This window comes from Pleurodeles waltl, chromosome 11, assembly GCF_031143425.1.
Source record: "Pleurodeles waltl isolate 20211129_DDA chromosome 11, aPleWal1.hap1.20221129, whole genome shotgun sequence".
In the NCBI taxonomy this organism is placed as follows: Eukaryota; Metazoa; Chordata; class Amphibia; order Caudata; family Salamandridae; genus Pleurodeles; species Pleurodeles waltl.
In genome coordinates, this window is record NC_090450.1 from 630,729,643 (window position 1) to 630,801,731 (window position 72,089).

At 44.0% G+C, this 72,089-nt stretch overlaps 1 protein-coding gene across 1 annotated transcript; it reads left to right on the top strand.

The window, feature by feature from the left end:
• The first annotated feature begins 14,105 nt into the window (after positions 1-14,105).
• On the top strand, positions 14,106-26,601 carry NEFM (neurofilament medium chain). The gene is made up of 3 exons (XM_069214138.1): positions 14,106-15,840; positions 18,897-19,021; positions 24,363-26,601. Exons 1-3 carry the CDS (start codon positions 14,785-14,787, stop codon positions 26,056-26,058), a joined length of 2,877 nt encoding a protein of 958 aa, XP_069070239.1. The 5' UTR covers positions 14,106-14,784; the 3' UTR covers positions 26,059-26,601.
• Positions 26,602-72,089: the final 45,488 nt, after the last annotated feature.

A 72,089-nucleotide genomic window follows, 5' to 3' on the forward strand; every position in this document is an offset into this window, starting at 1 on the left:
AAAAAGATGATTTAGCAACTGAATAGTTCTTAATAAAAAGATTTGGTGGCTCTGATAAGAAGCATTTGGGTTATATTGTAGATAGAGAAGAGTGTAACAAGGTATAAAAGAGTTTAAAAAAAGAAAAAATGTGTCAGACAGAAACGGGGGAAAAAGCCTTGCATGAGAAATATTTCAGCCCGTGGTTGCTGGTACTTGGCATCACCATTTAATTTTGTGGTGCTGTTCATCTATGTTTGGGTTGAGCACAATAACAGTTGTTTAATAATTGAATATACATTACAAATGCCTAATAACTGCCACCCAAGCCATTCTTATAGCTTTGGGTGATCTGGAGTATGAATTGTCACACTTATAGGAGTGTGATGATTGGTAGTTGTTTTGGTACTGTCATTGGCAGTGATGGCAGGGCAATAGATAGTGCAAGCTCAGTGCCCGCCTGAAAAGGGCCCTGGCACTTATTTTTACAAATTAAGCACTTTAAAGGGCCAAAAGGGGAAGCACAGTCCAGCCTTTGATGGCCTCTGACAGGCCTTGGACACGTCAACGCCTGCTAGGCGAAAACTCTCAGGGTGTGGCGGGCATTAGTTTTTTTTTCAAAAACAAGCATCCTCTGTGGGAGTTTGTTTTTTCCCAACATTTGGGAGTTTGTCCAAATTTGCTTGGGCTAAGTAGGCTCTATTAGGAATATTAAATGGTACATTGAGCTAAACCTTGCTTGGGTATGGAAGGATCCTCTCCCAGTAATGCGTTCAACACTCAGCATATTTCAGTTTCCCACTGTGCGCAGAGTTTGACACACAAAAGGTTACATAACATAGAAGGCGTTGATTGAGCAATCTAACTTCTTTCCACTACCTATGATCGGCAGCGTTTCAGTCACCTCATGTAAAGGTGGTTCCAGTGCTCCAATCTCCCACAGGCTATGCAAAGCTGATTTAATTTGCCCATGGGTAAGAAACTACCCTGTAGAGATGGTAAAGTCTTCTACAGGAGTCTCAAATTCTATTAGAATTCCATCTTCAAATTATTCCCAGCCATGACAACCCCTTTCTCAGTTCACATTCGCAGCTCGTGTTCCCTGAACCATTGTGTGTGATGGGGGGGCGCAAGTAATGGAGTAGTAGGGGCCTGAGGAAGCATACGTTTTGTAATAGTGCGTTTTTTCACACAGGTCCCTGCCATCCACAGTAAGGTGAACAGCAGAATGCGGAGTCTCTTTGTGGGAAACATTATACTCTGTAACGTAACATTGGTACTTCTGTTCTCAGGGAGGCCAGTCTCACCCATTGAATGACCCACTTCAGCTGTGCAGTAAGGTAGTATTTTTTCTACATCTGGAAGTTCCAGACCTCCAACCTCTATAGGAGTTTTAATGTTGAGATAGCTCAACATCAGCATCCAGGTTACACCAATCCACCCAGTTTCCCATCAAGTTTATTTAAAAAGTATTGAGGTAGGATATGGGGTAAATTGACAAAGTAATATAGAAACCATAGATGCATCACCATTTTGATGAGTGCCATGACAGACAAAAATAGCCAAATCCAACATGTGATCTGTGACTTAAGATCTCGATCTGCTTTGCCTTTGTTACCATCACAGAGGTCCTCTATAGTGTGGTAAATGTTACTCCCAAAATACTTCAACCTTGTGAACAGCTAATTTCTGCAAAGGGCAATGGGTGTGATTGACATGGAATTCGAACAAGCTGATAAGCATTCATTTGTAGTTGAATCAGCTATTTCAACCTCAGTTACAAATGGCCACAGGTATGTTTTTTCCAGCTAGGTAATAATTTCTGCTGAAGCAGAAGTCCATGGTACGAGAAGTCCCACACTAGAGCTTTGTATGCCTGTTTAATCCTTACACCTTCCTGTACTTAAATCTTCTGTTGAGCCTAAGTTTGTATTGTTTGACAGCCTATGTACTCTTCAAAAAAAGTCTGTGTGGGTTTGATAATGTGTTCACTTGCACAACGGGTTCCATGGATTCTGTTCACTTTAGCATTTTATATGTCCTAGTTAACATCTCACCACAAAACAATGTGTCCATGTATATTCCTGTGTCATCTAATGATGTTTCTTTTAATTTTGTTTCATCTACATGACCCTCGTGGTGTGAGGCTCCATCTGTTACTTCTAAACCAATTGTTCACTTGTTTTGCATCATCCTTCTCAGGCAAGCCCTTACATTATGATGTATGATGAGAAAAGAGTCATCTTCTCAACGTATGAATAAGACTTCACATTGGACACACAAAAGAAAGAATAATGTCCTTCTCTTATTAGATCTAATTTTTGTTGCGAGGCATACTGCATGGATTGGTCGTTCTCCTAGGTTCTATGAAGATAATTGTGCTGTAATACGTTTTAGGAATCTCGCTATTGTTCGGAATTAATGTTTTTGTTTCAATCAACCGAGTAATTTGAATGGTTTGATTATTGTTCTCCCTATATATTTCTTCTACAGACTGTGTCCTATCTGCTCTTCAGTATCATCTCTCTCTAGTTTTGGTTCAGTTTTATAATTTACATCAGCATCTGTGTTGGCCGAGGGCCTGTCCGTTCCACTACAAAAATCGTTTTTATGTTATTGTGGGATTGGATGGAAGTGACTGACTTAAGCATGTTCCTAATTAACCTTATGCCGTAAAATAGGGCCTTGTAGTATTCCTCGGCACAATTTTGTAGTAATTAAATGTGTAGCCTTCCCAATGTCTTTTGTTCTCCCAACACCCATTTCAAAATAATATCTTGGGACATTGCTTGCTTGGCCTCAAAACTACAGAACATTGAATCCCCTCTTTTAATGGATTTGATATTATTTTATTTTATTTCAAAAGACTTGGGCGACAATTGATCTGTTTTGTGACTGCTACATTGCTGTCCCTGACACTCCCTTTTCCTCTGGTAGAGCTAGGGTAAAGGGCTACTGGTTTCAATCGAGATTTATTTGGACTGTGAAGGGCTTGCAATTCCTTCTGAATTCAATTATTGGATGTTACCCTCCTTGAGGGTCCCCACTCGTTGTTGGTTAATTTTTATAATGATATTTTTCCGGTGGGGATCTTTTAAATAATTACTTATATTCATTAAGATAAATGACAACTTAAAATCTAAAAAATCTTGGGTCTCGGGACAAACATTATTTTTGTGACTTCAGTGTAAAATTGGTTCTCAGTTTACCACAGCAAACTCCTTTCAACCCGAGTGTTAGAAGTCATCTTTCTTTTTTTAAATCTGACTACTGGGAAGAGGCGCTATTCAACCTTTTAATTGATAGGAACCTCATTAATGTTCAGAAATTCACTTTTGCAGATGGTAATGTCATTCCATCTTTTTTTGGAATCAGTGGTTCATCTGTAATTGGCTTCATTTTCCTTTGCAGAACTGTAAGTAATTTTATTTTTAACCACTCAATTGTTGCTAATGCTTTAGCGATTGTAACCCCCTTTCTGTTACCCTCTGTTTTTACAGTTCATCTCTCCCAGATTTAGGGTTTGTTTACCTTATGATGAAACTCTTAGCAATGGAAGTCTGATTAACCTGTCAGTTCGTCGTTTCCGTCAGCTTTCTCAGCTTTATTATAGCGCAAGTTAAAGGGACTTTCAAGGCTGTTTGACCTTTAATCTATGTCCTGTATTATTTAACAGTGCATTTGGAACAATTTGTTTTGTCACATCATTAACTCCTGTCTATATTTTTAGCTTTTATGTTAATTGTCACCTTAGTCTTTCCTTAAAACATTCTATAGAAACAAGCCAATGGTTACTCGTAGTAGAGCTGATTAGAAACGTGTTTTTTAAAATAGGAAGACAGACATTAGAGGTGATGCATGGCATCAGTCAAAGCAGGAAGGTTCCAAATAGTGCTGTTATTCCCCAACACATGTTCATATTCTACTTGACCTCTAGTATTCTCAATTATCTAATATGTATTCAGGCGCGGCCCGTCCTTTAGGGCGGAGGGGACAGTCCCCCTCACCTTTTGCCCCTCATGAAGAGTGTCTGTCAGGCTGAACAAAGGTCAGCCTGACAGACACTCTTCATGTTCAGGTCAGGCAGCCAGGAGCAGACATGCTCGATTTGCACAGAATCCTGGCTGCCTGAGATGAACTTTGCTGGGCTGAGGAGGTCACAGATCCTATGGGCGTGACTTCCTTGGCTTAGCAAAGGTGCCTCGAGGTGCTCCCATGAGTGACGAGGAAAGTGTCACCCATTGACTTTGACCTGGGTGCTTCAGGTTTAAGCACTGAAGCGCCTAGGGCGAGTGTCAATCAGTGACACTTTGTCACAGAGTGGGGTGGGGTCAGCAGTCTCACTGACCCCATCCCTCTCTGTGACGATGCTGGGACTGCTTCCTTCCCTCATTGGCTGACCTAAAGTCAGCCAATGAGGGAAGGCAGCAGTCCCAACCCTCCTGGGACCTCCGAGGATGAAGGTAAGTGTGTGTGATCTTTTAAAATGAATGTTTGGGATGTGCGTGCATGTTTGAATGTTATGAGTGTTGTTAATGGATGTGCATGCGTGTGTGTGTGTGTGAAAGAATGAGTGTGCGTGTGTTTCCCGCCCTCTCCCCTCCCTCCTAAAGCTGCCAGCCGCCACTGTATGTATTGCTGTTCTTCTACCAAATGAACTTGTGTTCACATCATGACTGCAACTAACACAGGTACATATGCAGTTTTTACTCCTGAGGAGGCTAGAGATGCAATTATTAATAGCCCAGCTTGTAAGTCTCCAGGTCCTGATGACCTCTCAATGGATTTTCACAATTCAGACACTGAGCTGTGGGCTCCATTTATTACAAATGTTCTGAACAGTGCAAATAAAATGCGTATGCCTCCCCCTAGACACATTCTATATAGCGCTTTTTCAAAGAAGTACCTTCGTTATTATGCCATTTCACTTATGGACTCAGTCGTAGGGCACTCCTTTCTTGAATGAATCCTCTGCTGTGTCTTGAAACTAGCATTTTTGCTGAAGCAAAATATGATTTCAGGGCAGGAGGGGTATTGACAGTAAAGTGCTTAAAATTGCAACTGGTCATTGGGAACTTGCTGCGATCTCTTCACCTGGTCTTCATGGAACTTAGTAGCTCCTTCGAGGTTGTTAATAGGTCCAAGCTTTGCTCCATTTTATTAACAGTGGGTGCTGATATTTCTTTAGTTGATCTTCTATAACGTTAGCACACTGATCTCTCCACCAAAGTCAGATTTGGCAGTAACAGGAAATGCACTGATTCTTTCAAATTGGACAGAGGAGTGCTGCAAGGATGTTTCCTTGCTCCAGTTCTTGTTATTTTGTACATTAAAGAGTTGAGCGCCCATCTTATTTCAAAATGCCAAGACGCAACTCAGTTTGGAAACAGATTGTGGGCCAGATGTGTCAGGTGTTTTCCATTCGTAGTTTGTGAGCACAAAACGGCATTTAGGTATGCACAAAACCCCATGTGATTCAGTAAAGTTACATAATCGCAATTTGTATTTATGACCAAATATTAATTCAGCATCTTTACGAGTCCTTTTCAAATATTGAATCTGAATGGTATAAAGGTTTGGGATACTTTTCCATCTACAAACATGTAGTAGTAAGAGGGAGGGTACCTCAACAGACCTCTTTCTCTTTGTGAATGTTGACAAACTCATTTTTTAAGAAAAAATGTTACTCGCAGATTTAATTTTATTTTTATATGCATCCTGTTTTTCTTTAAGGAAAACAGGGTATATTTATACAAAACTAATTACATTATTTAAAAACAATCAGCCATGGTGGTCTGCTGACCTCAGAAAGCCGCAATCTCTGTGATGGCTGCTATTCCTAATAGGTCACAATTTCTGACACACCTTATTATAATTCAAGAGGTAGGTCGAATTGCGACCCACTAGGAATCAGTAATTATTACATAGGTCAGTTCACAACTTGCCACAATGGTTGCAATAATACTGGTCACAAATTGCGATTCATGTTTTGTGACAGTGCCACGTACATCTGTCCGCAAGTCTACTAAGACTAGACAGACAGATCTATTGAGAAGATTGATTATTTCCTTTGATTCCTCAGGTTTTTGGTCCTCTTTTTGTCCATTGGAAGGAAATTGTTTTAACAATCCATGTGTGCTGTTTTTAGTTTTGCAGCAAAGTTAGGTGAGAAATCACATGATTGAAATTTATAAACAGAAATGCCTAACAAATGTTTCTTATAGGGATATGTTAACATCAGCAGTATACAACTCGAAGAAAATAGCTTTTGTCGGCATTTACTTGGTCGTCTCCCAAGTTGTTCTCTTTTCTTCTGCCATAAGGAATTGAGTCTGAACTGCTTAGAAACTTGTATTAATCAATTGACTGCTAGGGCTTCCCTGCAACAGCTACCCCAAACTCCCATGGTGCGGAGTCTTTTTTCAATGTTTGGGTTAATCCTCCTTTAATTTTTTGCCCACAAATGGTATTCACACTAGGGGCCTGATTTAGAGTTTGGCAGATTGGTTACTCCATCACAAATATGACGGAAACCTTGTCCGCCCTATTACGATCTCCATCGGCTATTATGGGATCATATTATGGCAGATGGGATATCCGTCACATGTGTGATGGAGTAACCAACTCTGCCAAACTCTTAATCAGGCCCTAAATTCCCATACCTTTACCCAAAAAAACTTGAGGATTCTAAAGGTGCTCAGGGATTTTGCATTTTCATAGAAAGAACCAAGAAAATAATCAAAATGTAGCTAGATTTTATTTTTATTGGGGAAAAATGGAAAAAGTACTATGTAAGAAACGTTATTTTTTAAAATGGCTTTAACAAAACATTTGCTGGTCACTAGGGGTGGGTGGTGAACTCCACTCCGCTCGTGGAGTTTGCAGAGTTTTTCCCACTCCACACTCCACTTAGAGTGCAGGGTTCTGAAACACTCAGTGAAGCATAGGGGAGCAGAGTTTTTTCCTTGTGAGAAAAATGTTACTCCAGACCACCTCCCAGCGAGATTTCTCAATGCAAGCGATTTCGGATGGTCGCTACTACTCACATTGAGAAACCTTCTGTTCATGTTGAGGAAGCTGCCACTTGAGTAGAAAATCTACTCGAGTAGCAGAAAAAAAGCAGCGCCCTCTTGCACTGCTCGTAGTGCCGTTCATGCAGATTTTTCAGTGCGGGACAAACACCCGGTGCTAAAAATCTGAGCGAACAGCACTACTTAATGCACTCCGCCGCTTGCGGAACTCCACGTAGTGTGCAGAGTTTTTTGGTCACTTTGCGGAATTCTGCCCAGGGCTAATGATCACCTGTTTTTGCCCTCAATCAGAATCCCAATGGGTGCAGAAAGACAGTATTGCCCCCTTTTAAGGCTCAATCATAGCAAACCTCCTATCTGCCCCTTGGAGGGACAGACTCCATTGCCCCTTTTGGGACTCCTCCAGGGGAACCCACAAACTCTGGGTACCTTTAGAATTCCTAGGATGTTGGAAAAAAGGACGCAAATTTGGGGTGGATAGCTTATGTGGACAAAAAGTTATGAAGGCCTAAGCACGAACTACCCCAAATAGCCAAAAAAGGGCTCAGCACTGGGGGGGGGAAAGGCCCAACAGCTAAGAGGTTAATTTGGTAAACATATAATTTTCCTGTTTCATAAGAGGACACAGGGTTGTTTTTTGTTGTCCATGTTCTTTTCACCGCCAAACAAATTATCATCATGGGTCACTAAGGGTTTGGACAAGGTGACACCTGCCACATGACATGCTCACAGTTGCAAATACATCAATGTGGCTGCTGTTAGCTGCCACCACATTTTCCTTTGGCAAATAAATAATGTTCTTGCTCTTTACAAATCTGGGGGAAAGGCTCTGGCAATGTATTCTGTTACTGAGCAAAACACTGTCAGAAAAATTACTCCCCTCATGGTGGATGACAGGGGCAGGATGGCAGGTAAACATCTCATAGCACTTCAGCAAGGCCAGGAAGGTCTTAAAAACACAGCAACCCAGCACTTTCTCAGTGAGGGGTTGCCCCAAAAACAAGCCTAGCCTTGGGCAGAGCCAGGAGTATTTGACAAAGTAAATAATCCCCTCATTTGGGTGAGCAGGTGTAGGAGGCTGGACTGGCTTGTAGTGGGTACCAAGGGGTACTTACACCTTGCACCAGGCCCAGGTATCCCTTATTAGTGTAGAGGGGTGTCTAGCAGCTTAGGCTGATAGAAAAGGTAGCTCAGCAGAGCAGCTTAGGCTGAACTAGGAGACGAGTGAAGCTCCTACAGTACCACTAGTGTCAAATGCACAATATCAGAAGAAAACACAATACACAGATATACTAAAAATAAAAGTACTTTATTTTTATGACAATATGCCAAAGTATCTCAGTGAGTACCCTCAGTATGAGGATAGCAAATATACACAAGATTTATGTACACAATACCAAAATATGCAGTAATAGCAATAGAAAGCAGTGCAAACAATGTATAGTCACAATAGAATGCAATGGGGGCACATAGGGATAGGGGCAACACAAACCATATACTCTAGAAGTTGAATGCGAACCACGAATGGACCCCAAACCTATGTGACCTTGTAGAGGGTCGCTGGGACTGTAAGAAAACAGTGGGGGTTAGAAAAATAGCCCACCCCAAGAACCTGAAAAGTGGGTGCAAAGTGCACCTAAGTTCCCCAAAGAGCACAGAAGTTGTGATAGGGGAATTCTGCAAGGAAGACCAACACCAGCAATGCAACAACGATGGATTTCCTGACAAGAGTACCTGTGGAACAAGGGGACCAAGTCCAAGAGTCACGATCAAGTCGAGAGTGGGCAGATGCCCAGGAAATGCCAGCTGTGGGTGCAAAGAAGCTGCCACCGGATGGTAGAAGCTGTGGATTCTGCAAGAACGACGAGGGCTAGAAACTTCCCCTTTGGAGGATGGGTGTCCCACGTCGTGAGGAGTCGTGCAGAGGTGTTTCCGTGCAGAAAGACCGCAAACAAGCCTTGCCAGCTGCAAGGGTCACGGTTAGGGTTTTTGGATGCTGCTGTGGCCCAGGAGGGACCAGGATGTCGCCAATTGCGTGAGGAGACAGAGGGGGCGTCCAGCAAGACAAAGAGCCCACTCAGAAGCAAGTAGCACCCGCAGAAGTGCCGGAACAGGCAATACGAAGTGGAGTGAACCGGAGCTCACCCGAAGTTACAAAGGAAGGTCCCACGACGCCGGAGGACAACTCAGGATGTCGTGCACTGCAGGTTAGAGTGCCGGGGACCCAGGCTTGGCTGTGCACAAAGGAAATCCTGGAAGAGTGCACAGGAGCCGGAGCAGCTGCAAATCACGTGGTTCCCAACAATGCAGTCTAGCGTGGGGAGGCAAGGACTTACCTCCACCAAACTTGGACTGAAGAGTCACTGGACTGTGGGAGTCACTTTGACAGAGTTGCTGAGTTCAAGGGACCTCGCTCGTCGTGCTGAGAGGAGACCCAGAGGACCGGTGAAGCAGTTCTTTGGTGCCTGCGGTTGCAGGGGGAAGATTCCGTCGACCCACGGGAGATTTCTTCGGAGCTTCTAGTGCAGAGAGGAGGCAGACTACCCCCACAGCATGCACCACCAGGAAAACAGTCGAGAAGGCGGCAGGATCAGCGTTACAAGGTCGCAGTAGTCGTCTTTGCTACTTTGTTGCAGTTTTGCAGGCTTCCAGCGCGGTCAGCAGTCGATTCCTTGGCAGAAGGTGAAGAGAGAGATGCAGAGGAACTCGGATGAGCTCTTGCATTCGTTATCTAAAGAATTCCCCAAAGCAGAGACCCTAAAAAGCCAGGAAAGGAGGTTTGGCTACTTAGGAGAGAGGATAGGCTAGCAACCCCTAAAGGAGCCTATCAGAAGGAGTCTCTGACGTCACCTGCTGGCACTGGCCACTCAGAGCAGTCCAGTGTGCCAGCAGCACCTCTGTTTCCAAGATGGCAGAGGTCTGGAGCACACTGGAGGAGCTCTGGGCACCTCCCAGGGGAGGTGCAGGTCAGGGGAGTGGTCACTCCCCTTTCCTTTGTCCAGTTTCGCGCCAGAGCAGGGCTGGGGGATCCCTGAACCGGTGTAGACTGGCTTATGCAGAGATGGGCACCATCCTGGAACCCAATACCCTGGGTACCTCAGTACCATATACTAGGGAATTATAAGGGTGTTCCAGTATGCCAATTTAAATTGGTGAAATTGGTCACTAGCCTGTTAGTGACAATTTGGAAAGAAATGAGAGAGCATAACCACTGAGGTTCTGGTTAGCAGAGCCTCAGTGAGACAGTTAGGCATCACACAGGGAACACATACATATAGGTCACAAACTTATGAGCACTGGGGTCCTGACTAGCAGGGTCCCAGTGGCACATAACAAACATACTGAAAACATAGGGTTTTCACTATGAGCACTGGGCGCTGGCTAGCAGGATCCCAGTGAGACAGTGAAAACACCCTGACATACACTCACAAACAGGCCAAAAGTGGGGATAACAAGGCTAGAAAGAGGCTACTTTCTCACAGCAGGGAATTGCAAAGCCAATCCTCATGAGTTATGAATATTAGGCCAGATGTACAAAGCCCTTTTGCATTTCTTAGCGGTCCGAAACATTATTTCGAGCAGTTAAGAAATGCAAAACAGCCTTTTCTTATGTACAAAGGCCTTTCATGAATCGCAATTGCGGTTTCTACCCTGTAGAGATCGCAATTTGCGATTCCTAGAATAGGAAATCGCAAATAGGGATTTCCTATTTACGATTCCTATTCTGATCTACCATACATTTCCTAAATGCGACTTGGGCACTTAGGAGATGCAATTGCAATTTAAAAAAAGCACCCCGAAGTGCTTTTTTAAATTGCAATAGACCACACACATGTCCCTTAGTCATATATGTGCTCTACAGCTGCACCCCTATTTTTCGGGTACACCAAAGGGGGCCTTTTGCCCTTTGCCATCCCTGGTCCCTGGTTTTGCATTTACTAAATAGTGATTTCTTAAGAAGAAATCTCTGTTTAGGAATGAAAAACTGGCCCATCGACTAAAATGCAATGGGATTTCTTAATACCGATTTCCTAATGGTGATTCCTATCCTAAATCAGTATCACTGTACATAGCATTTTGCATTTCTTAAATAGCGATTTCTATGAAGTCGCTATTTAAGAAATGACAAACTGCATTTTTCGACATGTGGCCCTTTATCCCCAACTGCTTGCCACGCTTGAAGGGAATAGACAACACATCCTTGCCTTGCCCAGGGGAGTAGGGCAAAGTGCCCCCATCCCGCTTCACCTTGCATAAGGCAAGGGAAGCAATGTCCCATAAGCCCTTCACCTTGCCCAAGGAAAAAAGGCTTTAAATGCAAAAAAAGAAATGAGCTGGCACCTGCTGGTGTTCCCTGCTCCAAATGGGATCAAAGTGGAGTGGGTGCCAGTTGAACCAATCGTCTGTGGCCTGCACAATGTTGGGGCGTGGCAACAGAGGCAGAGCAGCACACATAGGTTGCAGTGTTGCAGGGGAACACAGAGGGCCTGCAGTGGGACACGTGGCACATACAGGGGACGTTAAGGAGCACATATAGGGGCTTCAAGGGGCGAGGGGCACACAGAGGGGCTGCAGGGGCAAGGCAGGGCTGAACGTCGAGGGGCTGTAAGAACGTATTGCCACAAAATATGAAATATCACAAACTTCAGAAGTTAAGGTACTATATTCATCTCAAGTCCCAACCCCACCGTACTAAATCAACCTTGACTTCCACCGCTAAGAGACAGTCTTCACATTGGCACACATATTTTAAATAAAGTATAACACACTACACAAAATAAAACTTAACTATGCCTCATGGCATTACTCCCACCATCATAAATTCATCCATAGAATATACAACAAAACATTAACTAACCCATCATAATTTCCCAACTCATCCACATTTTTACATTCGTCCACCCCACCATCAAATGACAAAACACTCACCATCATATGTCCATCCCCCAACATGATAAAAACTTTGCTCACATAATTTTATGTCCACACAAGAACTAGTATATGCCAACACACACCTCTCAGACTATTATACAGCTCCGTTCATACATTTACCAACAAAAGTCCCCAAAATGACAACCAGGTGCCCTAGCAGCCATAATCTTACAACAAAACAACCACCAACATATGCCAAAACACTTAAATCCATTCTTCCAAAATCCCCATGGTTCCACATCATAATCACCATCATACACTCACACACTCATGGTCATATGCCAGTACACTGACTGTCCTGCATCCATCCAGCCACCTTTTACCAGTGACATTGTCACTTGGTACATCTTTACACACGTGCAAACATAATCAACGATTCTACACAACATAACTCATGTCAAGCTTTCCATGCTGTATTAAGTGCCAGACAGCCATCATATACTCACATAGCCACAACTATATGAGTATATCCCAACATAACTACTATCAAACCATCATATATCCAGAAACAGGCTATGGTACTTGCACAACACATGTGTCATCATAAACCCAGACAACCACCATTATATGCCAGCACATTGATGACCATACACTTACAAAGACACCCTTTACCGGTGTTTCTTCTGTGCCACACCAAAAACATAGTTATCACATCATACACCCTTTCATACATTTACATACATGATAGAATAATCTCTCCAACACATCTCTTTTCAATCATTCTCAACTAATAAGAGGAGTGGGGGTTAATGTTGACTTTGTATTTGGGGTGGGGATACGAGGTGAAGTTCCAGTTTAACTCATGAATTGAAGGACTTATTATCCATTTTGGATTAGTTAAAAACTGCTGACACGAAAACTTGAAATTACAGCGCTGGTCTGTTAGCTGAAGACAGAAGAGCATTAATTGCCCACAATGCTTTGGGTTCAGACTGCAGGTTTTCCCAGTGACCTCCAGTCCTGCAGATAGTCTCTCTCTAACTGGGCGTGGCTGTGCCCTCCACAAGATGAGCTCACTCTGAGCTCTTTGCTTTAGGGTTTGTAATATGCACATTTTTATTGTTTTGTCTAATTTGTCGCTGAGTATGTTGCCCCTGGGTATTTGGATGCTGTCAGAAGTACCAGCAGGAGGGCGGTGCTCCTGTTGTGAGAGAGAAGCGTGTTATCATGTCAGTGGTGACTTGCTTTCTTAGATGCCTGCAATGCTGCAGTCATAGGGTAATAAATCTGCCCTGTCCCACACAGACCATGCAGGAAAACCACCATGTTAAAATGTGGCAGTGAAAACGCAGTAGGTAGACACAGTGAGAGATGCGACTTTAGAAATGATGATAAACAGCAAATATTTTTCTCTGGATTTACTCGATTTTTTCAGCTTATATTTGCGATACATAGGTGCGAAGTTTAAAAGACAGGACTTGTGAAAGTGCCACTACTACTTGGACCTACAATTCCGCCGACTACACCCTGCACCATCCGCCCCCCTCCCCCACCACCACGTCCACATGCGCTCAACCTACACCCGCTTGACACAGAAGTAATTTCTCTATAACGGGTGGCCCCTTGTTTTTTAATGTATTGTCTATCTCTGCTCGTACGACTCACCCCGCGAAACAGGGACAAAGAGTAAAATGGTGCCTCTAAGCACTGGCAAAAAAACATGATTCGATTCACCTGCTTTACTTTTATGGAATATTTAAGGCAAACCTATTTTAAGAGCTATTCAGAGCCACGAGCTATTCTGTAGTTCTCCAAACGGATTTCCCTCCAATAGAACACATCTCCTCAGCTTACAGACACCTTTAATGATACATAACCATTTAAAAATTCATACATTCAAAAGCAGGAATTTACAAGCCCGCACTTTAGAATTATTTATTTGCAATCTAAAATGGAAATAGAGTTCAGGTTGATTTCTGTCTCACTAATTATTCTGCTGCAGTTTAGTCTTTGATCCCTCTCAACCTCGCCCCTCCCCTCGTGAATCCCTGGATTTCGTATTCCGCACATAAATTAGGAATTCCTCTTGCCCTACACCCTCAGCACCCCTGCGGTACTATATCAGGGGGAAGAAGTAGGTTTAATGTAGCGCTTCCGGGAATCATTTCCGCTTCTTTAACACATGGGACGGTCAGAACCCTGTGGCGTATGCGAAATACCTCTATTGTATCCTTGCACCATTTCGCAATGACTTCCAGGAAGGGGAGGGCGGGTGGTCTGGGATCTGCCGCAGGCAACGTCTGTGCAATTATTGGAGCCTGAACAACATAAGGGATGGCCAGGACGGGTCGAGGGAGCCGGATTTGTTCCTGGTTGCTGGGTCCCCGTCCTCCTCAAACTTGCTGCATTGATGTGCACCGGGCATCAGGCAGGCATTGCAGCAGCGTCACGCCTCACCTTCTCCGATGACGTCTGTAGGACAGGAGTGGAGTTTTGGAGGGCAATTAAATAAGGCGCGGCTGGGAGACTTGTTTATAATATTAATCATAATATTAAGGACAAGTGTCCCCTCAGCTGAGCTCCTTCCTGCTTCCCTTTTATTACCGACTGATCTGTCCTCTCCCAGGCTGCGTCCTGCTTTGCAGGGGCTGCCAGACTGAGAGGGGGGAGGGGAAGGCGAGGCACTTCACTGGCAGCTCATTCAGCCACGTGGGCTCCTCATCCGGCAAAGGGGATGGGAAAAAATCCCCTCCTTCAGCAGATCAATTAAGGAAGCAGAGAGCTGCTTCTTGCCTTGTATGCGAATATGCTGGGAGTATAAAAAGGCAGAGCAGAGGCAGAGGGAGCGCTGTGAGAGCCACGCACCACACACACATACACACATATCCCAAAGTCTTCCAAGATGAGCTATACACTGGAATCACTGGGCAACCCCTCCTATAGGAGGATTGCGGAGACTCGGACCGGCTACAGCAGGACAAGTGCCTCGCCGTCCAGTGGCTTCAGGTCGCAGTCCTGGTCCCGGGGCAGCCCCAGCACCATCTCCGCCTCCTACAAGAGGAGCAACTTGGCCGCGCCAAGGGCGTACAGCTCCACTGTCCTCAGCTCGTCAGACAGCCTGGACTTTAGCCAGTCTTCGCTGCACAATGGTGACTCCAAGTTCTTGTCTCGGTCCAATGAGAAGGAGCAGCTTCAGGGGCTGAATGACCGCTTTGCCGGCTACATTGAGAAGGTCCACTACTTGGAGCAGCAGAACAAGGAAGTTGAGGCTGAAATCCAGGCCCTGCGGCAGAAGCAGACGAGCCACTCTCAGCTGGGCGATGTCTATGATCAGGAGATACGGGAGCTGCGTGCCCTGCTGGAGCAAGTCAACCATGAGAAGGCTCAGATTCAGCTGGACACAGATCACATTGAGGAGGACATCCAGCGGTTGAAGGACCGCTATGAGGATGAAGCACGGCTGAGGGACGACACAGAAGCCACCATCCGAGCCATGAAAAAGGACATTGAAGAGGCCTCCATGATCAAAGTGGAGCTAGACAAGAAGTTGCAATCCCTCCAGGATGAGGTGGTCTTCTTCCGAAACAATCACGAGGAGGAAGTGAATGAGCTTCTCGCCCAGATACAGGCATCCCAGATCACAGTTGAGAGGAAAGACTACCAGAAGACGGATATCACCTCCGCCCTGAAGGAGATACGCTCCCAGCTGGAGTGCCACACCGACAAAAACATGCAGCAGGCAGAGGACTGGTTCAAGTGCCGCTATACCAAACTCACAGAGGCAGCTGAGCAGAACAAGGAGGCCATCAAGTCTGCCAAGGATGAAATCTCTGAGTATCGGCGTCAGCTGCAGTCCAAGAGTATAGAGCTGGAGTCAGTGAGGGGCACAAAGGAGTCCCTAGAAAGGCAGCTGAATGATATTGAGGAGCGCCACAACATGGACCTCGGTTCCTACCAGGTAAGCTTTCATTAAAGCTTCATAGGTTTGCAGATTATCATCAAACCATATATGATCTTCATCACATGTGAACACTCTAGGGACTTCAACAACAGCCCATGAGTGTACCATCTCCCTTTGTACCTCAATCCCACCCTATGTGCTTGTCATCCCAGGAAATTCAGCCTCGATGCACATAACATAGTAATGATACCATATCTCTGAAACTGACCCTATGTGTTCATGGTCTGCATCATCATAAAGCCATTCCATGAATACTTTGCCATTACCTTTATGGCAACTTACTCCTGTGTGTCTATAGTCATGTCATGTATCTCAACCTGTCTGGCAGAGGTATTGTGTAACATGTATCTCTTTCTAAGAATCTCAGGTGCGTGCATGTGAGTGTGTGTGACTGAATTGTGTCCACAGTCACCTCAACCCGAGCCCGTGTATATATTGTTTCTAAGGTATTACAAACCTTCCATTGTATATGGTGTCATGCCACGTGCCAGTACCACCCCCCCCCCCCTATGCATTATGTCACCCCATGAATGTATCTCTTGATAGGGAAGGAAGAGACAGGGGAGAGAGAGTACATATAGCTTATGCCTTTGTGAAGGGTTTGTTTGTTTTATAGCTGGTTTAAATACTAAGTCGTCACTAACACATAACTCACTGAAAAGCCCCCTCGTCAAATGTCGTTTTCTGAAATGCACTGTATTTATAGATGTCGTGTGTACATAGATTGAGAAGAAACGAGTTAAAAAGCAAGTTTGGGCTATGTATTGCAAAAGGGCGTGTCTCAAATATTATATGATGCGTTAACGTAAACCATGGGCTGGGGTTCTCGTCACTAAAAAAAACATGTTAATTGGCATGTGCTTCAGTATTCAAAGATGTAAAAATCGCGTTTATTTAGTTTATATGCTCTCCTCGATGTTTTCACAACAGGAGTCCGAAGAAAAGTGAAATAATGAGATTTGCCAACGATCACACTGTGCGATCAAGTGCAGACGCCAGGATTGCAACTCATTTTTGAAGTTCAGTAGAGGCTTGATTGAACATTAGACCACACCCACTCTGCATGGCAGATTATAAACTGCATTTCTGAATCTTGTCTATCGATAATATACTATGACACTTTAGGGTTGCTTCAGATGGTGGAACTGTATGCCTCTTTTTTATTGTGGCTGTTCATTGCTGTACAGTGCAAGAGAAGGCTGGATCCTCTACGCCAATGCAAAAAGGAGCGAGCCCCTGCTGTAGAAAGTTCTCTCACCGCGTGGGATGGTTCTGCTGCAGAGGCGGGACTGGTGCAGTGCAGGGAGGGGATGTGGTCTATTGGCTAAAGTGCCAAGTTTAGAAGCAGGCGATCAGAATTTCAATCCCGGCTTCCCCACTTTACCAACATTATGTGATCTTGGGCATATCCTACTGTCTTCTGCTCCCTCACTTCACCAATCCGCCAAAAATTAGTAGAGCTTGGAAAAGCAGGCAACACAGGCAGTATGTGTTACATTTTGAAAAAAAAAAAAATATGCGGCATCACTTGGAGCCTGGAGTTGTCTAAGTGCAACTCAGCTCATGGTGTACTACATGAGTCCCCTACCCCTCTCACTTTTTACTCACTGTATGGTATTGCAGGCATTGTCATTTTACTTTGTGCTATGTGGCACATTTATAAAGACATAATCCAAGGGCATCATAACGTATACTAATAATGTGAGGCTATGTATATAGTCCATATAATGTTCCAATAGCACCCTATATATTTTTTGTGAATGTCATTTTATTTCGACCAGGAACACAGTATTTTTTAAAATATAACTTTTATTCAGCATCTTTCCTTGGCATTTTGAACATTTCATCGCATGAAGCATTTAGCAATGTCTCCTTACCCTGGAAGTGTCTGACTGGTGCAAGGGCACCACCCTTGCATGATGTCCACACCCCCTTCCTGGTCTGCCCTTCTCAAAACATGGGAGCAAACTAAACAAGAGATTTCTGAACAGTATAAGACTTTCTTTTGGAATCTGCAAACTGACTATAAACCTCATATTTTATTTTATTTTCTGAAATTGTTTTTGTATTCACTGAAGACCTCTTTTTATTTCTTAATCTTTATTCGGGGAACGTCACCTAGTGTTGAAGTTACAAAAGGCTTTCTAAAAATATGTATTTTTTTAAGTTGACGGATCTAGGGTTTGAGATTTATAGCACATAGACATAATTTCGAGGGGGAAAAGATCATTCTGAACAGTTACAGGGTATAGGCTATAAGGAAATGTGACTACTGGACTCCATTAACATTGAAATTGGAAGATAAGGGCATAGGACCCACCGGTAGGGGATTTATTTGGCAATACTTCCTTCCAGCCATGAGTCCATCAGTTAATGGATCTATTGTGGCATGGGACAAAATGAGCACATCAGTTATCCGAGTGTGTGTAAACCTTACCACTGCACTCTCTGTGGAACTCTCTGCACATATATCTATCTGCAGTGAGGCCATGTTAGCACCTGAGCTGGAAATAAGGCAGATAAAGGGCTGTCTGCCTAAATGGCTGTTTGGTACAGTGCTAGGAAGTCATATAACAATTTTAGAAATGGCCAGTCAGGTCTTTGTGCTATCTACTTACAGAGTTACATGAGCATTTGGCTAACTGATCTTTGCACTATATGACTGTGGAGCTATAAGGGCATTGGTTTATATAGTCATGGATTTAATGGGCAATGGGCTTACTTGACAAACGTATATCTGGGCACTTGTCTATCTGACATTGATCAATTTGGGACCAGCAAAATCTTCGTGTATGGGTGTGTATAGGATTTACTGTGGACAGGGCTGTCTATGCAACTCTCCAACTATGTGATTGAGTGAACATTGCGCTTTTTAGGAGCTTGGTCCTCTGGAAATCCTGATTTATGAACATATAGTTCTGTTGGTGTGGATCTCTATAACCCGGGTTTTCAGGATATATGAATATCTGAGCATATATTTATCTGCCCTTGATACTATGCATCGTGTCATTTTATAGACATTAAGTCTCATTGATTCCATGTATCTCTTTTAGGAAACTATCCAGCAGCTGGACAATGAGTTGCGGGGCACGAAGTGGGAGATGGCGCGTCACCTGCGAGAATACCAGGACCTCCTGAATGTCAAGATGGCCCTCGACATCGAGATTGCTGCATACAGGTAGGGTGGCTACACGTCTTGAATATTGATAGCACTGCAGAGCAGCGTAAGGGAAACCCTAGATAGCAGAGCATGGGCGTGATTCTGCAGTGTCATGCTGCAAGCTGCCAGCATCACACAGATGGCATGGCACAGTATGTCCCGCGCTCACGTTGCTTCTACAGCAGTCATCAAAGCGGGTTCTTGGTTTCTAGCTCCGAACACCAAGAAAATAAAATCCCATTTTATTCGTTATAGCTGAGCAGTGCTTTCTTTGTAAACGAGTGAGTGCCAGGGCTCAGAGCTCCGCTCAGAAGCCAGCGGCTTGTGCTATTACATGTTGGTGCGCTGAATACCAAGACTGCATAGTCTGGAACCCACTTCATGCCTCATTAATCACTACTGGACACTCCCTGCCCATTTATCACACCTTTGCAATGCAGGTTCCAGCTTTGTTCCTTTGTGATGGTTTTCTGCCTTTCTCTTTTTTCCCTTTTGTGCTATTCTTTCTCGTGTTCGTGGGAAACTTGTGATGAGGAAAACTAAGTGCCTGTCTCCAAAAATTAGTGCCTGTAGCCCTCATTAGCAACCACACTTCTCAAATTAAGGACTGTAGCTGGGATACTTACAACACCAACATTCTTTGTAAATGCTGCAGATTACCAGGCTACTCAGTCAAGAGAATCAGGTGGTGCCTATAGAGAGACGGGGGTGAATGGTGTACCTCCCAATCTGTCCTTAGATCCAACCAAAATCTTTTAACACTGAATAAGCATGAAATAGTCTCAACTTTAGGAGACGTGAGAAGGCTGCTTATTGTGAATACTCAGCAGATACAGAATCTGCTACAAAGATCTGCATCCTCTCAGGTTTAAGGCCTGGAAAAGCTGACTCAGCATTTTACCTTCTGAGGGATGATAAAGTGACTCCCACTGAATAAGGCTATACAAGTCTTGTCATTTAAAAGGCAACAGATTTAAGTCTCTGCTGTGAGATATTTGATTAGTAAAGGTTATAGGGGAAACCAGTATAAGTTCTCTAACAGATAGTGCTGCGCGTTATGCACTAGTTGAGAGATCTGAATGTAGAACGCAGATAGGGATGTGATTCCCAGTAGTCCTCACATCGCCGTTTGAAATGCCAAGGTTGATAAAATAAGGGCAAATTGGGTTGATGGAATTGCACTCAGGGTTAGGGTTCCAAGAAACTGTTCACTTTGACCATGTGCAATAAAATTCAAGGAGATTCCTTTCTAAATAAATCAGGCTTCCATTGTGTTGAATCTACAAAAGGTTAAGAAATTGTATTTTAGCTGCAGCTGTTAAAACTCTCACCAGCAAGGCAGAGGAATGAGAGTGTATGGAGGTAAATCGCTCTCACACCCACCTGAACTGGGGCGATGCTAAAGGGGAAGACTGCGAGAAGCCTATGGAGTGGTTGTGGCTTAATGCTTAATAGCTTTGAGTTCAGCACCTTCTGATAGATGCACCGTGCTTGACATTTCAGCGCATAATTCTAAAACACCCAATAAATTATTTAGTAAACTGATACTTAGAGTTGCAGGATTACCTAATTCTGATATTTCTTTAAATAGAAATGACATTTCTTTAGAGAAGAGGGAGAAGCACAGAGATGCATGCAGCCTGCTTGTCACATAATTGCAGTGCTTAATTTGTAAATAAAAATGTGCCAGTGCCGAAAGCTCTCCTCTGAAACATGCAGCTGCTGCAATTAAATGTGTGAGCACGGAATACTGAGGCAGCGTAAACCTAAAGATATCTTAAGCCTCTTCAATCCCTTTACAGCCACTCCCTGTCCCTTCAGCTCACTCTTGCAGCTTTCTCCCTTTCTGAGGCTTGTCTTTCTTTCCTCCATCTCTCCTTATGTGTCTTTTGCTCGCAATAATTGCCTGATGCAGAAAAATAAGTGCTGGTGCCAGTGCCCCGCACCGGAAACCAACGGCTCAAATTAAGCACTGCATAACGGAGTGGTGGCACAACTGATTCAGCCATTCATCATTCAGAAGCTACTGCTACTAAGTCATACTATTCTCGGAAGATATTCTACACAGAGAAAATTAATGTATTTTCTAGCACAAGGCATAATTTTTAGGGATAGCATCCTTGGAAGAGTTATTTGTCATTGTCTCAATCAATAACGTTGCATTGGTAGCTGCAGCCGTATTTATTTTGCTGCTGCATGGGCGGTCCTCGCTTTCTTCCAGACCGGTAGCCATTCACCAAAGCAGTGAAGCCTCTCTTGGAGATGTAATATAAAAGGGATGTGGGCCTCACTGCTTCTAACATTTCTGCTTATTTTATGAATTGAATGGCAATAACTTCGGACTTCAAAAGAAAAATACCCTGCTTTGGTGACCAGTAGAAGCATCATGTCAATGAACAGATCAGAATTTTGTGATTTGACATTGTACAGATTATCACCAGTGGATGAAATAGTTTAGTGGACTGAGTCCCTGTTGCAGAGCGCTGGATGAATAGGACACAGGTTCGAACAGGATAGACTTTTCAGTACGTTGTGGTCTTAGAAACATCATATAATAAGTTTAATACTTTTAACAAACATCACTTACATTTTTTGTGTGTGCTATGTTTATAAATAAATTAATGCAATAGGCTAAATCACGGGAATTTCATATAGCTTTCAATGGTCAGCAGACAACCTAGTGTGTGTTTGGTCTAGCATGGCACTTGTGTGTTACAGATATTAATTTGATGTTCATCACAGTCCCCTGAACAGATAAAAAACTACCTTGTGGACTCTTGGGGCCATATTTACAAGTGGCTTGTGCCACTGATGCAACACTATTTTTAATGTACTGATGGCGCAGGCCATCGGCCCATATCTACAAGGCCACACAAAGCCACTTTGTGTGGCTTTTCATGGCCTTGTCTTTATGGAGTGCGCTGCGTTGCCTTACTCTGCATCAAAGAGGCGTTCCATGGCTGTTGCTGTGGGTGTTCCCACTCAACATCCATGGATGTTGATGCATTCCCAGATTTTCAAAGATTTTTAAAACTGGGAATGCCTCAAAAGCCGGTGCCTCCTTAAGGGAGATGTAAGGGAGGCAGAATGAGGAAAAATACCTTTATTTCTCCTTGTTTTCAGCACACATAGAAATAGGAAACTGCGTCTCATGATTGTTTTTGTGAAGTAATATGGCCCTACCTGCAAAAAAATAATCATCTCCGCAACGCATACACCCTTGCACCATGGTGGGTACCTGTGCTGGCCCGTGGCATTTCATGGCAGTTCATTATGTGCCAGCACAGGGGAAAAGGACAGGAATACACCATATCTTATAGATACAGTGAATTCCTGTCTTTTTCTTTTCATGCAGGGCCGCACAGCAAGAAGGCTTGTGGTGCTGCCCTGTGTCAAAAGATTGTAAATGCGCCCTTAAATATTAATATTGACTATTTATAACATACAAACAACATACTTAATTGTCTATTGATAACTGGTTGTCCTAAAGCCTAACTCATCGGTACTCTATCTGATGGCCTTGGAAGAACGTGATGGCAAGCCTTCATAGTCAAAATTCAAATAAGGAATGCGAGAAGTTGCAAAGGGTTTTCTCTGCAGACCTCATGTAACTTCTTTGCAAAAATCTGTAAACATCAAAACGAACTCAAAGTGCTGAAGTTTTAAAAAATGAGGAAAATCATTCAGGTCTTGCTAGAAACATCCTGAGCAGAACCCTCTTTTTGTGAGTGATTTTAATGCAAAAAAATATTTTGGGGACATTTTTTCTTTACATTGTTTTTGTGGGCATGTTTGCCTTGCGAGCTTTGTGTATATTTAATACTTTAGACACCACTAATTTAAAAGTGTGACTCATAAGCCACATACACAGTTGTTGTCAGCAAGTGATCATTGCTGATCTAAAACCAGTGCCATACTTATCAAGCAGTTATAGTGTCCCTAATGAACGCTGCATTTTGCATCTAGTTACCTGATCTTTACAATTTACGCATTTACCTTTCTATAAAATGAACTGGATTTTTGAGAAAAGATGCAAATATGAAAGAATTTTGCTGGAAAGAAAAAAAACTGGATTTAGTGCAAGCATTTCGTGCAAAAATTAGAACATTTCGCAGGAGTTGTATTTGAAGAAAATGTGACGTTCCACAACTTTCTTAATTTTGCCAAATGACACCAGCAAAATTACGGTTTTGCACATCCCTAAATTAGATTAATCTTTAATTATGTATATTATAGTTCCATTTTCAGACAGGAGTGCCTGCATGTAAGTGAATTCATTCACATACAGTCAATATATAGCATGTAGGGCCTCATTATGACGCTGAAGGCGCTGCAGGCAAAAGACCAGCAGTAATGAAGGTCTTTTGCCCACCATATCAGGAGTGTTCCGCTGGGCCAGTGGGCGAAAACAGCATGTTCGCCCACTGGCGTAGCGGAACACTCACCACAACATTGATGCCGGCTCGTAATTGAGGCGGCAGCAATGTTGGGGTGTGTCAGGTGTGACAGCACCCGTTGCGCATTTCACTGCCCGTATTTCAGGCATCGACATGCGCAATGGGGTGGTGCATGGGGGCCCCCCAACACCACCATTCCGCCACCGCCATGGAAAGGCTGGCAGACGGGGAATCGTAATCGCAATTCTAGTGCTGCCATGGCGAATTGCAACCGCTGGGACCGCCAGGCTGCAGGCTGGCTGCAACCTGGCAATGTAGGCAGTTTGACTGTGGTGGCTCTGCCACGATCATAAAGGGGCAGTCGGACCGCCCTGCCTGTGGCGGTCCGACCACCATCGAAAGGCTGGACCACCAGCAACGTAATGAGGCCCATAGTGTATATAGAGCACTTCAATTTGTTGCAGTAGCATCATGTCGGCAATGTAATGCAGTGATGTATTCTAGATCCCACATGTTGATGATTTGTATCCTGCTGCTTGAATAATTGACAGATATGTTACATTTATTAATGAAAACATTGTTAGTAGAGCACCACAGAAATATATGGTAACTGTGCACAGTGAAAGCAATACTTACATTTTCATTTTGCATTTATGCCCACTGAGGTATTCGAATGCTGTAACTGTTCATAGTTTCATTCACTCAGTTGCACTCGTTTTATGGACTTCTAACTGATAAAAATTCTATTTTTCCCTGTGGAAATCTGAAGTTGTAGCAAGAAGGAAATAAATAAATGTGTGCAGTGGGTACTCTTACACACTGTTAATTTTATCAATCTCACTTATTTTCCTTTGCTCACAGGAAAAGTTGTGTAATTACTGTCATAGAACAATTTTGAAAGAAACCTTCATTAACTTTAAAATCTTCAATTTACTTTTCTTAATTTTGTTTTGAATCTGTAGGAAATTGCTGGAAGGTGAGGAGACCAGATTCAGTGCCTTTTCTGGAAGCATTGTAGCCCCTTCTTTTCCGCCCAGGCAAACTCCCGTGAAGATTACACCCAGCAAAGTACAGAAATCCAAGGCTGAGCCTCCAAAGTTAAAAGTTCATCACAAGTTTGTGGAGGAAATCATTGAAGAGACAAAGGTGGATAATGAGAGATGTGAAATGGATGCTGCCCTTGCTGCATTGGCAGAGGAATATGCTGCCAATGCTGCAGAAAAAGAGGCGGCCCCAGAAGAGCAGGAGGAACAAGAGGAGGCCATTGAGGAGGAAGTTGTTTCTGCTGTAAGAGCAACAGTTGCATCTGCAGCTCCTGAGGTAGAAGAGGAGCGAGAAGAGGAGGGAGAGGAAAAGGCGGAAGAGGAGGAGGCAGAAGAGGCAGGAGAAGGAGAAGCTGAAGGATCTGAAAAAGAGGAAGCAGAGGAAATTTCAGAAAAGGAGGAGGGTGAGGAGGCTGAAGAGGAGGAAGGTGGAGAAGAGGCAACAGAAGAAGGTGAGGCCGAAGCTGATGAAGAGAAAGAAGAAACAGAGACAGCAGAAGAAAAGGAGTCAGAGGTCAAAAGTGAAGAAGAAGGAGAAGCTGAGGCTGATGTTGAGGAAACTATTGTGGAGGAGACAATTGTGAGTGTAAAGGCATTGTCACAGGCATCAGCACCAGATGTAGAGGCAGAAGAAGGTAATGAAAATGAAGAAGAGAAAGCGGAAGGTGATGAGGAAGAAGCTGGAGGAGAAGAGGAAGAAGCAGAGGAAGCCGAGGAGCAGCAAGAAGCCTCAGAAGAACAGGAGGAAGCTACAGAAGAGCAGGAAACAGCCACAGAGGAGCAAGAAGAAGAAGCAGAAGAACAAGAAGAATCAACAGAGGACAAGGCAGAATCTACAGAAGATCAAGAAGAGGCCACTGAAGAAAAAGAAGAAGCTACGGAAGAGCAAGAAGAAGTTGTAAAGGAACAGGAAGAAACAACAGAGGAGCAGGAAGAAACAGCAGAAGAGCAGGAAGAAGCAGCTGAAGAGCAGGAAGAAGCCACTGAGGAACAGGAAGAATCCACAGAAGGCCAGGGGGAAGATGCTGAAGAACAGGAAGAGGTTGCTAGTGAAGAAGAGCAGGATACATCTGATAAAGACAAAGCTGCCTCTCCAGACAAAGACGAAGATAGTATAGAAGAGGCCATCACTGTTTCTAAAGCAGTTAAGGTTGGTTCCTCAAATGAAGAAGCCAAAAAGTCAGAAGATGAAGAGGAGGCAGATGAGGAAGAAGAGGGTGACAAAACTTCAAAAGAGACAGAAAAGGAAGACACAGCAGTGAATGGTGATGTCCAAGACAAAGAGAGTGAGGAGGAAGAGGAAAATGTGAAAGAAAAGGAAGTGAGTGAGGAAGACAAAGGAGTTGTCACCAATGGCTTAGATGAAAGCCCCTCAGAAGACAAGGATAGCAATGAAAAGAGCAAGGAGACAGTTGTGATCACTAAAAAGGTGGAGAAAATAACAGATGAAGATGGTGATGGAACCACCAAATACATCACTGAATCCGTGACAGTCACGCAGAAAGTGGAGGAGCACGATGAAACAATTCAGGAACGACTAGTGTCCACCAAAAAGATTGAGAAAGTGACCTCCAGCTCACGGGTAGTAGTGAAAGAGGTCAATGAAGGTGATTGAACATTAGGGTTAAATTAGATGGAAACATTAGAGTAAAGCCATATGACAGCTCCAAAATGCATGTGAATAAAAGGCTTCCGTGGAAAGGGTTCTCTCATGGGTGGGCTCTAAGACACTGTATTTTACTTTCTGTGCAATATGGGGGATAAACATGCATGCAAGTTCAGGATGTGCTCCCTCCACGAATCTTAGGGAATCTAAAATAAAAGAATCCCAAACAATGCATGAGCTGTATTTACTGTACAAAGAAAGATTTGAATTTCCCTAAGCTCTTGGAGGGACCCTTCTGAGGAACGTCTTAAGATGTAATTATGCAAAGAACAAACTGAGCCAAAAATAAAAAAAAACGAAGAAATGTCGAAACAAGAAGTTTCCCAGCCTTAAAAGAAAGCTATTTATGACTTATGTTTACCTCACTGGTGCGATTACAAAAGGACATTTGTTTGTGGGAAGCCCCTGTCGACATGCACAGTACCCAACATTCTATTGATCCATGTTAACGTCACAGCACTCCTTGCTCAATAAAAGTCATATTGGAAAACACTTGCATTCGTGTGTGACTGATTAGATGTACCTTTCAACAAAGCAATCCTTATTAGCATCCTGTATGGAATGCTGACATTGGCTGAGCCAATAGGAATGCTTACAATGCTGGTCCTTAATACTGTTGCTTGCCTGCATGCTAGAATGTTCAGTGGTGGGGTCTTGAATCAGACAGAGGAAGTGGACATGTTTATATGTATTTTCCATTAGCACATGAGTGTGGAGTAACTGGTGCTTAAAGCCTTACAGTACGCATTCTTCCAGGCATTAACAGTTGTTAAATGCCCACCCATCCTTCACTTGTCTCTGACTTCAGCTCTCCGTATAACTGTGAAGTTGTCCGTTAATTTCTTGCTGCACAGGGTGTCAACCACTGCTACTTCCTAAACAAATGTGAATAACGTTTAATTAGAACAATGGAAATGTGTGCCCCATTGAAGACAACGGGCTGATAAAGGGTAAATGAAAGCTGGTATAGGCCTTTCATCAATCCCGTCTTTTTCTTACTCTTTGTTCCTTTTTAAGTGAGACCGTTCCGCCTTCAAAGGGTGAACTGTTCTATTTGGATTACAGGACCTTCTGCTGAGAGCTAGACTAGCTGAAAACCCTCTGGCATATAGAGCCCATTCTTTGTCCCAAACATATTGTACTGGAGGAGGGCATTTAACTATTTAGGCAGAGGTCTGCATCTTTAAAATAACTTGTCCCAAATAAAAAGGTAAAATAGAGTAGAGACAATGACCAAAGTGAGTGAAAACTACCCCTTCCTATAATTAAACATATAGTTAGAATCTGGTAAGGGTGTTTTTCAAATTGCTTCAAACTGTATTTCCTATATCTTTCTGAAAACAATTGTCATCTTCATTGCAGAAAAAAAGTGTCACGTGGAGAACATCCAATACTGCAGCACAGCTGTCACAAGAGGGGGGGGGCAGCCAAGGTTGTTTGTCCCAGGTCCTGTACATTTTATGGCCCTGCGCTGCCTCTGCAAAATACATTCATATATCACAAGAACAGGCCTTCTTTACTTTTCCGATATCAAGAACTGAACACAATGCAGTTAGTTACTGTCACCACTAGGTGGCGCAATTTGTGGAAGCTGTCTATAAATGTTTCCCCTGATAAGGCTTCTTTTGTGAATGAGATGCTCCTGCTGCTGAACAATCAGAGAGGGCCCACCTATGAAGTAAGTGACCCTGGCAACACAAAACCTGAGAGAGGCCTGGCGTGTAGCTGAAATATACTTTACTATGGTTGAATGTGCCCAGCATTCTTAAAGAAGGTTTCACCATAGAGTGAAGTTATATGGAGATGGGGTAAAGATATGCCTTTACAGTGGGGAGCCATCACTTTTTTTTATCATTAGAAGAACCTTGGGTCCAGAGAACATTATGTATGTTAATTGGTAAAATGTGGCTAACCCTACCTTCTTTCATCAAGGGATATGTATTTTTATGAACATGGCTTTTGTCATGGTCCTGTGATTTTTTTTAGCTTGTCAAACTTCAGATATCTTGTGAAGTTGGCTGAGTTTAAAAGAAAATATTTGTTAAACGTTTTGCAGAAAAGAGGGCTTGTAGGTGAAGGCTCCAGAAAAGCGGATATTTTTGCAATGGAGAAATTTCTTTAAAAAAATGCTAAAATGTTTTTGCCGAAAAAGGCATTCCAAACGTTGCGGTTGAATGATAAATTCGGACAACCTTAGCGGTTCTAACACTCTGAGGTGAAAACTCCTACTAAATGAAAGCAGGAGATTGACAAAAGGTCATAGCAAATTATTTCTTGTCTATTACCTTGTGATAATGCATGTTGTAAGTAGATCACTGTGAAAATAAAAGACAAATAGAAGTTTCCTGCTACCCGCTCAGTCCTTGCACCCAGTAGAGATTGCCTAGATTTGATGCTCTTAGATTGCTTGAGTGTTTTACAGAGCCAAATTAACAAAGCCCTCAAGTTCTGCCAAAGGCAAAATACAAAGAGACCACAGAAAGGACACATTAAGTTAATTAGGATTTTCTAAAAATCCTTCCCAAACTCAAAGATAGTGACGTAATTTCTGGTGACAAGAGCACGGAGCTAAGCTTGAAAAAGCAATCAATACATTTACAAAAGTTTTGAACGTTGCTATTTCTCGATGCAGGACTTCTCTCAGTTGATGGACTAGTCAATTGTAGACTAATACAGTACAAATTTGGGAAATTTTATTTTATGAAGTCTTGCAAATTTTATCAAACTTGATGAAAACTACAATAAGTCTCATAAAATTTCCCAAAATAAATTTTTGATGTATTGCGTGAGAAAATTCAATTCGAGGGCATGCCTTAAATTCAAAAGTCATGGAAGAAACAGGCAAGGGATCCGAATGGAGGAAAAATAGTCTTCTGTAAGATATTTTCTGCCTTGCAAGATATTTGCTTCTATAACTAGTATTCTGCTGAATAAAAGAGTAGAAATTTTCATGGTCAAGAAATCATGCAATGTCAAGTAACACGGAAATCACAAAACTTGAGAGTGTAATAGAACATTCTCAAGTCCAAGAGTTGGGGGGAGGGATATTAGAGTCATGCTTTTCATGCTGCATGGTAAAAATGCTGGTAGTGGTAGAATGTAGCTCAGGCAGTAAGATGTGTCTTCCAGCAGAAGCGTGAATCTTTAACCGGGAGTCTTGAGATTAAATTTCTTGAATTGGTTGACTAAGTAGAATGGCAGGAATAACATAAGAACTTGCCCTTCATGAAAAGAATGGTAAGTGAACTGAATTGCCTTTCAGGAACCTGGAGAATGACAATGTCGCAGTGGAGCTAAAAAAGGCCATTGACAGAACAAGAGTGGTCATAATATAAAGGAAATAACTAAGCTGGAGATGAAGGTGTTCATTCCGATTTTGACCCTCCTGGTAAATAGTATGATGTTAACATTCCCGCACATCTTACTGTGCACATTGACACTTTGCAAAAATAAAATAAAAATGGATGTAAAGTTACCACATGAGTTCCTCAATAAAACCAAATGTTGTAATAACTGTTTCCCATTAATACCAACAAAACATCATGTTTTATTTTTACCTGCTGAACTGCCTAATCACAAGTGCCCTGATTTGTACCTGGGAACTCTACCCCTGAGCTAACAATACGAGGGGATGTTGGTACCTCCCAATAGGCAGAATTACTAGGTATTATATGTTGATCGTGAAGCTTTGCTTATAAATAAGGATTACTAGGGGACGCATTTATTCCAATCCTAATTTATCTGGTTAATCTTCATTTCATAACAAGTTTTTCTCTCAGAGCTTTCACCTGCTTTTATCTAGCCAAAGTCCACGGTTTACCATGGACCTTCCCATTCTCCTGACAGAGCTGGTAACTCATCATATTTACAACGGTATTTGTAGTTTAGGCCTAAACTGGGAAATAAAGGCCGTGGTAATGTAACTGTAATTCTGTTACTGAGTTTTTCCTCCCCGTTTTGTCCTCACTCCTAAGGAGGGGTTGTGTGTTGGAACCACACATGCATTTACCACGCATGCCCCATCAATGCCGTCGGAACCACTAATACGTCTTTTCGATGCATTCCTTTACCACGCAAGTCGTTACAGAGACCTGCCTTAGGGAAAGCTCTGGACTTTGGAATAGTATAATTTACTATTCCAACTCCAGTTTGGCAACAGTTGGGAAAGTGTTGGAGTTAAAGTCCAACAGTAGTTCAACAACACTTTCCTTAAGGCGACTTGCCTGGTAAAGGAATGCGTTATAAAGATGCATTTGTTTTTCAGACTGTGATGTTAGGGTGCAGCGTGGTTCAAACCACGTTGTAGAGGGTTTTCTTTTTTGCCAAAGGAGGGGACAATTGTGCTTACCATATTGCAGCAGGCAGGAAAATGTGCAAATTAAGTTGTGCTGGTGGTCAAATGTCAATATCAATTTATCTATATGAATGGTAATTTAATCAAAGATTTCATTTGTGGAAGAGAGGATTGAAAATCTTTGCCTGAGATATTGAATGGGGACAGTTAAAGTCCCTGAAGTATACAAGCTAAACAAAATGAAAAAAATAAAATAATTTGTAAGGCATGTCGATATAGATGGGGTTTTACATCTCCCACACTGGAAATCTTGTGATCAAGGCTAATCAGGTTGCTTTGAAGTTAAAATCACACAAACTGCCTTTTGAGTTCATTGAAAAACAGGCAAAACATGCTTTCAAGTAAGGTAATTGAATGTAGAAAAAATGAAATTGCATCTAGAATTATTCCATCAGTGGCATACGTTGGGCATCCTTTTATACTGCAGTTTTTAAGCAGCCATACTGCAGTCATACAACCTATTGAGGTGCCTTTGATGTCAATGCTCTTGCTGTACGAATCGGTGAAAATGCGGAAATTCATTGATACCTCCGAAGACAGGTTTTACAGTGATCAAAAAGTGTTCCTTGACAACAGAATATCCTTTTAGTGACGCACGTAGAAACCGGGTTCCCAGCTCGCTGCGCCTGATGGATGCCTTGTCAATCATTCAGAAAACCGAGCTCGCGCGTTAAAGGAAGTGCAGGCAGGCCAGGTATTGGAGCAGTGAAAACACTGAGGTAGAGATACTGCATTGAGAAGGCCGTGACCTTCCTGGGTGACTACTCCAGCAGAAAACGAGGATGGGCGTAGGATGTAGACACTGTTTGACTTTGAGAGCTACAATGACTCTATTACTGCTGGGAGTGACTAGGTTAGTAGCATTGGTCTGTTGTAGCAGAATCAGGCCAGGCTCCAGGATTCGGGATCTGGGTGGGCCATGAAGAAGCACAGGTGGGCCATGAGGAAGAATGGATTTGCGTAGCATCTCCCGGGTGTCCGAGACCTGCGTTTGGGAATACTGCATGGTCTTCAAGGGGGGTGACCTCCATACTCTGCCTATTGCGGGGGCTGGGTTTACTAGTTTTGACTCTATAGCTAAGGAATTATTTTGCACCTCGGTTTTTATCTCTTTGGCTGTCTGTATCGCTCTCCTTCCTCTCTGTTTCACGCTCATCTTGCTCCATCTCAAACTGCTCTTCTCACCCTCTATATCCTTCTGCCTGACCTGACTTTCTCACCTGACCCTACTCTTTCTCTGCCTTGCCCTTATTTCATCATCTCGATCCCCTGTCTCCTTACAGCGGCATCCTCTTTATCTCTGTCCTCCTCACCCTAATCTCTTTCTCGCCTCATGCTACTCGCTTTCTGCCTCAATCTCCCTTCTCTCTTTACTTCACTGTCCTCTCCCTATAATTCCACTTCCACCATATTCTTCAATCTCCATTCTTCTCTCTCACTACACCTTTCTTTCTTTGGCATGCCTTTTTCTCACTCCCTCACCAGCCTCCTTCTCTTTTCCTCACCCCTCACTCTCTTCCTCTCTATCCTTCTCTGCCTCACCCTGCTCTCGCTCTCACATACTCTATCTCCCCCCTCTTCCTGCTACAGCATCCCTTCTTTGAAACACAACCTTGTCTCTCCTCCTCACCCTCTTCGGTCAGTCTTAACTTAACTGACTCTGCCTATGGGGTAATATTTTTGTGTATGTAAAGTAAGCTTGAACTGCTTCCATACAAGCAGTCATGCTTGTGTGGGTGTGCATCAATGGACCTTGCAAACTTGCTGCCCTGTTGCCCTGTACATGTTTTTCATTTGCAGCTCTCAACATTTAAAACAGCTGTAACACCAAGACCTGGATTATACAGGGTGTATGTGCAGAAGATCTACAGAGACCTGGAGAGCATGCATATTTTAGAGAGATTGTAAACATCGGAGTCACTTTTTGAAGTTGTTGATAGTGTATATTTCTGTCCATTTACTTTAATACGTGTAGTAATAATTGGAAGAGCAATAAGACTTGGCAACCAATCAAATGTGAGCTTGCTTCTTCCCTTAGCTGCTGACTGTTCCAAGAGCACAGATTCTGAGCATGATGACTGGAATTGTAATTTGGTGACTAGTTTTTCAACCAATATTTGTCGGTCAGTCCTTTGAGTAGAGTATATTTTAAGGGGAACAAAGTGTGAGTTCCTCAAAACTGAACAGTATTTTCTAAATTGTGGCTGGCATGTTCCCTCCTCTTCTTCTTTTGTCCATCTTGTCTCTCCTATTCCATCACCGTCCCAACCCATCATTCTTCTGCTCTACCATTCTCCTTTTAACATTCCTCCCCTGCAGAACACAATTTAACATTTGCTCATTCTCCACTCTAATTACTTTTGTTTCTCATCACCCTGTACTCACCACTTGTTCCTTTCTCCGTTCATGTCTATCAACCACATTGTTCATCGTTGTCCTGCTATAGTCTCCTTCATCCACATCTAACACCACCTTCATCTTACATTCACTACTTTATGACACATCACTTTCCTACTCCTCTGTAATCAGCTTTTCTTACATATTTATTCGCTTCCCTTCTACTCACTATTTTACTCTTTTTTCATCCACCTCTTTCCTTGCCATTCTTTTTTCTTATCCTTCCCCTTTTCCTTCCCTTCATCTTTCCTATCCTCACACTCTCCTCTAATTTACCTCCATTTCTCACCTGTGCACCATGCCCATCACCATTCTCTCTTATAAAGATTCTAGAATTTTCAGTTAAGTTCACTACTTAGAGCCACAGTTGTGGAAGATGTGGACCTGGGTTTCTCAGGACTTGTAACGAAAGAACACCACCACATCTGCAGTTAGGAGTTAACTGATGGTTAATAACATTAGTGGTCTAAATGGATTATGTGATCTGGTTTTCAAGATGTGCCAAAACACAATTATTTGAAGCTCAAATAAGTATGTTGTTTATCCAGATCAGGGGTGCCTACAAGCTCCAAAATGTTATGTTGATGGCAGCACATAAATACATTTTTTTTTACAGTGCCTGCTGTCCCAGCCTTGATGCGAAAATGAAAGGCTAAGTGGCAATATTTTAACTTATGGAGCCACAGATTGCAGGAACACATTGGCAGCAAGTGCATTAGCTCACTATATTATCTTACTGGCTTAGGACCGAGGGGTTAGAGCAGGCCTATAATCCATTTCAAGGGATAATTTGTTGGGAGAGAATAATTGCACCACCCCCCTGCACCCAAATGGTACTGCCTGTGCCACAAGTTCCTTCTAATTATGTTAGACTCAGCCAGCAGGTCTGGAGATTTGGAGGGGCAGTGTATGGTGCCAGTGTTACCAGAGAATAGCTGTGTATAATAGGAACTTGTTCTGTTCCTGTCCATCCTGTACCTGTTATGTGTTAAAAGGAAACTTTTAAGTGTTTTTTTTCAATTCGGAAAAGTCAAAGCGTGTGGCAGTGGCAGTGTGTTCTTTTCCAAATAGTGTTGCAAGTTAAGAATAACGTCACAACAGGAAGAAAATATAACAAACCACTACTAAGATAATTGGTCATAAGCACATTTTCAATTATTTGTCTTGAGATGCAAAATATTATGATCGTTTCAGCAATATGCAGGGCCACTTTAATTATCAAGCGAGGGAGCACCACATTATGTGGCAAGTTGTACCAAATAATGGCACAAGAAAAGGCAAACTATGCAGCCCATTTTAATGCACTATTCACACTGTTCTCATTTTACATGTTAAGGCTGTATGGGCAAACGTTTCACCACATTAATATCAGCTCAAAACATAAGTACAGCAATACAGAGGTGACCTGCCTCTTGGTCTTGAGCCTCGTGGCAACACGTGACTCAGAAAGTGACTTTGCAGGCCCACGTGGATCATAAATGAAAGAACAAACGATAATTGCTACTTATAAATGAGCCTTGGGTGGGTCGGGGGGCTACATTGGGAGGGCCTGGCCCACCTGGCCCCTGTGCTAGAACCGGGCCTGAGTAGAATGTGAAAATTGTGATTAAACATAGTATAACACCGGGAGTGGCGTCTTGAAGTTGAGTTAGACAATGTAACTAGGGCATCAACAGTGTGGCAGACTCTTAACATGGCAGTGATATCACAATTCTCCAGACCTGGGGGCTGTAACCCGTGACCTGGCGCAAAGATGGCACACGCCTAAAGAAAGATACTGATGACGACATTGTTAAGACTAATGAGCTTGTATTACAGAGAGTGCCCCGGGCACAATGGGAATTTCCACCCACTTCTTCCACCCTTGGGTCACTTTGGTATATAGAAGGTGACGAAGATGCTTAAGCAGCACTTCCTATTATACGGGCGTTCCCTCAACTGCATGGGGGCAACCTGCCTCTGTGCTGTAATACAGACGCAGGAGCAGAGGCAAAGTTGCTGTAAATGTGTTGTCAGGAGGTGCACTAGTTGTACACCACATAGAGGCGCCACACAGTCTTTCGTCCCCCTGACGCCCCAGTTCGGTGAAATGCGGTCCCGAGGGACACCCCGAGCATCCTCCGGTGGATGCAGTAACGCACTGCACCTGCCTGCAGAGAGGTGACTCTCCTGCCTCTTCAAACAGAGGCCGGTCTGCCTCCAGTGAACGACAGAGCCACCCGTGACCTTGTTTTCTTCACTAATGCCCTCTCCACAGCAAACGTGTGAACTGTCAGAGTTTGCGCTTGCACCGAGGACAGTGTTTGTTAAGTGTACACCTAGGCAGAATGCTCAGCTAGCTAAGGGTGCACCCTAGCGCAAACAGGGATAGTGTGCCTAATATGTAGGTCGGGCCCTGGCATTTGTTCAATCATTCAGTAAGCCTTTTATTCATTGTGATGTCCATCTTGTGAACTATCTCTGTACTCTGAAATTACATGTGCACCAGGAATACTATACAAAATCAATTTCAGTTTTGGCACTGTAGTAGGACGTTAACTTTTTTATGATTTGGGAGCTGTGATATGCTCGCTGGATTGAAATGTGGTGCTGACATGAGAGAAGTGTGTAGTCATTGCAGCTGAACTGGATGTTGCAGTAAGTAGCATGTGTTATATTATTGTGTAACTATTGTAGCAGGATGTGAAGAGGGTAGCTAGGATTCCATGCTTGTTACACTTCCTGAGACACAAAACTCATTCAAAGTCTTATAAAGAAAAACACAGGGGTACGTCCTAATCTCTGTTCGCTGATGCATGATGTAGGTATTGCAGTGTTGTTTGTATGTGCAACGCAGAAGGGTGTAAGTATTGTATTAGGGTGTGAGTATGGCCATATAAGCAGGGCAGTACAGCGTAAGCATTACAGTAGTGGGTTAGCAATGAAATAGGGTGTTTTTGCAGTGCAAAAAAATATTGAAGTGAGTTGCAAGTCTGCAGAGTGTAGCATGTGATTATTGCATCCTGGACATTGCAGCACAATATTAGTATTGCCCTCCGAGGTACCAGTGCAGCAGAATGTGAGCGTTTCATTAAAGTGTGTATACTGAAGATGTTTGAGACTAGGGAGTGATCATTAACATGTGAGGGTGATACTTTAGGAGAGTGTCAGATTTGAACTGATGCCTGGCCATTGCACTAGGCTGCAAGCATGCAGAAGTGCGAGACTCATGCAGGCAGCAGCTCTGAGCTTTGCAGTTTTTGGCACGTGCCTTAATGTAAGTGTGGGTAAAATGTAGGTTTTGCCTGGCTGCAAGTTTTACAATGTTGACAATTTTCACATTTGTGATGGTTGCACATTTTTGTATAATTTGCATGCAGGAATATCATGCAATTCTGTTTTTTGCAACTGATTCTCCCGCTAGAGGCGCGCTTTTGCTAACATTTCATCTTGCAGAATCCAAGCTTGCAGAAGTTTTTCTCGCATTTTTTCTTGCAACACTGGGAAGAAACCGTCACAAAGTTCAAAGAAGAGAATTCCTGCAACTCTGCATACCACTATCTTCTAGTAGATGCCTAAGAATGCAACATTAGACGTTCCTAGTTTTAATTCTAAAAGCTGCTGCACCTCAAGTATTTTAAAGATTTAACTCAGGCACTCTAAGTCTACTTTATCCTAAAACAGTGTAAAAGGAGAAAAGACCCCTCAACTCCGCATTCATTGACTTACTCTTAGACACCTTGTATTGCTCAGCCCTACCTTTTTTCCCGAATATCTCTCTGTGGCACAGACAAAATACATTTTTTCAGGAGTTTCTGCAAAAGAAGGCCAAGAAAAGAAACCCATATCAGTTTTGGAAAACACCATAGGGTGCAATGGGAACTAAATCAGTATTTCGTGAGCTAAAGCTCCAAGCATATCCAAAGGGCTTTCATTTAAATGTGGCTCATGCAGAATTTGAGAAATTGATAACATGATGTCGGGTATCAAGATGACTATTCTGTTCAAAGTTCTAAGCCAAAAAACACTTCTGGATTTAATGCAAGTCAATCTAAGGTTCCAATTTTTTGCCATTCCTAGCTCATATTACTGCTGTCCCAGCAGTGGCCTCCAAACACATTAAGCATATCAATAGCTTGTAGATTCCTTTCATTTCAACTTCATCCAATATCCTTTGTGTATCTATTTGCCTTTCTTTGGGGTCAGTCTACAAGTGTTTACACAATTTATCTACTGAGAGGAAGACGGAAAGGTAACCGACAACATTGACTGATCTCAATTCCAAAATGTTTTTAACCGCTGGTAATTTTCGTATGTGACGAAAAGTGAGGTCTCTTCACGAATTTTGGGATTTTTACCTGCATATTGTGTAAAAAGGCAACACTGGAATTGTTTAGAAAATACCGTTTGCCATGGGTTAGTTCTAAACTAGGCTTACCCAAAATGTATACTACGGTCATACTATTCATAAAATTCCTACATTTAGCGTTATCTGATATTTACAAATTTCATGAAACTCTGTTATATTTGTGACTGTGCAATTTCACATAATTTTGGACATTTGTTCAGTACAAGACTGGTTTGTGCAGAAATTGTGTTGCAAGAGACATTTACTCCTCAAACAAGTGCCCTTGCTTGTATTTTGAGTGATTTTAATGCAATGCATGCTTTTGCTATCATTTTTGGCACAACATACAACAAAATTTAATTTTGCAAAACTGCAAGTAATGTTTATGAAATTTCATAAAACAAAATTTCAAAATACGTTTGATTTCCAGCAGGGTTGTAAGTTTGAACAATTAACTCTATTAACAATGTTATGATTACCCAATGTAGTAATTCTCATTTTGTTGGGGCCAGAGTTATCAAAGTTTTGTCTTTACCTTAGGCCACACAAGGAGGTGCAAGGGTGATGCAAAACCTACATGAGATTTATTAAGCCATGCACCTTGCATGGCCCTGCATGTCTTGTTAACTCTAGAGTAACCCAAGGCAGTGCAAATCTCTGCTTTGCATTACTCTGCTGCATGGAGGCGTTCCATGGGTGGTGCTTGGGTGTTCCCACGCATCCACCCATGGTTGTGGCACATTGCCGGATTTACCATTAGTGGTAGACCTGGGAATGCACCAAAATGCTACACCTCCAGGGGGGGCATAATGGGGAGAAAGATCTTCTAAAGTGCAAGTGCTCCTGTTTAAAATGTGTACGTAATTGGTTCTCCATGATTGGCATATTTGTTTTACTGTTAAGTCCCTAGTAAAGTGCACTAGAGGTGCCCAGGGCCTGTAAATCAAATGTTACTAGTGGGCCTGCAGCACTGGTTGTGCCACCCACACAAGTAACCCTGTAATCATGTCTCAGACCTGCCACTGCAGTGACTGTAAGTGTATTTTTACACTGTAAATTCGACTTGGCAAGTGTACCCACTTGCCAGGCCTAAACCTTCCCTTTTCTTACATGTAAGGCACCCCTAAGGTAGGCCCTAGGTAGCCCCAATGGCAGGGTACAGTGCATGGATAAGGTAGGACATATAGTAATGTGGTTTATATGTCCTGACAGTGAAATACTGCCAATTTCGGTTTTCACTGTTGCAAGGCCGGTCTCTCTCATAGGATAATATGGGGGCTACCTTTAAATATGATTGAAGTGTAGATTCCCCTAGAGAGTAGATGGACATGTGGAGTTTGGGGTCCCTGAACTCACAATTACAAAATACATCTTTTAGTAAAGTTGATTTTAAGATTGTGCGTTTGAAAATGCCACTTTTAGAAAGTGAGCATTTTCTTGCTTAAACCATTCTGTGACTCTGCCTTGTTTGTGGATTCCCTGTCTGGGTCAGTTTGACAGTTGGGTTGTTTTTCACCTCACACCAGACAGTGACACAAAGGGAGCTGGGGTGTAACCTGCATTTCCTGATTAGCTATCTCTGCTAGGAGGGAGGGGTGGAGTGGTCACTCTCATCTGAAAGGACTGTGCCTGCCTCTGACAATGACGGCTCCAACCCCCTGGTGTGTGTCTGAAGCCTTGCCTGGGCAAGGCAGGATTTCACAAGTAGGTGTGAGTCTCCTCGGTGACTTCAAAGACTAAACTGGGTATAAGGAGGGCACCCAAATCTACAGACTTGAAAAACACTTCTGGAACCAAGAGGAACCTCTGCCTGGAGAAGAGCTGATAGCTGAGGAAGAAGTGCTGCCCTGCCTGTGACTGTGCTTTGTGGAGCTTTCCTGCAGTGCTGCTTCTGCCAGAGTAAGAGGGCAAAGACTGGACTTTGTGTGCCTTCCATCTTGTGAAGAAATCTCCAAAGGCTTGATTTAGAGCTTGCCTCCTGTTGTTTGAAGTCTCAGGGACAGCAAAGACTTCTCTCTGCCAGCACCTGGAGTCACTGGAGAGACTCCTGCTCTGACAAGTGGTGCCCTATCCAGTCCCTGAGCCCTTGAAAGGAAAGCTGGTGGAAATCCAAGGAAATCGACTTTGGACGACTCCGGACCGATGCCGCTGCTGAATCCGGTAACGCCGCCTGCACCCAACGTCGTGACCCTCGCTGGAACGCTACGCTCTTCGCAGGCCAGACGCCGCTGCATTTTGTAGTGTTTTTCATTAAGTTACTGTGTGTGTTGGTACAAATACTTTACACCTAGCACTCTGAGGTTAAGCCTACTGCTCTGCCAAGCTACCAAGAGGGTAAGCAGGGGTTAGCTGAGGGTGATTCTCTTTTACCCTGACTAGAGTGAGGGTCCTTGCTTGAACAGGGGGTTACCTGACTGTCAACCAAAGACCCCATTTCTAACAGTGGGGACCTGTAGTATTTTTCTATTTTTTATTTTCCTTTTTTATTACTAACAGTGCAAAGTCTAGTTTTATGTTAGGTCTTGCCTACGACAGAGTATGCACTCTCACTTGCGAGAGAAATTCTATACACCAATGGGCTTGCAGCCCGACTATTGCTTAATATTTGTCGGCTTCATTGTCATTATTATTTGATTTCATCTAATTGACATGCTGACTTCACTTTCTCTTCTTTGAGCTGAAACATGGACCAAATGCTTATTGCTTTAGCTTTCTTGTTGTCCTTCCACTCATTGCGCTTTGATTGAGGCACTAATTTTATTTTTTCTTCTTCCTTGACACCTGTGATGAACTTCTTGCCTCTTGTACCTATATTACTATGCCACACACACTTCAAAGATGCCCTTTTCTTGACATCAAATTTTATTGGCTTTTATTATGATAACAGATATTTGTATTTTCACTAGACATGGAAATGGGTGCAATTGCTTTTTTATGCAATGTGATTTTTTGCCAAATGTCATTGTTTTCTTTTTCACATATGGGGAGATTAACTGATTTGCTCAGAGTCAAAGGGGTGTTTTGACAAGACCTAACAAGCATTAGCAAAGCTAATAGGTCTCGTCTTTGAAACTATTGGCTCTGTCATTGCATTTTTTTCATGCTGTACAACATTGGTATTACTGACCCTGGCAATGATGTATAGCCATACAGTGCTGCTGCTCTGCATTATGGCTAAAAATGATGATAAAAAAGGACTATGATGAATCCAGCGCTAATACACTTTTAAAGAAAAAGCGCATTAGCCCTGGCTGCATCATAGCACTTTTTAAAATGAGTTTTAGCCACAATACAAAGCATCTGCGCTGCTGTACAACATAGCTACATAACATTGCCAAAGAGAATAGCTCTTAGAGCTAAGACCTATTGGCTTTGCCAATGCTTATGAAAGATGTCCGTTTGACCTAGTGTTTAGGGTGCTGTGCCTTTAATTACTTCCACTAAACTGTGCTCTGGCTCACATTTAACTCTCTTATGGCACTCTGCGGTCCTTTTAAAACCTGATGTTCTAATCCTGGTGAAGGACATGTTTGGAAGGTGGCATGTGGAGGCTGCTTGCTCTGTCAGATCTGGGAAGGATAGCTGTTGCACTGACCCACATACACCTGCTTGTTTAAGTGGGAGCCTTCTCTTCCCAAAACCTTCACCAAAGTCATTTATGTTTGAAAAGGGAAGGTAAGCAGCATTCCTCCCATGTTTTGGTGAGGTGCTTGTACTTTTTTAAACAAAGTAGTTTGTTTTCAGTTGCTAGCTTTGAAAGGAAAAGCTAGGCCCCCACCCTGGCCAACACTTGTACACCACCTTAGGATCCCCAGATAATTAAAATGGCCAGCTAAGAGTATCTTTGGAAACAGGTCTCTACCCATAAGCAAAGTAGATGTACGCAGACTGGGTTCCATTGTTGGACTCTGCCAACAAGCCTTGGCTCCTGCAAAAGACGTGTTTGGCAGGAAGGGCGCTACCTGAACCCAGGAGGGACCTGGTGGTCTCAACTCAGCCAGAGGAGACAGAGGGGGCTCTCAGCACTTCATAGAGCCCTCAGAAGACCAGACAGCACCCAGAGGAATCCCAGGACACAGGCACAAAGGAGTTGCGAATTGCAGTCATTGCAGCACTACACAGAGGGATACCACACAGCCAGAGAACAGCTCAGGGAGCTGAACATCACAGGATAGAGTGCTAGGGACCTGAACTACCCTGTGCACAAAGTATTCTTTGGAGAAGTGCACAGAAGCCCTAGGAGCTGCAAAATATGCAGTGCACAGGGGTACCATCTGGCTCAGGAAGGCAAGCTGTTACCTCCACCAAATTAGGACAGCTGGACCTTTGGACAGTCAGGTTCACTTCAGTCCACCACCTGTGTTCCAGGATCCACGCTCATCATCAGGAGAGGGGAACCAGAATACCAGTCATCACTGCAAAGAGGTGCCTGCTGAAGCAGGGAAGTGACTCTGTCACTCCACGGAAGATTCCTTTGGTCCCTGTGTTGCAGGATGAAGACAGACAGTCCTCAGAGCATGCATGACCTGGAAACTGTTGCAGTTCCTGGCAGGAGCTGAAGTTACAGAGTTGCAGTAGCCTTCTTGGATACTTTGTTGCAGTTGTAGAGTTCCTGGAGCAGTATTGCGGTTGATCCGACGGTAGAAGGTGAAGCAGCAGCTGCAGAGGATTCCTGCTGGAATCTTGCAAAACCAAATCTGAAGAAACACCCACAGGAGAGACCATAAATAGCCCTCAGAGGGGGATTGGTCACCTAACCAGGTATGGACCTATCAGGAGCGGTCTCTGACATCACCTGCTGGCACTGGTCACTCAGATACTCCCAGAGTTCCCTGACTATCCTGAAAACAAGATGGCAGAACCCAGGGACACTCTGGAGGAGCAGCTCTGGGCACCACCACTGGGGTGGTGATGGACAGAGGAGTGGTCACTCCCCTTTCCTTTGTCCAGTTTTGTGCCAGAGCAGGGACTGGGGGGTCCCTGAACCAGTGTAGACTGGATCATGCAAGTAGGGCACATCATGCCCTTCAAAGCATTTCCAGAGTCTCTGGGAGGATACCCCTCCCACGCCTGTAACAGTTATTTCCAAAGGGAGAGGTTGTAACACCCCTCCCCTAAAGGAAATTCATTATCTTCCTGGGATTGAGCTGCTCAAGTTCCAGGAGGGCAGAAGCCTGTCTGTGAGGTGGCAGCAGCTGGGGCTGCAGTGAAAACCTCAGAAGGCTGGTATGGCAGTACTGTGGGGCCATGGTGGAGACCCCAGAGTTCATGGGTTTGTGCAACCAATACTGGAATCAGTAATGGGGTACGATTCCCAGTTGTTGGACACCTCACATGGCCATATTCGGAGTTACCACTGTGAAGCTATATATAGGTATTGACCTATATATAGTGCACACTTATAATGGTGTCTCCAGACTCACGCAGTCTGGGAAAATGGGCCTGGACAACGTGGGGGCACCTCTGCTAGTGCAGGGGTGCCCTCACACACAGGTGCTATGCACCTAGCCTTCAGGGTCTGAAGTTTAGACATATAGGTGACTTATAAGTGGCCTGGTGCAGTGAAAATGGTTGTGAGATAGTGCTTACCCTATTTCACTCAGGCTACAATGGCAGTCCTGAAGAAGTGTTGTATGAGCTCCTTATGGGTGGCAAAAGAAATGCTGCAGCCCAGAAGGATCTCCTGGAACCCCAATGCCCTGGGTACCTGCGAACCATATACTAGGGACTTATAAGGGGGTTCCAGTTTACCAATTTGGAGTGGAATACCGGGTTACTGGTATGTAAGTACAAATTTGAAACCAGAGAGAGAATAAGCCCTGGAGTTCTGATTAGCAGGACTCCAATGACAGTCAAACATACTGACAACACAGTTAAACATACTGACATGTAGTCCACAAACTATGAGCACTGGGGTCCTTGCTAGCAGGGTCCCAGTGACACAGTAAAAACACACTGACAAGCAGGCCAAAAATGGGGGTAACCATGCTAGAAAGAGGCTACTTTCTCAAAAGCATGTAATAATTTGGTGTGCAACTCTGTCAACAGTGTTTTGGCCTGAACCAACAGACCTGTAACCTCCAAGGGAGGAAAGCTTAAATGCAAAACATGTTTGTTTACTGCTGGGATTTACAGAACAATTACTGCTCGAATTTGGATCGGTGCTTTCAAATAGATAGTGTAAAGAATTTGTGCACTGCTTAAAAGTAATGGATGTGAGCTTGATGCAGCAGTTTCAATTTATGTCCAGGACATACAGTCAGCTGTTTAGATGTAGGACCTCATTCTGTCTGTTAACTTATTTTGGATTTTTGTTCACAAACGCCAGTTTGCTCTTGAATCTGGATTTCGAGGTTGTCAGTAATTATTGCAGTGCATGCTTTCACTGGCAAAAAAACATTCATTTGGAGGGTGAGCCCTCGGAACACTTTGTTTTGGATAAGATAGTCTAATGTACCTGCGAGCACACAGAGTCAACCAAACCTTCAACCACCTTATTGTGTATTCAATGATGACTAACAAAATGGCACATTTTTGCCTTGTTTCCTAAAATGAAGTCATGGTTCCTTTCAAGACTGCCTCTGACAACGGTGCTTAATGGTGTGGGAATCATGTGCGCAAGGAATACTGATAACCCACTTGATGTGGCTGTACAGCGGATGTATAGACATTCTTTGTAGAATTATGGTTACACTGCATTTTATTAAGAAACGCTCTTCAGTCATGTAATAAAGCTGTCAGGCACCACCGATGTAAAATGTGGGTGCATAATGTGTGAGATTGACAATTATATGAGGCATGGTAGACGATGTAATACTTTCCACTGGAAAATAATGTTGCTTTGTTTTGATTTGATCAGAACATCCTGTGTACAGTCGATACTGCCCATAGCCAAAGGGCAGTACATTGGCATTGTGTTCCACAAGACAGATTGAATCATTCTCCCCCTCGTGGCACCCTTAGCTTCTATGTGGTGACAATCAAACCATTAAGTAGTTTAATATTGCAAAAACGAACATCTTTAATGATACAAAGTATGTGTGAGAAACCTCTCCCCTTCTTGTGAGCTCTACCCTGGGCCTATTAACTCTCTGCACTACCTTCGGATAGAGTCAATACTTTCTCTAAACAGATTTCCAACCACTCTCTCTAAAAAGAACATTAATTATGGAGTTATGTTGACATTTTTATTGCCGCCTGAAAATAGCTGGTGGGAAGAAATGCCAACAGCAGGTGCTTTTCAAATTACAATGCACTTGCAAAAACTGCACCCCCACCCGAAGTCAGCACCCAGTGTGGTGGCACCAGGCGCACCACTGTTTTTTCCAGCAGGCAAATTAACTCTCTGCGCTAGATTTCTGATCTCTCTAGAGAAAGAACATTATTCACGGAGTTATGTTGATGTTTTTATTGTTGCCAGAAAATAGCAGGTGGCAAGAAACACCAGCAGCAGGTGCTTTTAAAATTATAATACACTTGCAAAAACTGCGCCCCCACGAAAGTCAACACCTGGTGTGTGGTGGCACCGGCCGCATCACCATTCTTTGCAGCAGGCATATTAATCATCTGCACTACCTTACGAAAGAATCAAAACTTACACTAGACAGATTTGCAATCTCTCTCCAGACAGATCTTAAATCACAGAGTTATGCTGACATTGTGATTGTTGCCTGAAAATAACTGGTGTCAAGAAGAGCCAACAGCAAGTGCTTTTAAGATTATAGTACACTTACAAAAACTGCAACCCCACCCAAAGTCAACAGCTATGTGGTGACACCTGTTGCACCGCCCTAGAGCCGGCACTGTTTACAGCCTATTCAATAAAAGAAATGGGGATGTGTTCAATTCACAATTGCAGGGTGCAGTGGCCAAAGAGGTCCCACGGGACACATGGGGACCTTTTCCTGCTTCATGCACATTAGAATGGTAAATGTTCCAGACTTTTTTCAGCCAGCATCTTATAAGAGTAAAAGCGTTAACATAACCATGCTGTTCATTTTTACATTTCACGTGATTTACTTAACCTTGCATTCTCTATGAGTGTTTGCTTTTGCCAGGATGTTGTTACTTACTGTTATTTTATCAGCCAGCAAATTACTCATGTATCCCCTTCCTCATAACCTATTTCCCATTTTCTGGTTCTCCAGTGCCGCAAGGTCTTACGAATGGCAATAGTGTCATGCAAATATCATCACTCCACTACAAGCAAAAAACAGAAGTAAAAAAAATTGCCATTTTCAATGCCAAGTGCTCTAAAGTTCACAAATGCGAGACCGATAGTGTTGCAAATGTTTGTTTTCCACTTGCCTTGATTCTCTCTGCTTGGCAGTTTGGCATCAGTGAAGCCTCAATTACATATCCACAGCAGTAACAAGCATAGGCAACAGTGGTGAATAATTTACTCAAACATGTAGTTGATATGGTCTAGGATACAACACTGCATGTTTTTTTCACACACAGGAAAGTAAAGCATCTGCATTGAATCTTCCCTTGCACATACAGTAGGTGTAGCAAACGCCAAAGGCAATGCAGTTTTCGCTGACACACAAACTAGAGGTAGAATGAGCTGCAACAGTACATGCACCCCTCATACAGAGAGCAGATGCAGCACAGACAGTGATGCAAGGATCACTTACAATCACAGAACAGATGTAGTGTGGGCTGTAGCTGTGGATGCTTCCCTCATATCCAAAGCAGCAATGGACTAAGCAGTAGCAAAGCAGGTTTCTGAACAGACAGAACGGGTATCGCACTGACCACACAGTGGAAGATAACCTCTTACTCCCAGAACATATTCAGTGCAGATGATATCAATATAAATTACTGAATCCAAAGGCTATAATGAAAAAAGTTCTTAATAAAAAGAGGTAAATGGAATGCTGTGCCATGCCATTTCTGTTTGCGAAGGAGACATACATATTTCTTAAATGGTTCTCGAAGTAGTGTGCTTAAAATAGTGTATTGGGCAGTGCCTAATCTGTAAAATAATAAGTGCCACCCTCTCGTCAGGAGGCAACTGGAGCTTGCACCACACATTGCCTCTGCCATGCTGCCAGTGACAGTAACAAATAATAACCATTACATTCCCGAAATTGAGACAATTCAGATTATTCCATCCCACCAAAACTATAACAATGGCGTAGGGGACAGGTAATAGTCATTTTTAATGTATATTTAATTAATAATTAACTATTGTTGTGGTCATATCTAAATTAGCCACCGTGTAGAAGACTGGTGTTAACAATTAAGTACCAGTGCAAAGCCCCGCAAACCACCGACTCAAGTGAACACTGGTTTTGGGTCCAAAAATTAGATAGAGATAGTCAAATAAAATGTCTACGTACTGCAGGGTAGTTGGTGGAAGACTTAAAGCATCTGGGTTTGAGAAGGAGGTGAAGCAATAGTTTAAGCAGTGGACAGAAAACACAATTGTGTGGAAGGGTCCAGAGAGAGATCTCATCACAGCAGAGATACCTAATCAAATCAGCCTTCTAGAAGCCATCACAAGGGGTATTTTTGTAAAGGCTAAGTAGAGGCATCAATAGAAAAGTAATATCTCAGAGAGTTGGAAGAGAGTCATGAACTAAAGAAAAAGAGATGAACTTGGCCATACAGCAGAACAATAAGTTGGACAGAGAGACAAAGGCAAAAATAGTGATATTTGTGTAACTGTTCCAGGCTTGCCAAAGTCAGTAATGCAAAGCGTTGATGCAAAGTGGTAACCATTATCCCAGAAAAAGAGCTGATGCAGGTGAGCTGGACCCTCAATGTGCTCCCAGGGTAGGTCACAGCAGGAGAGAAGAGACTGGCTATGCAGGTTCCGGTACCTATATGGACTCATTTGCCTAACAAAATCAATGTCCATATTTACACTGCTGGCTAAGGTGTCTTAATTTAAAGCATCATAAGAACAATTTTTCAAGATGGTATAAAGGATGTGCTCAGTTCTTTGCAACGTTTGTACCCATGGCCCTCTCTTCTTGGAAAACCAATGCAGTTTGTTTCCTACACTTAGAGCCACTAGAACAAATTGTTTAGAATATTTGCATTAGGCCATAGGACACTTTTCTGGCTTATGCACTAAGTATTACATTCCTTGTATAGTTCTTTGTCGTCTAGTTTAGGCGCGCGCTCTGAAAGCAGATACTCGAATATCTCCATGTGGAATCTATTTAATGTGCAGTGTAATTCATTGCTTTGCAATGTTGGCTTTTGCAAAGACCAAGGCCAGAAACTATATTTAACGGAAGCCAGGTATTCCAGGATCAGCCATCATATCCCCATGTGCAACATCAAATGCCTTTACTTGTGAGGTGTTTCCATGTTTGAGCATGTACAACCACCTTACACCAGATGCAGCCTGACAAAACATATGCTAGTATCATGTGCTCTTTCACTGCCACCATATGTCCACAAGGTAGCCTCATATTAAAGTACAGCTTCATTCCTCAGGCTATCATATGCCCTGGTATTGCTATCATCCTCATCTGCTCTAAGGTAACTATAACTGGTGCACCTGTCATGCACAGTGCTCTCATCAATTATGTTATTTCAAATGTTGCAGTGATGTTATCAATGATGCCATAGAACATGTCATGAGTGATGTAATATGGGAAGTAATTAGCAGTGTATAGCTAGGGCGCGAGGCCAACCTCCCTGAGACCAAATGGACCTTAAGGACCCCATTCCCTGGAGCCATACACTGAGTATAGCCTTAAGAAGCACTGGGGACCCCATACCCTAGAGTGAAAAACATTTATTTTGAGGGAGGGGGCACTTGGTGAACCTCGCCATGCCCAAATGTGTCTTGTGGTCTCCAACCCTGGAGCCAAAGAATAATAATAGGGGAGGCGGGTGCATGGACCCCTCCCAGGCCTTAAGTGGCTCCTAGAACCCCATCCTCTAGGGCCAAAACCAGTTATTTTAAGGGAGGGGACAGGTGCCCTCCCCCCACCTTCAGCCCAAATGGACCCTGGGGACCCCTATCCCCAAGGCTGAACACTATTAATAAGGGACGAGGTCATGTGCCCCCACCCAGCACCTTAAGAGCCCCCAGGACCCGAACCCCTGGGGCTGTTTAGAACTCAGTGAGTACCCATTGCCCACCTGGAGGGACCCAACAAAACATATCATTAAGGGCTACAGGGAGGGAACTCCAGGCCCTCCCCCGCCCTCCGGGAACCATCATTGCTTGTGCCCTAAGGGAGCATCTGTTTTTGCTTGCTCTCTCTGGGTGGGAGCAATCACATTTTCCCTGCCAACAAGAGCGCGGACAAGGAAACAGGAGCATGTTCCCACCAGTTGAGAGCATTTTACACAGATAAAGAGCTGGCCCTGGGAGATGGGGTCCTTGAGTTCACATAAGGCTCAGGGAGGGGGGCTGTTTGCCTCTCCCCTCTAATTAATGCTTGAGCCCAAGGTATGAAGTCCCCAGGGCCCATTTGACCTCAAGGAGGGCAGCTTCACAGCATCCTACCCTTAAACATATGTGTTTGGCCCCGGAGAATGTTGTCCCTGGGGCTGCTAAAGGCTCAGGGAGAGGGCTGCACACCCCATCCCCTATTAATACATTAAAGGCTCAGGAGGGGAGCGACATACACTCCCCTTTAATTATCATTTGACCCCTGGGGTGGGGTCTCTGGGGCCCATCTATGGCTTAGGGATGGGAGCCACTCTATACCCAAATAATTATAATTAGAAAACACCGAAAGGCATTTTCTTTTTAAAAAAAGATTTGCAATTATCTTTTTAACAAAAAAGATATTTTGGCCCCAGAGGCAAGGTATCCCTACGCTGTCCCCTTATATATTTCTTTAAAACACAACTCACAATAGAGGACTAAGTGCCTGAGTCCTGTAATGACTGCTAGCATCATTTTTCTCCATATTGCCAGCAGCCAATCAGGGACTTGCTCCCACAAGAGCTTTATTTGAACATTTTATTTGGGGGACTCTTACAAGAGTCCCTTGTACCCAACCATCAATATATCCAAAACAATTTGGCCATTAATATCTCAAAAACAAATTAATCGATTTACAAAACTTCACAAAAAGCTGTGAACCAAGGTATTTCTTCCTTCCAAATGTGGTGTAATTCAGTTCAGCAGCGTTTTTTTGCGGTACTGCTGCCCGAAGAAGTCTATTGAAAATGCATTAGGAAATTTGCTTCTGGGACCCTCGTGTTTCTCTGCCTCTGCTTAACTGATCACCCTGAAATTTTCCAGCTCAGCTTAGGTGAATTTGGTTTTGTTGAAAAGTTTTGTGAAGATTCGTCAAATGGAGTCAAAGTTATTAGCAAACCAAAAATGTATTGCCTATGGAAAAGCTGCCCTAGCTATATATATATATACATGTGTGTGTGTGTGTGTGTGTGTGTAACTTGTGCCCTCACCATGCACTACTTATGACCTCATCTATTACATCACCCATGGCAATATATTTTGAACTTTCATTTCTCAAAAATTCCTAACCAGATTTACATCACATTACAAAAAGCATGCTTTCTAAGTAAAGACTTATCTTTCTGCCAAATATGCTGTAAATCTGCATATCGCTTCCCAAGCTTCCTATTGGATTTCACACAGGGAAAAGACATTTGGGACACACTTTTTCCTATGCTGCTGCCTCATGGTTCACACTAAACCTTTCTGGGAAACTTCAGTTTTTGGAAAAAACATTTCCCACATTCATTTTTCCATAGCAAATTTAGATAAAGCCAAAACAGCAGAGCAGAATTACACCAAATTTGGCACAAAGCAAGATCTTGGTGCCAAAAGCTTATTTTTTTTGATTTGGTGAAATTCTGTTCAGTAGTTAAGGTTAAGAAAATATATATTTTTCAGGCTGCGGAGGATACACGGAAGCCAACAAATTTCAAATTGCCTGCCACCAAAACAAGAAAGATGTGATGGCAGCCATTTTAGGACCGGGGGCTTAGTCTCCCGTCCTAGAAAAAGAGTTAAAAAACACATACACTGTGGTAAGCCCCCCTAGGCCTGAATGGAAAGCCCCAGAGAGACCCCCTGGGGCCAAAAAGGGCAAGCTTTTTTAACCTCACCATAGAACCACAGTTTGCACTTGAGGCCCCAGCACAAGGGCAGTTCCTTCACTTGGGCTTAAGGGCATTGACTTGCAGCTTCATGAACCCCCAAAAGCTTTTATTTATAATTTGTGTTTTGCCGCATTTCTGAATTCCATCACGGTTTGGATAACCTACTGCTTCAGGGTAGAGTGGGGTTTGATTGACAACAGGTAGGTCTCTGTCGAGGACTAGAAGTGAAAAGCGCAGGTCAGACTTGACTAGTGTTTTACTGCGGCCAACCTGACATGCCCACTTCAGGTCTCCCTTGCCTGTGCAATTTGGGGGATAGGGGATTACAGCTGCAGTCCCCCAGTCTCCATTGGAGCATTTAGTTTGCCTGCTTCTACCAATGTTGGTGCTGCTTTCATGTTGTTTGCTAAAATAAACAGCAGCAGAGAAGCATCTGGATTGGGTGCTGCTATAAAGGCATGATCTCATGAAGTACGGAAAAGCTGCTTTATCAGGCCCGGGCTGCACATTCCTGTAACCTCCTCCCTTACCACTGCTCTTGTCAGGTGTGCAGTTGAAAAGTGCCGGGGGCAGGACAGTATTTGAGGTGAAGAGGGCCTACCAGATGTGAAAAGGTATGGACAGAGGTGAGCAACTCTTAGCCGAAGGACGGTGCACCGGAAGAGCGATCCCAGACTGGGATGCAAAGTGTTTCTCTTGCCTTGAACTGCCAGTTGCACGTATTGCAATGAATCTTAGTGGACCTCACCCTTCTTTACCTCCATCCTCATGTGTGCTCTTGTTCTCTTTCCCAGGATGATATTAGAGAATGCCAACAGTTTCTTCCTAGCTGTACCTAGTGAGTGAGAACTTTCATAACATCATATAACATCTGCCGGAGGAGTTAATGATGCAAGAAGGTAATTGGAAGCATCCTTTTCTGGATTATAATTTGAACATTTCTAGTTGAGTATTTCTTTCTTGTTCTAATGATTTGCTACAAAATGCACGATTTTGTCCTCTATGTTAAAATGTTTTCTCAGGTAGAACCCAGTTGAACCATTTATTGCAGTCATACTCACATACTTCTCTCACTCGTCCAACACACTTGTCAGCAACATTTATGCCCTACGACTTTCAAAAGTCACCAGCAGCCACTTCCCCAGTAGCCCCATTGCCCGGGGCCTTCAGTAAATGGAGCGGAGGGGGCATGCAATCCCGCTTCCCAACCTATACTATGGCCCCTGGGTCCCCATCTGCCACTCATATATTATTCACTGTTCCGGCATGGAGTGCCCCATAATGCCATTCAAGGTCTTCTTATTTACAATTTTAAGATCCTGCTGGTGACCCTAGAAGGGGCAGGGGCACTACCAAACAATTAATGTTGTGGGGGGTGCAGGGAGTGTAGTAGCCTTCAGCATCATTACAAAAAAGCAGTAAGTCTCTTGAGTCATTAAATACAAGAACCTGGCAGAGCTTACCACCTTTCTAAAGCACTCCTAGCTGGAGCTTTAGGGTTTTCAGCTGTAGTGCAATTTTTATGATTGTGTTTTGTGGGTTAAGAAATGTTGATAATAAACATTGCAATGTGTGAAATAATGGAAAATATATCTGGTTATAATTACTAGTGATTTATTTGACAAAAACTATTGGTCTGCTTTATATATGTTGCCATGGCGACCCAAAGATAAAGACAAATGGGCTCATTTATTACATTTTGGTGTTCTGAAACTTTGACAAAGTCATTTATATTGTAACATCACATAGTCAGCTGCAGAGGTTGGCCGAAGTCCCTGCCCAACGGGAAGTTCGGTGCCAGGGCGGAGTTTGGCCAGGCCACGGAAGGGGGTAGGGCGGTCACAGGGGTTGGGTACAGGGCCCGGTCGCAAGTGTAACACTGAGGCCAACAGCAAGCTTCACTTGTCCGAAGGCCAGGTGCTGCAAAGAGTGTTCTCAAGAAGTTAGTTTCAAGGGGGGACCACAAAGCCAGGCCCTGCACCCAACCTTGCACTGCGCATGGCTATAGGCCATGTGCGGTGGGACGGTGGGTTCCAGCAGGGGAGTTGGGCACAGTGCCAGGGTACATGCCAGACCCTGTACTGAACCCCATGTCATGCATGGTGATCGACATCTAACTTCATGTTAAAAAAATAGAAATTCACTGAAAATAAACAAAGTTTAAAGTGACCTTATAGTTTGGATCTGTACTGATATGTTTAACAAAAACCTTGAACATTCACTGAAAAAAACGAGGATTAATTGGGCATTATAGTTAAATGAAAATGTCAGTTGAAAACAGTACTGTTTTAAACAAAAAAAAACACTGAAATTCACTAGTTATAGTTATTGTAAGCAACTATAACTGATGTCTTAAAGCAACTATGCACTGCTACTTACCTCACATATTACACCTCTCTTGACTTGTTCTATGACATCATTGATAACATCACTGCAACATCTGAAATGACGTAATTGATGATAGCACTGTGCGTTTCATCCAAAAGTTACTTTCAGCCCTTACATGCAAAGCATGTATCAAAGTGAAGGACAAGTGTTGGAGAGATGCTGTGCACTCTGTCCATAGTGGTCATGGGCTTGAGAGTTGTGACACAATGTGACATTGATGTCTCACAGAAGTGAGAATTATGTTCATGTTAGTGTAAGCTACTGTAAGCTACACTGATGCAGCAAGGCTGTCAGTGCCTTAAGACATTATTGTTGGCACAAAGGAATGAAGGGTCCTGTCAGATTTTGTATTTCTAGTTTTTTGCCCCGAGCTGCTACCTCAGAGGAAAACTTTTTCCCATTCTTACTTACTACTTTTAAACTCTTCCTAAAATTATTTGGGGAATTCATACCTTGCCCAACTGTTCCAGAGCTGGAGTTAGAAATTAGAATAGTAAATTAGCCTCCTGCAATGTTTGGGGGAAGTTGCTCTTTCTCCAAATATTCTAGGACTGGAGTTAGAATATTAAAGTTAATCTTCTAGCCTCAGTCACACCCTCTGCTGCCCGGAGGGCACAGTCCAGGGCAAGAAACATACCCCATACCACTATGATACAGCCACATGGGGCAACAAAGCATGAACAGTGCCATTGCATGTCTCATGTAATCCTCACCCTCCCCAGAAAACGGACGATGAAGTAGAATCATTACTGCATTTGTATTGGCAGCACAGAATAGAGCACTGAAATAGGATTCTTCTATAAATTAAATGCTTTATTTAAGTTGTGTGTGGGGCCTCACCTCTCCACCTAGTGCACATAGTGCATAGGTGCAGCCACATCAGTTGATAATTCCACTCTTCAACTAGATACTTATAATCTAGTACACACCTCTCACAACAATCCAGTACACACCCCTCAGACCATATTCACATGACGGCGCCATTAGACTGTTGCCGGAAAATAATACAGACGCAGAAACAGAAATAGTATGTCTGATGTGTTATTGTCAAATGGCACAGCGACAGCTTTATCTTCCAATGCGCCACCATCCTAAAACCTGCAAAGTAATTGTGACCAAAAAGGAGGATGAAATAGTCCAGTTTGATGAAAGTTTCATAACGATTCACATAAACACATCCAAAGTAGCGGAGAATGGTCTAACTTCCTTACATGTGGACCTCTAGCAAATCATGGACAATATAAGGTGATCAGGTGTGATGGGGAAGCATTTCGGAAGCATAGACTGGAATGGGAAACATCCTCATGAGATAAAGGAAGGCCTGTCATGAAAATAGCTCACTGAAGATCATTCAGAAGACACTGGTTGACATATGCTGGCGGGACAGCTCCATAGACGATTTTTCAAGCTCCTTGAGATAACATCATGAGGGTGCCAGTGTCTAGGTGCAATGGGAGCTAGGGTTAGAGCCCTTATTTGGGCTATTCCTGTAATAATTTTCTAGAACAGATCACTTTCAAGACAGGTTTTATTATGCACTGTGTTGTATGCTTCCTCGTCTGGAGTCATAAGATTTGCAAAGACCTCATGGTTTCACCCTGGTCACGTATGCTAAGGGAATTAATATGGATTACACGTTGTCTTTCACCTGTCATCTTTGCTTGTTTTTTAATTGGGCTCGGGCAAAATTGTGCTACGTAATCTCACATAATTTTGGTAATTTTGCATCACTCTTGTTATGTGAAATCTATGAAAATAGGCTATCACACCATGTTGTATAGTTATGCTCATTTTGCAGGAAAAAGATATCGCATACTCATGTAAAGAGCACGAACGACAGAACACAAGTAGCTATTGTTCACTGTGCTTGTGTTTTTCTACTATTTTTAGCGGCGAATGCAACCTCATTTACAAAATGGACACAAGGATGCATTTTGTACTAAAATGTAGCAGCAAATGCTAATTTAGCTTTTTGGGTAATTTTGTGTCCCTTTTCTGCAATTTTGCATAATAATGCAAATGCAAATTACGCAGTTCACACACTCTTAGTTTTGGTGGCCATAGGTGTCATATATACCTAATAGTAGTCCTTGTTTCTATTAGTCACTTCTAAGGTGTTCACTGATTGTATAGTGCCTAAATATGTATGAACCATATGTACTGGTTAAGTACTAAGGAACAACATTGTTGAAGCGATACTTGTCATCAAAAAGTGACTGTTCATTTATTCTGTTTGTGTGTTACCAGTTTCTCTATATTTGTTGCATATCAGCAGCAATGTCACATTCATGTAATAGTGTCTTCCAGGACATGTTAGAAATTTGCAATTGACTAAAAAAGTCTGTTCTACTTCTAGCTGAGTAGGTCCAGGATTTGGGAAACTGAGGTCCTAGAGTTTGAGGGTTAGGATTGCCTTTAATACAGATAGAGCACATGTGCTCTGGATGCAAATCTGTACCGTTGTGTGAGTAATTTTACATGAACACTTTTTGCATGAGATAAACCTGTTGCAACCTCTAGGGAAGGTGCAGTCTGTTTAAGTAAACCCAGAATTATATCGTCACTAGCCTATGTGAATGGTTGATTACCTCCTTAGATCTACCAAACAGTGTCACTACCAATTTGTATATTTTTTTTACCTATGCTGCCTTCACGTGGGGTCAATACTGCTCATTGGCAGCAATCACAATATCTGTTTGAGTACTACAACATCCATTCTGGCTTTCCTGGTTCTGGTACGGTGTATTTGGGTATATTTCTGTTGCTGAAAAAAAATATTTTCACCTTTCATTTTGTGCTATTTTTTCACGCCACATGTGATGGTGAGAATTTGCATTGTTTGCGTGATTTTTGTAGTTGTAGTTAGCATTGTTGTCAATGGGTCTTTGAGCTATTGCTGCCTAGAACCACTTACACTTAATACACTCTAGGGGCCTTATTTACAACTAACAGGTGCATTGATCACGCCACCCTGCGCCCCCCTAATGACACCATGGTAGCTCTGTATTTACAATACAGCACATCATGGTGCTCGGGAGCACAGCTGCATCAGAATTTCTGACGCAGTTGTGGTGCTTTGCTAGACTAGCATAAAAAATGTTGATGCAAGTCAAGTAAAGCTCAGGGAGGCCTATTTAAAACAGCCTAGCATCCCTTTAATACCTGTCCTTGAGCAGGCGTTAAAAAATGACACTAGAATCTTGTAGATTTCACTGTGCCATTCCTGCAGGCCTCCTAGCAGGGGAACGCCTCCCATGCAAACATTATACCTGGCAAAGGTATGATGTAGCGCAAGGGTTTACAAACTGGGGCAATTATCCCATTGTGCCAGTTTGTACATGCAGTGCTTTGTTAGGGACTGTTTGTGCTGCTGTAGCATTAAAAAATTACGCTACCGTGGTGCAACGGGCTTGTAAATGAGCCCCTAAGTGCTTTAGAACTATGCAAAACAAAGTTGTTTTGGAGCAGCAGTCACATTAACGTTTAGGCCCACATTTATTAACACTTAGGCGTTACTTTTGAAATGCAAATCCTGTACAATGCGCTGTTGTTGTAATTACTTCCCAACACAAATCAGGATTTGCGTTTGTTAGCCATGGCATCCTTGGCGTGGGCCCCCATGTCTTTTTTATGCCTCTGCTTCACATGTTTTGACTGTGTGCTGGACTCTTTTTGCTGGTGTTGTTACTCTGGGCACTTTACCACAGCTGACCAGTGCTAAAGTGCAAGTGCTCCCTGTGTAAATTGTAAATCTTAACTGTTGAGGTGGTCCAACTCCCTACAGGGAATTGACTTTATGGTGGAACACCGCCCTGAAACAGAACACACCAATGCTGATGGTCTGTCCAGGTTCTTCTGCCTTAGTGAAGAGAACTCCCATGAGGTTGGGTAGTTCTCCCTACTTTCAGCTGGGGGGACACATGTTAAACCTGGCATTCTTGGCGTGGTCTCCCCTATCTTTTTTGCCTATGCTTCCCATGTTTTGACTGTGTGCTGGACTCTTTTTGCTGGTGTTGTTACTCTGGGCACTTTACCACAGCTGACCAGTGCTAAAGTGAAAGTGCTCCCTGTGTAAATTGTATGTCTAATTGGCTTTTCCATGATTGGCATATTTGATTTACTATTAAGTCCCTAGTAAATTGCACTAGAGGTGCCCAGGGCTTGTAAATCTAAGGCTACTTATGGGCCTTCAGCACTGATTGCAATACCCACATGAGTAGCCCTATAAACATGGCTCAGACCTGCAACTGCAGGGACTGTGTGTGCAGTTTTTAATCTGTCAATTCGACCTGGCATGTGTGCCCACTTGCCAGGCCTAAACCTTCCCTTTGTATATATGTAAGAAACTCCTGTGGTATGCCCTAGTTAGCCCCATGGGCAGGGTGCAGTGTAAGTTAAAGGTGGGACTTGTAGTGATGTGTTTTACATGTCCTAACAGTGAAATACTGCAAAATTTGTTTTTTCTCTGTGGCAAGGCCTCTCTCTATCATAGGTAAGCATGGGAGCTGCCTTTAAATAACTTTTAATTGCAGTTTCCCTTTGGAAGCAGATAGAGAAAGAGAGTTTGGGGTCTCCAAACTAACAATTCAAAAATACATCTTTTGGTAAAGTTGTTTTTTAAAATGTCAGTTTTAGAAAGTGGGCATTTTCTTGCTTACACCATTCTGTGACTCTGCCTGCTTGTGTAATCCCTGTCTGGGTCAGACTGACAGTTGAGCTGTTTTGAATCTCCACTAGACAGTGACACAAAGGGAGCTGGGGTGTAGCCTGCATAGCCTGGTGGGTCATCTGGGCTAGAGCTGAGGGAGGACCTGACACTTACACCTGAATGAGCTATGCCTGCCCTCACACAATACAAACTCCAACCCCCTGGTGTGTGTCTGGGGCCAGCCCTGGGCAAGGCAGGATCTTGTGAACAACAGAGACCTTCCTTTGAAGTTTTCCTACTTCAGTGGCAGAAAGGGGTATAAGCAGTGGACCTAAACCCTAGATTTTTAGATTACTTCTGGATTCAAGGGGAAGCTCTGCCAAGGAGAAGAGCTGAAGAACTGGAGGAGGAGTACTGTCACTTGGCCTGTGACTGTGCTTTGCTGGGGTGGCCTGCAATTGCTGCTTCTGCCTGAAAGAGGACAATGACTGGACTTTGTGGTATATTCCTGCTTGTGAGATGTCTCCAGGGGCTTGGACTGAGCTTGCCTTCTGTTTTGAAGTCTCAGGGCCATCAAAGACTTCCTCTGCCAGCACTTGGACTCTCTGCTGAGACTCCTGCCCTGCCAGCTGATGCCCTATCCAGTCCCTGGGCGCTTGAAAGTGAAGCTGATAGAACCAAGGTGGAAATCTACGCACAGGAGCCTTGCGGGGAAACTTTTGATGTACCGCCTGCAACACGGTTGTAAAACGATGCACCACCTGCATCCCAGCTGAAAAATTGACATGCCATCTGCATCGTGACTGGGAAATCGAGGCATCACATACATCGCAGCTGGAGAAACGAGGCAAAACCCGCTTGCAGCTGCTGAAAGTGAGGCAAACCCCACACAGCGTGGTTTTCCATCACCGTGCGGCTGGATTTTGTACACATTATTGATGAGCGTCAAAATCAACGTGAACCTGCGTGGATCTGATGTGCCCAGACTGGAAATCGATGCATCGCTCTCTTGCGGGAGAGAAAAACTACGCATCGCCTACCCGACCGGAGAAGATATGACGCATGGCCTCACTTGCAAGTAAGGAATCGACGCATCACTGACTTTTCCAATGCACGCTCGTCCGTGCAACTTTAGTTTTTAAGCAAACCAGGTACTTTTTGTTACAACAACGTTTCAATTGTTTTCTATGGAGAAGGATTCTATTATTTAACAAATTCATAACTTTACTTGTGTATGTTGGATTTGTGTAGTTTTGGTCTTGTTTGATTTAAATTAATATTAGCTATTTTTATAAACTGGTGTCGGGTACATTTTGTAGTGTTTTCACTGTATTACTGTGTGGGTTGGTACAAATTTTTTACACATTGTCTTTGAGATAAGCCTGACTGCTTGTGCCAAGCTACCAAGGGGGTGAGCAGGGGTTATCTTATGTGCGTATCTCCATTGCCTTGACTAGAGTGAGGGTTTCTGCTTGGACAGAGTGCAAACTGATTGCCAACCAGAAAACCCATTTCTGACATCGTTGAAAAGTTGGCCAAAGTAGTGTAAACTCAACCTTTGCACTACTTTGAACTACTTTGCTTTAAGGGTGAGTTCCATCAGTGGTAAATGGGTGTTCCATGGGTTTTGATGCAAATACCTATCTAGTAACAATTGTAGACAGGGATTTGCATCAAAACGTTATGCCTCCTCGTGGTAAGCATAACAGAGAATTATTTTAATTTCACCATACGTTTCAAACTTTGCCTGTGTGCTGCATGATACAAAATGGAAAAGTATAATTTTTGTACAGGAAGGGTCCCTTTCTACTAAAAAATCTATGATTGGCAGAACTCTCTCTCCTACTATTGTGCAAGGTTCTGTAAACTGGCTCATAGAAAACCACATGCACCAGCATCGTGGGAGAGAAAAATAGCACCATTTCCTAGAACAAATGGTGCAGTTTTTCACTTTCCCTTTGATGCAACACTGGGTGCTGTGCTGCATTGTGTCATGTCTTGGTAAATTTCCCCCTGGTGCTAAAGCACTGTAGTGGCAGGAAGGTGATTGATGCTTCTGCGTGTGCTACTTTACATGGCAATCACCCCTTAGCATTCCACAAGTGTGCCTACTAATGAATTTTACATCTGGGCCGTAATTGTTCAGTGTTCAGGTTGTGAAAAATGAGTTGCAGTTCTGTTTAATTTAACCAATTGTATGCCAAAATTATCCTCTGAAACAAGGATTTATAACGTGTTGGAGGCAAAAAATGTATTGGCACATATCACATAACGTAACAGAATTGTTGACCCTGTAAAAGTGATTACAATCTTATAAATACCATGGGCCAGATTTAAGAAAAGTGGCGCTTCACCTAGTGCAGTGCCACTTTCCTTGTGTCCCATAGCGCCCCCCTAGTGCCAACATGTCTGCGCCGTATTTAAAATACTGCACACCATGGAACAGGGTAGGGGGCAATAGCATAACCTTTTACACCATTCATGTACTCTGCAGGAGTAGTGCCAAAAGTTTGGTGTTACTCCTGCAGAGTACAGAGGGGACCATTATAGATAATGGTATGCACCCTTTTAATGCCTGCTCTGAGCAGGCATTAAAAGTGCTGAACAAAATGACTCAAGGAAATCTCTGAGATTTCCTTGTGCTGTTTTTTCAGCACCCTTAACCAGGGAACGCCCCCCTTGCATACATTATGTCTGGGGAAGGCATAATGTGGTGCAAGGGTTTACGAAGTGGTGCAATGCATACATTGTGCCACTTCATAAATATGGCGCAGGGAAAATGCCACTTTAGCTCCAACTTAGCATTAAAAAAATGACGCTATGGTGGTGCAAAGGTGGCGCTAGGGGCTCTTAAATATGCCCCCAAATTCTTTCTTGGATTAGCATGGCGACAAAGTACTTTTTCAGACATCATATGAAACAATTATCTGCAAGGCTGTTGATTAGGCAACACCACGGATCTTTCCTTCTGCATGTTTTGCTTGCTGTTGATTAGGCAACACCACGGATCTTTCCTTCTGCATGTTTTGTTTGCTGTGAATCAGCTTGCTAATGATTTCAGTGACTTAGCACAAAGGAGAAAAGCGACAAAATGCGGAACTGGTTTCATGTGATATGCAAAAATGCAAATTCAGGGTTTGAGCATTCTTCAAATAATGGCCTCGTTTGTCACTGGAAGCCCAGACAAAGAAAGTTATTGGAATAAAACAATGCTCTTGAGGATAAGGCGCAGTGGAGGGAGGTATTTGCAAAATCTCACAGTAGTAGAAGTGAGGAAATTATTATGTATACATTTTTAATAGTTTTCCCTAACAGCGGTCCCTTCACAACTATCAATGGGACCAGGGGCGTAGCTAGCAATGGTGCTGTATGTGCAGTGGTATCGAGACCCAGAGGCTTGATGGGCTCCACTGAACCATAATTATTTAGATTTTACTACTACCTGTACAGCAGTTAGAGCCCCAAATTTCCTTGATTGCACTGTGGCCAATGGGCCCCTTGCTATGTCAGTGTATGGGAAAGGCTTGTATCTGAAAATCGTGTCACATTCTGCTCTCATTGGTTCCAGGCAGGGCACTTGGTTTTTAACACACTTATGGTCCTGCTTTCTTACCCCTACCTCTGATTTTGTGTGGCACATCTGTGCATCATCCCCATACTCTCCATATGGCCTATACTGACACTAGCAGTTCTTTTGCTCCTTGTTGTCCCCTTTTCCACCATCTGATCCTTAGCGGATCTTTTTTCTTGCATTTTGGAGTGGTGCCATTTTGGAGACACTGGCGGAAAGTACATGAGTGGGCAAGAAACTGACTACATGGCACGAAGCAGTGAGATGCATTACATGTTCAAGCTTTGCCAAAGGTTTGCTTCTCCTTGGCCATTGCGGAAAGTAACATGGACTCACTATGTTACATGCAAATATTGGCGCGACTGACCTTCATAAGTAAGCTCACAAGGGGACGCAATTGGGCTGATGAACCTTTTGACTGCTCTTAAGATGTTCCCACCATATACCCAGCATGTGCAAATCAATAATCAATAACAATCAATAACATTAGTAATCAATAGGAGTCAGTAATTGTCACACCCCATGACCTTTCAGTCAAGAATAACCACACCTTTATGTAAAAGTTAGAATATTTATTTCCCTATATTAGCAATGCTAATGTCACATAAAATCTCAAAATTAAATGATAAACATACAGAAACAATCCTGGCTGTCCGAAGCGACAAAAAAAACGCAATCTAATCAAAGCTTGAGCTACTACACATTTTAAAGTTACAGTGCAAAGTAATAACAAGAACAACTGTGTAAACAATATTACATACATTTAGATTCAGCAAAGAAAAAACATCAAATGTTACTCCATATATTGTTTTTCATTAGTGAGGATCCTAACTAACACCAGATTAGAATTAGCATGTTTGGGCTTCATTCAAATAAATTAAGTCAACACAAATTTGGAAAAACATCTAACTATGGCTCTATCAAAATAGCGTGGTTGGTACCTAGAAAGAAAATCAAACTGACATTGCAAACAATATCGTAGTCAATATACCTATCCTCAGTTTGGATCAGCAACCAGTGACAGTCTTCATCATCAGGACATCAGTCTGGTCATCAAGGCATCAGAATTCAGCAGCAAAGTTCAGAAAAGGCAAAGTCTTTTAAGCATTAAAGTTAAGCATGTCTCTTCTCAAGGCGCTCAATAAAGTAATTGCCTTTCAGCAAGATAGTAAATGGGCAAATGCGTCTAAGTTCTTCAGCAAGAATGGGGAGAATTGGCTCTCTTCTCCTGGTGCAGTCCAGCTAAATTAGATTTCCGAAAACTACTTCCCAAGTCCCTATTGTTCAAGGGATCGCATGTTCACACTTTGTCTAATCAAACCAAAACTCCAAATCTACATTTTTATTAGTACATGGTTCACATGTCGATTGTTGGCTCCTTTTGTACTGTTCTCATCGTCTGGCTCGTCAGGTAACACTATTGTTGCAGCTTATACTCCAGTCAGTGTCTTCATTGTACTCTCCTGGGAAAGGCAGTCTTACACATGTTAGATTTAAAATGTTACATTTAGCAAGAACAGCATCTTCTAGCAAGCAGTTCTCATGAGAAAAACTTTAGCTACGAGCACATTAGGTTAGCACAGTGGAAAATCTGAATTTAATTCTCTAAGCAGACATTTTATTAAACGCTTCAGAAATACAGCTTGACATGAGGCCTTGCAACTAGGCCAAGACCTGTGCTAAATTAAGGCCTACAATTAATAAAGCTAGTACATAATACACAACCCTTAATATGATACATTACTACGTTAATCAAGGATAAGCTCAACAGTTCATTTTTAAGAAGCCATTGATAAGTACACTTCGTGAACATTGATGGCAACTCATGTGGTCACACTCTCAAATGCGTGCATTATTTTCCTCTAGATTATTACATTTTCTACGCAAATCCAGCAATCAAAATACATGAATATTCATTAGTAATTTTTATTAAAACTTCTGCATCAGCACAAACTCACCCTTCCTCAGAGCCATGAAGTTGGCCATGTTGTGGAAGAAGTTAAAACCACAATGCCTCCCATATTTGTGACTTCAGTGTGAACACCTACTCAGAATTGCCTTCAATGGTCCGTTATAGGTCCGTATATAGATATTATCTATCCTGTAATTGCCCACGAGCAGTTCAAGCAAGTGTTGCTCTTGTCAGTTTATTGGCTGTCTGGTGCAGAAAGTGCATAGGCTCCTGATATAGTATTTATGCCCTGTACAACACTGCTTTCCATCCATGTTCTTCTCCACTGATGACAGTTTGGAGAAGCTCACATCCTTTGTCTCAGCCAAGAGGCAACCTCAAGAACCAGAGATGCTGGAGAAATTTTCAGGGCGGCAGAAAGTGAGTGATGGCTACTGGCATTAGCTCAATCAATCAAAATCAAAAGGGTTGTTAATGAGTGAGTGTGACATACAACAGGATAAAATGTTACACTATTGAGTAAGTATTCTTATATATATCACTTTTATGTGGCATAAATGTGGTGTACCAGTAACTGGGCATTTATAGTGAGCACATTGTACACTGACAATACATTTCCAGAAACAACTGTTGGCCAGACACTTAGGAGCTTTACTTGTCGGCCAGCCAAGTCTTTAATGCTTTGCACAGATTACAATTGTTTGTTTTAAAAGCAAATTTGCTGGGACCCTCAGAAATTCATCTGACAGCTTCGATTTTCCAGGGGGCCCTAAGTAAATTATTCCTTTGCTGCTCAAAATAAAAATATATTTTCTGAAGCAGGATTCCCGGCTGTAAGTATGGGTGCACCGCAGAAACGTCTGTGTGACAGGCATAATGTTTTCCATCCAGTGAAACATTGTTTCACGGTAGATATAATACATCTAGTAAATATATGCCTGGAGAAGTAATGGCTATTAGGAAACATGTTTTATAGTTACAAGTGGTGAAACACTATAATGAAGAGAGTGTCAGTAATGCCAAGCATGCCAGAAATACAGTGGTCCAGCACGAAGATGTGATCGGCGAAAGCTTCCAAAATAATGTAACATGGAAGAATGGCCCTAAAACTATCAATCAATCAGTGAATTTATAAAGCGCGCTATGTACCCGACAGGGTTTCGAGGCGCTGGGGGGGGGGGGGTGCTGCTAGCGTTCGAATAGCCATGTCTTGAGGAGTCTCCTGAAGGTGAGGAGGTCCTGGGTCTGGCGTAGTGAGGTGGGGAGAGAGTTCCAGGTCTTGGCGGCGAGGAAGGAGAAGGATCTGCCGCCAGAGGTCTTGCGCTGGATTCGGGGGACGATGGCGAGGGCGAGGTTGGCAGAGCGGAGTTGACGTGTGGGGATGTAGAAGTTGAGTCTGGTGTTCAGGTAGGTGGGTCCGGTGTTGTGTAGTGCCTTGTGTGCGTGGGTGAGGAGTTTGAAGGTGATCCTTTTATCCACAGGGAGCCAGTGGAGGTCCTTCAGGTGGGGGGAGATGTGACATCGGCGGGGTATGTCGAGGATCAGGTGGGTGGATGCGTTCTGGATGCGTTGGAGTCGTTTGATGTCTTTCGTTGGGATGCCTGTGTAGAGTGCGTTGCCGTAGTCAAGTCTGCTACTGACGAGGGCTTGAGTCACCGTCTTCCTGGTTCCTGTTGGAATCCACTTGAAGATCCTGCGGAGCATGCGGAGGGTGTTGAAACAAGAAGAGGAGACGGCGTTGATCTGTTTGGACATGGTGAGAGCAGAGTCGAGGACGAAGCAGAGGTTTCGTGCGTGGCTGACTGGGGTGGGTGGGGGTCCGAGGGCGGTGGGCCACCAGGAGTCGTTCCAGGCCGAGGGGGTGCGTCCGAGGATGAGGACTTCCGTCTTGTCGGAGTTGAGCTTCAGGCGGCTGTTGCTCATCCACTCGGCGATGGATTTTAGTCCCTCATGGAGGTTGGTTTTGGCGGTGAGCGGATCTTTGGTCAGGGAGAGGACGAGCTGGGTGTGGTCAGCGTAGGAGATGATGCTGAGGTTGTGATGATGGGCCAGTTGTGCAAGGGGGGCCATGTAGACGTTGAACAACGTTGGGCTAAGAGAGGAGCCTTGGGGGACGCCGCAGATGAGGTTGGTGGCTTTGGAGCGGAAGGGTGAGAGTCGGACTCTCTGGGTTCTGTCGGAGAGGAAGGATGAGATCCAGTTGAGGGCTTTGTCTTGGATGCCGGCTTCATGGAAACGGGTTAACAGGGTGCGGTGGCAGACTGTGTCGAAAGCGGCTGATAGGTCGAGGAGGATGAGGGCTGAGGTTTTGCCGTTGTCCATTTGTTGTCTGATGTAATCTGTGGCGGCGAGGAGTGCGGTCTCAGTGCTGTGGTTTCGTCTGAATCCAGATTGTGAGGGGTCTAGGATGGAGTTGTCTTCTAGGAAGTGGGCGAGCTGTGCGTTGACGATCTTCTCGATGACCTTCGCTGGAAAAGGGAGGAGAGAGATCGGTCGGAAGTTTTTGAGATCGTTGGGGTCAGCCTTGGGTTTCTTGAGGAGGGGTTGGATTTCTGCGTGCTTCCAGCTGTCCGGGAAGGTGGCGGTGTTGAAGGAGAGGTTGATGATCTTGCGGAATTTGGGGGCGATGGTGGCGTCGGCTTTGTTGAATACGTGATGTGGGCACGGGTCCGTGGGAGAGCCTGAGTGGATGGAATTCATGGTTGTTAGGGTTTCGGCATCGTCTACTTGGGTCCAGGTGGTGAGGCGGCAGGCGTGGGAGGAGTCGTCGGGGGTGGGGTCTGGCGGAGGTGCGGTGTTGAAGCTGTCGTGGATGGCTGCGATTTTCTGGTGGAAGAAGGCGGAGAGATCGTCGCAGAGTTTCTGGGAGGGAGGGACGTCGTTGACGTTGGCGTTAGGGTTGGAGAGTTCCTTCACGATGCAGAAGAGTTCTTTGCAGTCGTGGGCGTTGTTGTTGAGGCGTTCTGTGAAGTGGGCGCGCTTGGCGAGTCGGATCCGTTGGTGGTGTTCACGGTTGGCGTCCTTGAGGGTAGCAAGGTTGTCGGGTGTGCGCTCGAGGATCCATTTCTTCTTGAATTTCTGGCAGGTGCGTTTGGAGGTGGTCAGTTCGTCTGTGAACCAGGCTGGTTTTTTCTTTTCTTGGTTGGCGGTGGGTTTCTTGAGTGGGGCTAAGGTGTTGGCGCAGTTGAGGATCCATTGATGGAGGTTGATGGCGGCGGTGCTCGGGTCGTTGGGTTCGGGTGGTGGGTATTTGGCGAGTGTGCTGGTTAGTTGGTCTTCGGTGACTTTTCCCCAGCGGCGGTGAGGCGGTAGAGGGATGCGGTGGTGTTCGGTGTTTTTCTTGAAGGTGAAGTGGACGCAGTGATGGTCGGTCCAGTGGAGTTCGGAGGTGTGGCTGAAAGAGATGTGGTTGCTTGAGGTGAAGAGTGGGTCAAGCGTGTGTCCGGCGATGTGGGTGGGGGTGTTGACCAGTTGACGGAGTCCGAGGTTGAGGAGGTTGGTGGTCAGTGATGCAGTGTTGGCGTCGTTGTTGTTTTCCAGGTGGAAGTTTAGATCTCCCAGGAGGATGTAGTCTGGAGAGGCGAGGGCGTGGGTGCTTGCGAGGTCGGAGACGGTGTCGCTGAAGGGGGCTCTTGGTCCTGGAGGGCGGTATATGAGGGTTCCTCTGAGGGTAGTGTTGGGGTCCGTGTGAATCTGGAAGTGGAGGTGTTCGGCTGTCTTGAGGGTGTCGTCCGTGTGGGTGTGGATCTTGAGGGTAGATTTGTGGGCGATGGCTATCCCTCCGCCGATTCCGTTGGTGCGATCTCTTCTGGTGATCTTGTATCCGTCAGGTATGGCGATGGCGATGTCAGGGGCCGAAGAGTCGTTCCACCAGGTTTCGGTCAGGAAGGCCACGTCTGGGGCGGTGGTGTCGAGCAAGTCCCAGAGCTCGATGGCGTGTTTTCGTGCGGAGCGTGTGTTGAGGAGGATGCAGTGCAGGTGGTTTGTGTTGGTTGTTGCTGGCTTCGTTGTTCTGTTGCAGGAGAAGTTGCAGGTGCGGCAGGAAAAAGGTCCTTTGGTGTGCTTTGGGGTGGCCAGGAAGCACTCTGTGGAGGGGCCAGGGTTGAGGGCAAGGAGTTCGCGGGCCGAGTATCAGAGGCAGGAGTTGCGGGGGACGTGAGGACCAGGGGGGGTGGTGCTGGGCGTGGTCCAGGTGCGGACGGGCGCAGACGGGCTTGCCTCTGGCGCGCCTCCGGCGCACCAGCGGCGCACCCGCTGCACGTGTCCGCTGCGCGGACGCGCAGCACCAGCCATTAAGAAGGGAGGAGCAGCTAGGAGGCGGGAGGGAGCAGCGAATGGGGGCGCGAAGGGGGCGGGGCCGCAGGGAGGCAGCGGCAGGGAGCGGAGAGCAAGGGGGAGCGCACAATGGGCGAAAACACGAAGGCACAAAAAGTCGAGCAAAATACAGTCACAATATGAAAACAATCAGAGAAATACACTAATGGCACAGTATACAATCGGGGAAACAGCAATCAGAGGGGCACAACGGGGGCAGAAGCGCAGGAGGCGAGGCGCTTGAAAAACAGTAAAAACGCACTACAGGGCGGCGAAAAGTGGCACAATCAGAAGGGGCACGGCGGGGGCAGAAGCGCAAGAGGCAAGGCGCTGAAAATAGAAAGACACTTACAGGACGGCGGAAAAACGGCACACGGGTCAAGTGAAGCCTCGAACACGCTAGCAGCAGCGTGGGCGGGGGTCAGAGGCAGGAGACAGCAGGTTGGTGCTGCGGACGTGGGGGGCGAGCTCAGGACCTAAAACAGGTCAGAGGTCGCTCACTCGCGACGCGCAGCGCCAGCCATTAAGAAGGGAGGGGGGAGGGAGGAGCAGCTGGGAGGCGGGAGGCGGGAGGGAGCGGAGAATGGGGCCGCGAGGGAGGCGGGGCCGCAGGGAGGCAGCGGCAGGGAGCGGAGAGCAAGGGGGAGCGCACAAGGGGCGAAAACACGAAGGCACAAAAAGTCGAGCAAAATACAGTCACAATATGAAAACAATCAGAGAAATACACTAATGATCCAATAGCACACCCGCAGGTGACTGGGCCAATTACGCTGGAATTGGCATATTGCAGGGAATGTAAAAGTCCCCAATATTGTTGTTTGCTAAGTGAGTCCATTTTATTGAAAGTAATTGTACTATTCACCTTATTCATCCTTATCAGTTAATTGCAATCATTAGAAAGAGTTATAATGGACAATGAACTATAACTCAAGAAAAGCTTTGAAGAATCTGTCTGCTTATTGTATCTAAGTATCCTCAGATTAAATGGCCAGTCTCTGCTAGTTAGAGCACTGCATGATGTGCCCTTGTTAACTTTGGCTCACAAATTGCATGATTGATTTGATTGTTATGCTACTGTAAATCACGCACCACTCAGCTCCTAGTAATATGGGAACGGTTCTGAGCTCATACAGTCATCGACATTGCTCATAAATGTGTTTTTTAAATACCCGGGATAATTTAGGCTTTTGCTGCTAATAATGTACTGACAAATCACTCAAAGCTCTGTTTTCAGTATAATAGAGACACTCAGAGGTCTGCTCTTGATGCCATCTCGATTGGCATAAGAGCCCTTCTCTTGACAGGACAGAGCTGCTCAGATGTCTGCTCTTGATCATGTAGACTAAATGTACCCAGAATACGTCTGAGATCTTCTCTGGATAACAGACTCGTGGTTCAGATAACACACTCAGTCTCACTTACAGATTTGCTACTGTAAAATTTCCCAACTCACTTGGACATTGCATCTTGATAATATAAACCTGCCAAACTCACCTTCTGTTAATATCTAGGCTCGCTCAGAGCTCTGCACTCGCAAATGCAGACTCACACAAAACTCTTCTGCTGATGATACACAAACTGTATAAGAGTGTTTTGTTCAATGGTAACCAGACTTACTGAGAGAGTGTCTTGGGGTTGTGCTTTCTGCCACTTGTTGATGAAAAGATTTTATGTCCAGATGAGTAGCCTTTTTCAGACGCTCCTACTCGCATAAATAATCCATCCAGGAGCTCTACCAATAACCTCCTCTGCCTGACCCATACTCAACTCTGATAGCTGACAATACCATTGTTGGACTTGGACCTCTCTGCAGGGTCATTCCCAAACGTTTTTTCCTTCAATCCTCCTATTTCTTGAATTTCGGTTTTGCTAGCGTTTAGAATCTGCGTTTTACCACTGCTAAGCAGTGCTAATGGGCTCGTGCTCTCTCCATGGGGTGGCAAACACCTGATTGGCACATGTAATTTACTTGTAAGTCCCAAGTAAAGTGGCACTGCATGTACCCATGGCTGGTAAATTATATTCAACTAGCGGGCCTGCAGTGCTTATTGTGCCACCAACTAAGTAGTACTTTAAAACATATCTCAGGCCTGCCATTGATGCCTGAAGTGTAGTTTTAAACTATCAATTTGGCTGGGCAAAATAAACCTGTTGACAGGAATAAACGTTCCTTTTTAAAGCATACCAGTCACTCCTACGGGAGGCCCTGAAAATCCTGTAAGACAAGGTGCTTTGTATTTAAAAAACAGGATGTGTTGTTGAATTTTACATGCCATGGTAATGAAAAACCACTAAATTTGTTTTTCACTACTATATGATCTATCTCCACCAGTGGATAACACTGGTTTACCTTATGACATTTAATAAGTGCTAACTTTTGATTGGGAGCAGGAAGGAACATCATGTATAAACTCAATGTATTGGAATATAAAATCTTCTGTAGTAGTAAAGCTGGCTTTCAAGTCACATTTTGAAAATGACACATCTCGAAAGCTGGGCCATTTGGTGCCTGCTGCCTGTCTCCTGGGTCACATGACAGTGCACTGTTTGGCAGCTGGCCTTTGTGTATTCCTCTGAGACAATGAGACAAAAGGGGAACAAGGTGTTGGCAGGATTAACGATCCTGCTAGGATGGGTGGGGCAGAGCTGTTCCCTTCGCGCTTACATTTCAAAGGACTACCTCTAACACACGCATAAAGGAACCTGATGCTCATCTTTTTTTCACCCTAGACTACTTGGAACCTTGGCTGTTCAATGGAGAACTTTCCAGAAGGCTGCCTAGCTGTCCCCTCCACTTCAAATGCTGCCAGCAGGTATAAATATTGGACCCCCTGAAACACCTCTCCAGTACACTCTTGGATCAGTGCAAGAATTCCCAAGGCCTGCATTGACCCCCAGAGGACTTCCCTGCTGCTTACAACCAGCCTTGTTACTGAGAGGACTAACCTGCTGCTTTAGGCCTGCCTTGCTCCTTACAGGACTGCCTTGCTGCTACTAGTGGACTGTCCTGCCGCTTGAGGCTTGCCTTGTTCCCCAGAGGACAGCCCTGCCCCTTGAGGCCTGTCTTGTTCCTCAGAGGACTGCCCTAATGCTTGAGGTTTGCTTTGCTGCTTGAAGGAAGGAGGACAATCACCTGAACTACCAAAGTGACTCCAAAGCTCATTTGGCTGCCCTCCTGTCCTGAGCTACTGGGACACAGCAAGCTCCCTGCAACTGCCCAGCTGACCTGCTGCAACTGGACGTGCCAGGACCCTCAATTGGACCTGTCTCAGCCCTGCTGGCCTCTGCTATAGTGATCTCTGGTCCCCAAGAGGTGCCTACCCAGATTCTAGACCCCTGGATGGCATCAAAGTTCACTTTTCTGGAAGAAACTGAGACATCCTGAAGTTTTGAGCTTTTTGAGAATGGGCTTGTTTGCGCTGAGACTCTGCCACCCAGAACTACTTGTGATGCAAAGGTCCAATGAACCAGACTCTTTGTGCTGCAGTGACTGCCAGCGATGACCAACAACGCAAGATCTGAACTTCGCACTAGAGCAATAATAGCCTGTGGTGACACCAGCATGAAGCTCCAGCAACAGCTATCCATGACGTCAACCGGATCTTTGTACTACAGCATCGACCAACCATGATGCTCTCCCTGCTCCTTGCGGCATAGTCCACCTTGAACTAATTTCGTCACACCAGACTTTGAGAAGGTAACTTTTTCAGCTGGATTAACCAGGTACCTGTACCCATCCCACACTCCATCACTGTTAGCTGGAACCATTGACTTTCCTCCACCCTAGCACAACCGGATGAGTGCGAGTGGCACTTTGTGCTTGTAGGAGCTCTACTTACCTACCTGAAACATTGAAATTTCATATCTCCAGTTCTACTAATTGGATTTTGCCTTTCATGCATAATTTTACTTATACAAATATATTGTACCTGCCTTTTTTTACAGGGTTAGCCCCAAAATTAGTTAACTTCTGGCACCCAAACACCTATACTATGACGGAGCTGCAAGTTTTCTGAAAAGAGAGGGGGGTCTTAGTAAAGAGGAGATCCACAAAGCAGGATCTTGAGACATCCTGTATTATCATGAAGAAACACACTGGGTAGCAGGACTATCAGATGACTCTGGGGACTGCTCTTCTGGAAGTGTAAAGGATCTAAGGCCTTGGAACCTCCTAGAGGATCCAAAACGAGAAACCCAAGAGGGCAGTGGCCCAGAGGAAGAAGCCGAGGAGGGGGGAAATTACTTTGCAGAGGCTCCAGAGGAGAGAGGGGAGCCCACAGAGAGGGAGTCTCCTGCTGGAGCTACTGCTGGGAGTAGTATCTTCTCCCACACCCTGTGAGGGACTTGCAGCAGGCTCAACCTGATGCTGAGGAGAGAGGAACGCAGGCTGACACAGCCCTAGTGGAGGAGAGGTGGGCTGAGGAGGAGAGAACCTTAGCCTAGGAAAAGGAAATGATTTAGCTCAAGAGCTGAAATTAAGAGAGCTGGACTTGGAAGACAAGAGGGCTGAGTTCTGCTCAGATGCTGGCAGCCAAAGTACCATGTCCAGTACTGAAGAAAAGGTCCACTTACTCAGAGACTTGGGGGCACATTTAGAGCCCCTTGCACCACATTAGCACTGCCTTAACATCACTTTTGTATGCTAAGGCAGCACTAAGGTAGCCTTTTCCCATGCCATATTAACAAAATTGCGCCACTTTGTAACCCCTTGCACCACATTATGCCTGCATCCGGCAAAATGTATGCAAGAGGTGTGTTCCATTGCTATGAGGCCTGCAATATTGATGCAGTGAAATTTAACAAATTTAACAGCGCCGTATTTGGCTTCATTTTTAGCGCCTGCTCAGAGCAGGCATCCTAGCACTATGCTACACTAGCATCAAAATTTTTGATGCTAGTGTAGTAAAGCGCTACAAAGGCGTCAAAACTTTTGATTCTTTTGTGCTAACGACCGCCATGATGTGCTGTATTATAAATACAGTGCATCCATGGTGTTGTTAGGTGCCGGCAGGAGGGCGC

Excerpts from the sequence above, each read along its gene's own strand:
- NEFM (XM_069214138.1), top strand. The coding sequence starts at position 14,785 with ATGAGCTATACACTGGAATCACTGGGCAACCCCTCCTATAGGAGGATT. Across the intron at positions 15,841-18,896 it reads TGGACCTCGGTTCCTACCAG|GAAACTATCCAGCAGCTGGA; the intron begins GTAAGCTTTCAT and ends TATCTCTTTTAG. Across the intron at positions 19,022-24,362 it reads ATCGAGATTGCTGCATACAG|GAAATTGCTGGAAGGTGAGG; the intron begins GTAGGGTGGCTA and ends TTGAATCTGTAG.